We start from the raw sequence: 72,089 nt of genomic DNA on the forward strand, positions 1-72,089 counted from the left end.
CTGGCTCAAAGATGGAGAAGACATAGAGGAAGATGAAAGGTATACTTGTGGGTCAAACTGCATGTCTGAAGACAGTTACCCCCCCTTCAGAGTGAGTCTGAGTCATGTGTTTTTTGTGGTTATCTTCCAGAGTGTTTTACGACGTTGGAGACACAGACACAATCCTGACAATAAAAAATGCCAGGCCCACTGACGCAGGGAAATATGAGGTCTTTGTGGAAAATAATCTGGGAACAGACCAGTCCTTCGCTCGTGTGGACATCCAGTGAGAAGCTTCTTCAACTTCCCGAAACAGCATCTAGATCTTAGACATTCAGTCTCACTTCAACATTTTCACATCCCAGCAATGGGCTCCAAGAACACGTAACAAGAAGCACAGCCAACATCTCACACAAATTAGCAGTGACAAATAGTAAAATGAATGTTATTCCGGATGTCTGTCAAAATACTATACATTTCTGAACTTTGTGTGTGCTGTGAATTTTTCTAATAACTACATTATTAACGTTAATTATTCATCAGTTATGTCTGTCTCCAATGTAACTCAACAACGCAGCAGCTTTGGAGTTTGACGTTTCCTCCATGCCACACAAGCTGTGGGTTTTCTTTTCTTGTTCTTTTTTTTTAAAACAATAAAACTGTGACAACGCCCGGTACAGGCCACATATTAACAAAGCTTTAATTAACATCAGTAATAAAACTGTGCATAAATAAATGTACTTTGCTCTGCATCCCACCACGACTGATCTAATTTTACACTCGAGAATCCACAAAAACACAGTTAAAATTACACAGGAATCCAAGTCATTCGTTACCCCTAACTGTGAACTGATACCCAGTCGTCAGTCTAACAAACATCTAAAACCATCTGAATATAGATGACTATAAAAAGGATCAAAGTCCATTTATTACAGGGAGGGTTTAACATGACAAATGCCTAACTACGTTATTCTTGATGATAAACCAATCCAAGCAGGGAAGAAAAAACCTTCATGTCTGCAAACCTTCTATTGGGTCACACATTAATTTAGAGTTAGCCTTCCTGGCTAGCATCGAATCCCCGACTACAGCACTATGAACTTCAACCAAATATTTATGATCGCCCATATGCAGTAATACTTAGGCTAAATAAATGTTAAACTTAACGTTGGACAGATCCTTTGTTTTGACAAAGGTGGATCCTGACAGAGTATCAATGAACAAAAGGCTGACTGCTACATTAGGCCTTTCTTTTAAAAAGGTGTGCGACTGAAGCTCAAAGAGTTTACTGAGGGTTTTAAAGTCTACATCAAAACACCAAAGAGGAGAGTAGGCTGTTTTAAGTGGAATGCGCCGTGAATACCAATGATGTAAACTTGCTAATCAACTTGACAGAGTGCGCGAACTTTGAAGACTCTCCCTATCCTCCATTCTCCCCCTGAACGGTCTCAAGGCTCCCCCATTCGAGAAGTTCCCTGCCAAAAGAAAGTTAGCAAGGAAGTTTTGAAACTTTTGACCGAGGTCGGAAAATGTGGTTCTGATACCACGGCGTTTTCGAACTTGTGTGTGAAACAGATCTGTATAACTTTCATCTGCATCGCTATAAGATGAAAAATGTTTACAGAGTGAAATGTGTATCTTTCTGTGAAACGACCGAGATCTTATAAACTTTGTTTGCGTACTGGATTTTGCAGAATTTAAAGGGGCAACACACGTTTGTCGCTAACTCAGTACTGTACAGCAGTTACAGTACGTTGAAATGATGTACATTTAATACACAACAAACCAAAAACAAATGTGCAAATAAACTTTCTGTTTGCAAGCCTCTTACACTGTGTATTCATGTGTGGGGCCCACTCAGTTCCAGGAAATATGTGGGCGAATATTCAGTTAATGATGTTGGTGTTGATACGGGTTATTTATTTGCCAACATACTACTCACCATATTCACAACGATGATAGAGTTTCGACAGGCAGATTAAATCGTTTGTATCTTTTTTTTTTGTAGTTTTATTTTATTTACGCTGTAAAACACACGGGATCTCATTTTAGGCTATTGCTCCTAGCATGAGATTTTATTGCAAACCAAGTTTCACGATAAGCGGCATAACCCGAATATCTATAAAGAGTTTTACTGTAGAGTTTCATTACAAATGATTTCACCTGTTTTTTGATTGATAGTTTGTTTTGATTTTATTTTTGGTTGTTTTTTTTGGGGGGGGGGGGGGGCTATAGCACTTAAGAGAAAACTTGCTATAGCACGAACTAACACGAACTAAATGGGACATATAGAATTTGGTAGTTATTATGCCGTTATTTGCTACCGCTGTATTAAAACACCTAGTGTAAGTGTTCGCTGAAACGCAGGCTAATCCAACAGCGCTCACGCACAGTAACGAAGTGCGACAGACTACGTTGCCGCTTTAAGAGAGGGGGTGCCTTGAAACCGGTGAGTTCCATGTTTGTATCTTGAAATTGAGAGCAGAGCCGAACTCCATGTTGTAACAAAGTTATCAACAAGAAACTCCCCCTTTATTTTATTTTAATTTAATTTCCTTTGTTTTCTTCTCATAATTTAAAACATAGTATTTTTACATTCCTGCGTGTATGTGCATTATGCAAAGATTTAACTGCTGGAGGTGTTAGTATTTTGTAAGTAGCCAATAGATATTTTCAAAATTTTAAACGTAGAAAGCGGCCTGTTTTAATAGCAACATATTTTAAATTGCCTTTTACTGGATTTACGGATCTAATGGACCATCCGTCCACATCGATAATCACGCAAGTGAGCCGGGATGAAGAGGCGAACGCTCCTTTACGGGAAAAGGGTAAGTTTGAGAAGTTCGAGTCAAATTGTTTGAGACGCATGTCAAACTTGATGAGGAAAAGTTGGGCGGTGACCTGAGACAAAGTTTCAAGAAGTGAAATAACCACACACAAAAACAACCTTTTAAAGGGACTCGAGTTGTACTGTGCATTTTTAGGGTTCAAAACACACCTACGTGACATCGTTTAGAGAAAGAAGTACCTGACAGTTACTGTCCTTGTATCGCGCGCCTAACAGCACTGTGTCATACAACCGCACGCATCCATCAAACATCTCTCTGTCTATTTCTATTTAGGCGAACATATTTGAAATCGATTGTATTGACGTTGGTTAAGAAATACATGGAGCGAACTTTTGAAAGTTGTGCTCTGCACGTAGGGGGCGGGGCAGGCACATCCACAAGTTTGCTGACGCTTTGAAGAGGGTTGTCATTTCAGAGAAATCCTGGGACAACTCCTTCAGACTTTGACAAATAACAGTTTCTTGCCACACATTGTGTTAGTGCAATGTGGAAAGGGCCTACGTTTTCTCCATAGGCGGTGCAGTGAAGGCAGGAGATAGGTATTTATACAGTGCTTATAATGACTCATTTTGTTGCGTCTTTGTGGCTTGACCGCAAACTGACAAAGTCCACCCCTTGTGAAGTCGGCCCTGACAGTTTTCGTATTTCCACGACCAGGTACAACACTGCAAATTGTCTTTTTCGGAAGATGTATCAGCTCTCGTTATCTATGACAATGCATCACTTAGAGGACAGAAAGGATGCTTGCTGTTTCATGTACTTTGTATGAGTGCTGAAGTCTCCAGCTGTAAGCAGACCTACTTAAATTCACACTTACTTCTAAATGACATGGATGACGTGTGTGAAAGGAGTATTTTAGGAAGTGGAGAACTGTGTAAAACAACATGTCTTAAATCACACCATCACAGTGTGACCACATGTCACTGACACGCTTGCTCCATGCAACACAGAAGCACCAGCACAAACCCGAGAGAATCACAAGCAGGAGTCCATCTGTTTAAGATGTAAGGGTTGTCTGTCTGGTTATTTATATGCACCGCTCAGTATTTTTGGTTACATGAACCCGTGTGCGCCCTACAATTTTCACTTGCTTTGACTTAGTAAACCTCCATTTAATGCTCACTTACGAGCGATTTGTTTCTGCCAAATGTTGCCGCTCTTCCTTACAAACGCTTGCACAGGAATATAACTCACTGTTAGACTGATGGTGGCATTTTTGTCATGGCAGCTCCATTAGTTTGTCTGTAGTGTAGTGCACACACAGTGTGATGTGATACTATGACAGATAACACTTGCGCTTTTTTTCTTCTCTGTTTTTTTCAACCACTTTGTTGCACCACTCTTGCGACCCTACGCTCACAGTGACAGAGTTCTGACAGAGTTCTGACAGAGTTCTGACCTGTTTGTCCACACTTTTCCTGTCAGAGGTCCCACATCACCCTGCACAACAGATTTGTTGTTGTTCACTGAAAATTTCCCCTGAATGACAACTTCAGTCATAATAGAAGTTGTATTGATCATAATCATAATATCATCTGTTTTATATCACAATGAAATTTTATTCAAACACAATCCGTCCTCTTTATGTGATGCTGTGGCATCTGTTGGAGGTTTGTGGTTGTGCGTATCAGGAGAGTGAAGGCGTAAGCGGTATGAAAGAGTTAATGAAAATGCAATGTAATTGTTTTTTCCTCGTTATTTCTGTGAAGCAGAATGAGTCAGAGGATGTTGCTGTACTGGGTGAGAACTCCTCCAGTTTGACTGAATGAATCTCTGGTGACAGACAAAATGGCCAGTGTGTAGGTAGTACAGTTAAATGAGTAATGATGAATTAGGACCATTCACAAAGTCGGGGGCTAGTCGTATGATATTTGATTTGTTTAGTAAGTTGTTCTACGCATTTATCTGATTTCTGTTAAGGTTCTCAGTGAGGTTTGACCGCTTGTTCGTACGTGGTCATGCAGTCCGCCCGGCTGATAGGGTTATGTGTTTTTGATTTTTATGAAAAGGTATCGAGTACAGATACAAAGGACTCAAAGCGTTTTAAGTGAGAGAGGGGGCCTCTGGGTTGCAGATTCTGTTCCAGCGCTAATCCGTTAGCGTCTAATATTCAGAGGTGCGTTCAGACCCTTACCGGCTGAATCAGGTGTGTTTGTATGGGTTGGGACCAAGGCCTGCATACCTTACCCTCCCTCAAGGGGAGTCTTAACTCAAAAGGTAGAAGGTTCTTTGAAGGGGCTTTTTTGCTATCAGGGAAGTGTGAAGAGGAAAACTCACTAGAGAAGGATTTGAAGACGGTGATTAAATGCTGTCATCCCGTGAACAGTTTTTTTTTTTTTTCAATTTTGATTAAAAAGAAAGTGTTAGAAAGTGTTATGACACAGTCATATGGTCATTCTTGCATCTTTTCTCATACGTGGGAGATGCCTTTTGTGTTGGAGTCCATCTCTAATGTTACATGAACATTTTGTCCTCAGATGAGGTTCCCCAGTCCTCCAGTTTGTCTTATCTCAAAAGCAAATCAGTGCCTGGTAATGCTTGTCTCTACTTGCCAAGACGCTCATAAGGAATCCTTGGATTTTAAGCCCGTGCCAAAATATAATGTTAACACAAGCACCGTCATCACTTGCATTATCATACATTTTGGGTCCACTAGATATGAAGTGTCAGAGCAACCCGCTTTGCTATGTCTTCATGTCGTATAATGCCTGGACCATAAATCCATCAAATTACCAGTGCAGTAAAAAGCTTTTGTTATCATGTAAACAAATGCATCGACTGGATGTGACCCTATACAGATGGACAACAGTGTGCTCATGTTTGTTTTAGCTTCTGTCTGATTGGCTGAATGAAGACGTGTTCATGCATTCACAGACTAAGACAAAAAACATGTAAGACTAGACCATATCGGATAGCTTACATCACCATCTTGGGCCTCTACCTTGTCTCCTTGTTTGTTGAGGGAAAACCAGTGGAATTCCTGGTTACATAACAGCAGGGGCTAGAAACACCAGCTGAGGAGTAGGAAACATTTAAATTTTGCACTGTAGCTGTTCTCTAATGGAACTACACTGAATCTCTCCATTGACCCTCTGTGTTTGCCCACCCAGTCACACTGAACACTTCAGTGCTTACATAATTCTCTCGTCTCCACGGCAACCCAATGCTGTTTTCAGTCCACAGGCATTTACAGGCTTGTTTGTTCCATATAGTCCTCATGTCCATGTGGAAGTTCAGTAGTTGCTTTTATTTTTATTTTTCAAATTGGTGTTGTTTACACTAAGGGGTGAGCTTTCAGTACGACCTCATGGAATCGCGCCAGGACATTGTCCAAATGAATCTAATACACATCGGGCACGGTTTCTGAACACCTGTTCCCCATGTTGTTATTGTGTCGTATTTTTGGAAGGAGGGCAAGTGCCAAAGTCCATGCCGGGTCAGCAGGCCGGGGAGAGAGAAGAGCGCTGGTATTGTTGACTGAACCGCGTGAGACGACGGGATTCAGAGAGAGACGCGCCTCGTAGAGCTCCAGCGCCGTGTTTTACGCTGCGTACCACCGCGTCTGAAACACACCAGTCTTTCAGCGACGTGGGCCACTGGCCGTGTTGAGTGGCTGGAATCCCTCCCTGTATGGCAGGCATTGTGGTCTCTTTTCGGGCGCATCCCTTTCCCAGGCCTCCGCTCCTCTGTACCTGCTTTGTTGTGTGAAATCTGAGACGGCCAAGGAGCCTGGGCCAGGCCTCTTCGTTGCCCCTGCGCGCCGCTTGCTTCACTTCCTCACACTTCCTGTTCCTATTTTGGTTTGGCAGGGCAGCGAGAAGCAGAGTGGGCCCAGTGATATGGCGGTATTCCAGTGGGAGGGTGTGTGAGAGGGGAAGAGACAGAGAAGGTTCGCCGAGGCCCCCGGACTGATTATTCTTTTACTTCGGAGCTGTAACAACAAAACTGCATAGCGCATACATAAGGAGGGACCCTGAATGACTCATTGTAGTACTGACATGTAGTACTGCTTATTATACTACTGACATATAATCGTGTGGACTGAATTGTGTGTGTGTGATTTTTTTTTTTTTTTCCTTTTCAGATGAGACACATGGTATAACTTTGAAAATTCAAATTGAGACTGTACTCTTACACATTTATTATAAATAAAGAACAATGCTACTAAATTAGGCTTGTTAGTTAGTGTACAGTGTGGTTTAACCACTGATTGGCTGGCTAGTTTCTAGCACAGGATGACTGGTATGAGTGGTTTGCACAATTGTGTGTCAGTCAATGCGACTGTTTGCTCTATATTCATGTAAACTTGGCTGAAACTCTGTTGCAATGTGACCAAACCGGCTGCCTGTCTGTCCCCTGTGGATGGCGGAAACAAGTTGTCGGATTGTAGCAGAGGATCGAATGTCGCAGCTGTAAAGTCAGGCACTACATGGCCTCTCTTTACGTCGGGATTAGAATAGAAGAGGAGGCACGTCCAAATGGGACCCAGATAAGCTACTTTTAACTTGCTGACCTGGGCTTGGTTGTCCTGCCATTAGAAAAGAACTCTAACCTCATTATTGGCACGGAGGCATTATGGGATATGGGAGGAGGGGGGTGTGAGGTGTACAGAAGAGAATATTGCACTGCACAAACTAAACTTCTAAAGTTTCAAATGAAACTTCCTTTTATTTACGGTTTTAAACGAAGCCTTGAATTCACGCGCGAGACCTCAGGGCGTTTGATTTGTTTGGTCTTAGCACGAGATAAACATATGGTGAGGGGGATATCTGGTCCTCCAGCCGGAGACGGACACACAACAAAGTTTTGTTTTGCGTGTCCGTTTATGGCCTTGAGTGAGAGCTCTCTCTATATATATGGAAAATGCCATCATTAACCGCTGTCAGCAGCTGCTCGTGAGTACTATTTTAAGCCCTCTGATGTGTAATATCAGAAGAGTCAACGTGGAAGGCTGCGTGATGTTTCTTCACATTTGGGGTTTGGTTCACCTGCCTTTTCCTTCACTCAGCGTAGCTCATTAACCTCTTTCCCTGCACACAGAGTACCAGTGCCACTGCTCTCATGTCCTTTGTCTGTTGCCAGACTGATTCACTAGAGACTTGGAAGAGTCCTTTGACCTAATTTGTATTTCTTTCCTTTCATGAGTAAGCGCAGCGCTTTATTAAAGGGTTCGGTTTCAGTACGTTTCACTTACTTTTTAAGACCGTCCTGGAGAATCTGACAGATCGCTGCGTTGGCAGTCGCCGAGATGAAGCGCTAACTGTATTGCAGTTAAATACTGTATGATATTTAGGTCACCGCGGGTTATTAGGTTAAGTTTTATTATTTGGGTCACATCGCAGTAAATATTAAATGTAATCGGTAGCTGAGTCTGGGTTACATCCCAGCACATTACCATAAAACACTTGATGACAGAACCCCATGCATACATAAATACCCAAAATAAAAAGCCATCAAAACAGAACAAGCAAAAGTACAAAGGCCTATGCTAATAACAGACAAAGGAAAACACCGCTTAAAGGGGATCCTGGTGGAACAGTGGAAGCAAGCTGATCTTTTCGTCTGAATTTTTTGAGTGGCATGCTAATCTGTCTCGTTGACAGGTCCCCCACTATCCGGTTAGCTGTGTAGTTTGTCAGAGATTTTGTCTCGCAAAGACGGGCTTTCATCACATTCATTCATGCAATGGAGCTTCCTAGAAGAGCCCAACATAGATTGTTAGTGGTGTGGATTCTCTGTCATCTGTCGCTATTTTCCAAGCTCTTGTGTCCATTAGATTTACTTGGTGATAAATATTTAGCTTAAGAGTGAATAGCACTAAGGATTATCGTCCAATAGCTGCAGACAAAATTAAGGAAACAGGAATAGCTTATTCGTTACCGTATGGTTACTTTAGCCATGTTAGCATAGCCTAAATCTTGCAGCTAATGGGTGTGACAGGCATCAGACATGTGTTTTCAATTGATGGATTCTTCTGATAGCTCCACCCACCCTGAGATCCATAGCACTCATATTCTTATTCATGCTGCAAAGGAACCAGCAAGAGTATTTGTTTTGTATATCGCAGTTAAAATGACTCCAGGTATCTGAAACATATAGTGTGCATGTGGGGTTGAAATTCATCATTGATCATATCTGATTGTGCCCACTTTTTAAAACAATTTTTTTTCTTTGTCAACTTGAAATTTGACAGAAGGTAATTCTGATGTTCAAAAGGATGTCTGTTTTCTTTTCTTTTCTTTTTTTTCAGTTATCAGTACTTACATTCATTTTCTTTCATATCTGATCGTCAAATGGGAATAAAACACTCCTCATTTAAGCTCAAGACATTAGATGGTTTGGTACACGCACACACACAAGCAGAAATCTGTCTATCCTGTCAAAGATGCAAAGTCTGTCATGGGGAGCTGACAAAAGTGTGTTTATGTGTGTAGTATGTTACTGCTGTTGGCTGTGCAGTGGCAGTAGACATGATAAAGGTGTGTTAATGTGTGTAGTGTGTTATTGATGTTGGCTGTGCAGTGGCAGTAGACATGATAAAGGTGTGTTTATGTGTGTAGTGTGTTATTGCTGTTGGCTGTGCAGTGGCAGTAGACATAATAAAGGTGTGTTAATGTGTGTAGTGTGTTATTGCTGTTGGCTGTGCAGTGGCAGTAGACATGATAAAGGTGTGTTTATGTGTGTAGTGTGTTATTGCTGTTGGCTGTGCAGTGGCAGTAGACATGATAAAGGTGTGTTTATGTGTGTAGTGTGTTATTGCTGTTGGCTGTGCAGTGACAGTAGACGTGACAAACGGTGTTTCTCCGTTCTCAGGTCCCCCTACACATGCTGCGTCTTCGTCAAAGAAGCCCCGCAGTCGTGGCATTTTTAACAGTCTCTTCTGCTGTTTATGCCATGACGAAGCAGACCAAGTGCCAGTCAACAACAATGCCCCCCTTTTGGTCGAGGAAAACGGAACGGTCTCGAAAGTAAGATGTTCTCTCTCACTCTTTGTCATTCTTCCTTTCTCTCTCTCTCACTCTCGCTCTCTCTCAGCCTCGCCCTCTCCCCTCTGTCTGTCTTTCTTTTTTTTTTTTCTTTTTTTTTTTTTTTTCGCTACTGGGCAGCGTGTGGTTAACATGAAAGAGAGCCACATGATTAGCTGTGTCAGTGAGGAAACCAAAACCTCATGTTTGCTTTACGCAATTCTTTTTCCTGTTTACTAGCTTATTTCTGATGGTCAGAACTACACTATGAAGGTGCCATCAATAAATCAGTACGCACATTATTTTGCCCATACGAGTTTAAATTGTTGCAGATTTGAGATTTGTTTTGTCTTGGTATTTTAAAATGTATAATCTAATATGTAACTATACCAGTTTTTTTGGCATAAGACAAAGCACATAATTCAATTAAGCACATTCTTGGAAAACAGCATGGCAGTGAGTGGCTACAAGCAGATCATGTGGTCAAGACACTCAAGAGGTGTCATGTTCAGATTTATGCCTTACTTCAGCTTTTTATAGTGATTTGATATTCCAAGAGTTATTTGTCACGTCTCTGAAGCCCCAAAATAAATTGGTAGGTCTCCTGAAGGCGGTCTGAGTACTAGGCTCAGTGTGGTTGCGACCCTCCTGTCATGTCAACGTGTACACTGCTGCTGCTGTCTCAGACAGGCTGTGGGCTGAGTGAATCCTCCCAGCCTTGTGAGCTCCCTCTGCAAACAGAACTCCCCGACTCCTGCAAACCCGCCGGACTCTGCAGATGTTCTGGAGAAAGCACGCCTCTCGGAGAATGTTTGGAGTGTTTAACGGCCTGTGAGCTCTGCAGATCTTTTGGAGAGGGCACGCCATTTGTTGACACCAATCTCACTAGATACTTGTCGTGTATACGAGCTGTGGACTTTGCTGAGAGAAACATGCCTGCAGAACATTGCGCCGAACAGCCAAAGGCGCCCGGACAAGAGAGTCCTAAAGAGGAAGACGTCTCTTTGGACAAGGCATCTGAATTTTGCATGGTTTGTGCAGAAGGAAAAGCTTCAATCAGTTTAACACGTCAGAGACTAACTGGACAAATCACGCCAGCTGAGTGCAGTGCACACGATGATGTGGTGGAAAACAGAGCATTACTAGCACAACATGATCAGTTTGTGTTGCCTCAGCAAACCAGTGTTTCTGACTACTACTGTGAGCACAGTGAGTCCTCTCAAATGCATAGCTCTGCTGTCCACAAAATTGAAATCTGTGAAACATATGAATATAGCATGCTGTTTGAACCTAATGCACAAAATGGGACATCTGAACATTATGCTGATAATTTTTTAATTGCTGAAGAGTTCACAACAATGGAGCTCAGTCCTTATTTTTGCGAGTCTTCTGAGCAGTTAGAGTCTCTCAGTCAGTATGACCCTGTGCAAGAAAACGCTGAGCTTGACACAGATTACCAAGAGTCCTTAGAGCCCTGCAAAGATTCAGAACACAGCGATTTTTCTGAACAGCTTGAGTCTTCTGAGCAAAGCGTTTTATCTGAACATGGTACTGAACTCTGCCAAGCGTCCGAACATTGTCATTTTAATGAGCTAGGCATGACCTCTGAATGCCATACTACACATTGTGAGTGCTCTTTGGAGAGACAGCTTTCTAAAGAAAGCCTGCTGTCTGAGCTGGGAGAGTGTCAGGAGCAGGTCAAAACTATTGAACAAAAGAGATCCATTGAGGATAGTGAATTTTCAGTAGGTGACAAAATGTCTGAATTCTGTATTTGCCACACTGGGTCCTTGGAAAAACACCAGCCCCGCGATCCCACCACTGAATGCTCTGTAACACAGAATCAGCCATCTTCAGAAGACTGTTTTGAGTACAGGGAATTCTCTGAGCACTGTCAGCTGATAGAAGATGATACTGGATGCACTGGGTCCCTTGAACAAGACACAGGTCCTGAAAACTACACTGAAGAATGTGAGGGCTCTGAACTGTTTGAACAGCCCTCTGAGTGCTCTGACTTTACTGAGTGTCCCCAGCAATGTGAACCAGCCGAAAACTGTGTCGAGGTCAGTGAGTCTTCTGAAACAAGCCAGCCCACCACGCTTCACGGAGCTGATAGTTTTGAGTACCCAAATGAGAAAAAACCCTCTGAAAAGATAAACAATTTAAGCAAGAGCAATGAGGTTAAGAACCGCTCTGAACGTGATATGATGTTCTCTGGGTCGATGGAGACATTCGAGGCCTTGTGGCTTTCTCAGTTCTTAGTGGAACACCTCTCTGAACGTGGAATATCCATAGAGCAAAACAACGTCTCGGACAGTTACGAGTCCTCTGATCAAGACACTGAGCTCCTTGAGGATGAACATGATGCTCTTTCTGCTTATGATACGCTGCCTGGAATCCAAGCTCCCGGTGTTTGTGCTCAGTATAGTGAACAACACATGGTTTGTAAGGAAGGAGAGACAGTTATAGAAGAAGCATCTCAATACAAAGATTCCTCTGAGCAGTGCAAATTATGCGAGGACTTTGTTGATTACTCTTCTGAAGATGACAAACTGTCTGTCTGTCGCGAAGGACATGAGCTAGAAGAATTTTCTCCGGGTGTAAATCAGCTTCACGAACTCAGTGAAGATGAGAGTGGACCTTTAGATTTCACCTCTGAGGAGTCTGTTGGTAAAAGTGGTTCATCGGATGAGTCAAGTGAGGAAGAGTATAATGACTGCCTTGACGGCAAGAGCCAAGACAGCACGGAAACAGATGAGTCATTCAAGAGTTGTGTAGATGATGGAGAATCTTTTGAGATATATTCTGATCAGTCTTGTGATGAGGAAAAACCTGAGGATAAGGATAGTGATGCTGACGAGCATGGATTTTCTGAAAGTGAACCTTGTGATGTCACATGTCATGGTTATGCTGAAAAGGACCAAGATAGCAAACACTTTGATTGTAGACCTGAAACTAATGAGCTTTCTGCAAATGAACTGGCAGAGAATCATGCAGAAGTTGACAGACTTAACTCCGGATATGAAGAGGCAGGAAAGGAGAACTGTAAAACCTATGCAGAGGTTGTTGCTGAAGGACTTTCAGTAGAACTAGGCCAAGACTTTGAACCTTGTGCTAAAGATAGAAAGGTCTCTGAGGGTGAAGCTTATGAACCCCAAAGTAAAGATGAGAGGTCCTTGCCTAATACTGTAGAAGGAAAGGGCAGTGATGAAGAAGCAGGGGTCAGTGTACACTGTGTTGAAAAAGAAGTGTTAGTGTCCCACATAGAAGCAGGTGAAGTTAATGGGCTGAATGTAGAAGTAGAAAAACCTCGCACAGGATTGGTTGATGATACCTCAGGACCCTGTGTTGAAAAGAGTGCATGTGATGAAGTTGATGCTGATCAGTTAAGTGCGAAAGAACCAGACATCTCTAAAATTGAGGCCTGTGAGACATTTACAGAAGTGCAGTTTTCTGCAGTAGATGCCTATAAGAATGGCGAGGTTACTGGTACTCTAAAGGAAACTGAGTTTGGGTATGAACCCTGCTGTGGAGAAATAGAAACCTCTGAGGATGAAGAAGCTTCCATATTTAATTCTGAAAAAACGCTTTTTAATGATGAAGGATCTGTTTCTCAGGGAATGTTTTTTGACCAGTCCTTTGAAACAACTGAGAATGGCAAGGATACAGAAAACTGCATCGACCTGACGTGTCTTCATAAAGATGTTGACCAAACTGAGTCCCATGTCCCAGTTGTTCCTGGGCTCCAGTTAAATGAAACTGTTGACCCCACTGAACCTTGTGAGCAGCTAGAAGTCCAAAATGAGACATACGAGGGCCCTAAAGAGCACCAAGAAATTTCTGTGCACCCTGAGCCCTCCCAGGTAGATGGTTTTTCTGAGGAGAGCGAGCTCCTTAAAAAGGTGGAACATCTAATACATCAAGTCTCTCGAAGTGGAAACGAGCATCTTGAAGAGCAGGAACACTCAAAGCTGACTGAGGAAAAAAAGACCGACTCAGAACAGGGCGACGATTATGAGGAAAGTGAGGCGTCTGAAGATGATGAATACCCAGAGACCTGTGAATGTGAATTCTGTGTTTCATCTGTAGAGCAGGTACTCCAGAGTCTTTCTGTTGCGCTGCGCTGAGTTGCACTGCTATAAACGTACTTGTAAGAGCTAAGAGTCACTTGATTAGTGCTGACATTGTTTGGATTTTAAAGCATGTTATGTAAGTGTTGACAAAGTAAATGCATGGTGTGAGTTGTGCAACACGTCACCATGAGCCGGTAATCATTTTGTCGTTCGGAGGCTGTGTATTTAGCTTAGATTGAATCAGCAGCCACAGAGCTAAAATAGACTGACAGAGAGAGAGAGAGACTGTGCATGTGTGCCTCTCGTTCCATGTCATATGGCTTGTTATTTCAGTCTGGAGCTTTAAAAGAAATGATCTACAGTATCCTGTAGAATGTGAGGATGAACTGAGCTAGGGCAAAGGTATCAGGATCGCTGTCTTGTCTTTGAGTTGCTTGTTCTGTAAGCACATTTCCTTCTATTGGCAGAGTCAGTTTAAGTCTTGGGTCCTGCCCAGTGGGTGCCTTTTTTTTTTTTTTTTTGATGGAGAATGGGTTGGCCCAGACTCTTGTAATCCCACCCTAATGGTGTCCAGTCATACAGGCTGCCACTATCCACAGAATGCAACCTCTCAGAGAGCCTCTGTGTGCCCCCTTATGGACAATCATCTGTATAACCCAGTTCTCTCAGAAAACTTTTTTTCCTACTGACACAGCAGGACTCAAAAGTTCTTTTTGTTGTTGTTGTTTTATTTATTATTGTTTGCTTATTTTATTTTACTTTGTTTATTTTAATTTGTAGATTGCCCGAGTGTGAATTTTAACCTTTCAGTTCTAAACACATTGTTCTTAAATTGAGCTTGGCTGCTTTTGTCTCATGTTAACCTAAAGTTTGACTGTGTGGCTTTGATTCTCAAATGCTGATTTGATTTGTATTGCTGATAGCTATTTATTTACCCACTAACCTGATATGTTTATTACAGGTACCAGCCAAACCACTGCTTCCACAGATAAAGTCTAAAGACGTAGGGAAGATCTGTGTAGTCATTGATTTGGACGAAACACTAGTACACAGTTCATTCAAGGTAAGCTTAAGTGTAACGACACCCCCCCCCCCCCCAATGCACCCCCCATCCCCTCATCTGGTGGTCAGTGTCTGGGGTCAGGAAGCAGTTCGCTGGTGTATTTTAGTTGACATAGTCAGCCCAGTTCTATGGACTTCAGCTGCACCTTTTTTTCCCAGAAGTGGATCATATGTTGTGTCATCTGTTCTTCAGCTTGCTATTGAAACAAACTAAGCTGGCATTGTGTTTTTTTCCCTCCCCTCTTCATGTAGCTGTCTCTACCAATATGATCCCTGTTAAACAAACAAATAATATGAGATGACCATATGTAAGGCAGATGGTCAACATTCTGAGGCAACACGCATCACTTTCTTCACAGCAACACATGTTGGATGACTGAGAACGCAGCGTGAAGTACATTTCAAAAATCACTGCGTTCCCTAGGATAGACTGGGTCCTGGTCAAATAACTGACATGTGATAGTTTACGAGCTCCATAGTTACCAGGGAAAGTACCTTATGTAAATGTCAGTGCAAGACGTCTCGCGGTGATGACACTGTGATTATGGTGTCACTTCTTAGTTAAAACCGAATTGTCTTATTCATGTCTGCGAACTGTTGTCATGAGCTACAGAGGTAGAGTAAGACAGTCCCTTTGTGGTACATGTAAAACAGTTTCATTTGCATCCAAAGGAGCAATAAAATTCAGTCACCGATTTTACTCTTTATGGAAGAATCTTTCTCTCACTGAAACACATTACATCAACAATCTGTTATGTAAAACACTAATGAATTCCAGGCAGAAAAGGAATATTTCTCTGTGTTGGAAAACTGTGTGAGTCATGACATAGCTTGCTATCACAAAGCTAAGTGTCTTTTCCCCTACATTTGTTTTAATGAAAACAAAACGTAAACATGAAAAGATAAAATGATCTTAAGGTCCCATGCTGAAGCCCCAGTGAAGCTCAGTTGAAAGTGCATGCTGTATAGACATTGTACCTCACTGATATTTCATAGTCTATGAATGTAGGTCATAATGTCCTGCCCCTTCTCTATAGCACATACTTGTGATTAAGTTAACATTCAAGAGACACAAGGTGGGTGTAAGACCCATGGAAATAAATCTTGCTGTCTATGGTTATGGCTGTTGTCATACAACACTCTTCAGAAAGACAGGTTTAAGGCTCACGTGTACATTTATTGCGGTTGAAACTCTGTATCTTCTTAAGTTAACACTGGAATGGTGTGTTTATTTTTGATCCAATAAATCACGCAACTCTTGCTCAGTCCAGTGGAGGTGCCTAGAAAATTATCGACGGCTTCTGTAGAGAAGGGGCATTGAGTTTATGCCTTATATGTTTGGCTAATGCCGTCTCTTTTTTAACAGCCGGTGAACAATGCTGATTTTATCATTCCAGTGGAAATTGATGGAACAGTTCATCAGGTGAGTGTGATTGTATTTCTGTATTATTTCCTTGTTACCACAGGTTAAAACCCTTGCAAATAGTTGGGCTGGGATTATTTTGAGACTAGGAGAACCAACCTCTACTTCTCAAGCACGCGTGACTGATTCCTGTCCGTATCGGATATGTACCGTGTTCTGGAATGGTACTCTTTGGGCTGCTGTTTTTTCGTCTGTTTACCTTCTGTGGCTCACACGGTTGTGCTACCTGACAGAATCATGGCTGTCCGTGTTGATGAGTCCAAGCAGCAGGTGGCTATTTCAGTGTCCTGACGAAACGAGAAAACCCTGACTGGCTTCTCAGAACTCACTGGCCATCAATCTCTCTCCCAGGCGCATCTTCTGCTCACTGTGTCTGGCAGGCAGCGGGTTTCAGTGGCCCTTTAAAGGGCAGCTGCGGCCCCACTCTGGACCGTAGCAGAAGACCGAAGATTTCCTTATGACCCAGGCTTTGGCCTGATTCAAGTAATCCAGGATAGGCTTGTTTAGTGGGGAAAGCCTATTCCGGATAACTTGGTTCAGGAATGAGACCACCAGCATCATAAACGTGCTTGGCTGACCCAGTTTCGTCTGTAAATCGAACCATTTTACAGCATCTATTAAAATACTGTATCGTTTTCCCCATCCCATAAAATCAGTCTAGCTGCTCTCTGTCATGCTCAGATGAATGGGAGCATCACGCTCGTTAATTCAGTGTATGTCTTGTTCAGGAGTTGTGTTACCAGCAAGAAGCTCCCCCTCTATAAAAAGAGTTATTTCTGGATTTTATCATTATTATTTTAAAATATTCTCATCATTTGTCTCACAACTCAGGTGTATGTGCTGAAAAGACCCCATGTTGATGAGTTCCTCAAACGGATGGGTGAATTATTTGAGTGTGTGTTGTTCACAGCAAGTCTAGCCAAGGTAAGGAGCCCTTATAAGCTCTTGTCATGTGACCTAGGCATCTTTTCTTTATTATGCTCTGATAGGGAGTGTGTGAACGACCCCTTTTTAGATTCGATTACATTTCAAGAAAAATAAATAAACAAATAAAACTGTTAATGGAAGTTTGAGCGAGGTGTTGATGTCATCCGCTCCTTTTCTGCCTCGTGCGGTGGCAGTATGCAGATCCCGTCTCAGACTTGCTGGATAAGTGGGGTGCTTTCCGATGCCGTCTCTTCCGGGAATCCTGTGTGTTCCACCGTGGCAACTACGTCAAGGACCTGAGTCGGCTGGGCAGGGACCTTAACAAGGTCATCATTATTGACAACTCACCAGCTTCTTACATCTTCCATCCAGATAATGCTGTAAGTTCACAGTGTCCATTTGTGTTTTCATGAGCTGGGGTCCTTAAATGAGTATGAAATGTGTCACAAGAAAAGAGACGTTGTTTATTGTGGTCAAATTATTTCTAGGATTTTGTTTTCCTCATTCTTGCCTGTTCTTTTCTCTTGTTCTGACGTGTGTAGGTACCTGTAGCCTCCTGGTTTGATGATATGTCCGACACAGAGCTCCTTGACCTCATCCCGTTCTTTGAGAGACTAAGTAAAGTGGATGATGTCTATGCTGTTCTCAAGCAGCACAGGACTGCAAGCTAGCGGGGATAGGAGAGGCAGCTTTCACCATGGGGCCAGGGAGGCTGGTGGACATGGGCTTCACACTGCTTCCCACTGAAAGGATCTGCTTGGTCCTCTTCTAATACCCACAATTCCATTCACAGGACATTTTGTAGAGAGATAGAAGAAAAAAAGCAAGATGAAACTTGGTTTGGAGGAATGGTGGAACTGTGAAGGACTGCTTATCCCACATATAAACATACACACACGCACACACAGACACACACACACACACACACACAGAAATAAATGTGTTGATCATTTTAACACTTGAATATGTGTTATTCCTGTTTTTTGTTTTTGTTTTTGTTTTTTTCTTTGTATATATATTTTTCATTTTCAAGTCAAGGTAGAGGGAAGCCCTGTTTCACTGAATATTAAGAATTGTTCAAATGATAGTCTTTGCTGGTTTGTACTGAGTGAATAAGAGCATCTTTTCAATGGAAAAAAAAAAAAATTAATAATTGCATCTTCTTCCTTTTTTTTTTTTGTTTGTTTGTTTTTAACCTTGATTTGAACTGACCTTATGCCCTCCCTGAAGTGCTTACCTCAGAAGGCCAAGTACAGATATAACCTTGAATGGCAATCATGCAGAATCATGCCGTGTTCTTGGCTCTGCCACACTGAAAGCTACATCTGATCCTGTAAATCAGTCATTCATTTACTTTTGTGTCAGTATCTTTTCTTTTTTTTTTTTTCCTCCAATTTTCAAACGAGACATGGAAGAATTGTCTCTGACACATTCGGTTGGCTTGGCAATATTAAGCTGGATGAAAGAAAGGGAAACTGGATTGGTACCACTGATGTGCAAAGAGTTTTAGCTTCACTTTACGCAAGTAAGAAAAACTGAATGCACCTTCCTGGTATAAGCCTTATGTAATATATGATACTCTGTGTGGCCCCACATTTACTGTAGTCAACTTTGTCAAATATTATCAAATTGCTCTTAGTTCAAAACAGTTTGCCTGATAAAGTCTAGACTTTTAAAACCATAACAGTATGACATTGGTGTGTTTATATTAATCATATAAGTAAAGAATACTGGAATCAAACCCTGTTTTCTTTGTTGTCAGTTGTAGCACATACTGTATGTGAACTAGATGCCTTAACTAGGTTTTACATCACTAAGCTGTCAGGTTCGGTAAAACAGCTGCTCATGTAGCAAACGGTTGGGGCATTGTCTTAAAGAAGCAGAGGAGACAACTGGACAGGATAATGTGCCTTTGCTGTTTGGTTTGCAGCTTTGTCTGTCTAATGATGCCATTGAATGTGGATTTTTTTTTTTTTAATCAGTAGTGGTTTTAAAAGTCGCATAGCACAATATGACTGTGTCACAAGTGCCAATCTTGAAAGGTATTGTCTGTTGTGTCTGTACAAATGTCAGAGTGCAAGCAAAACTTTTTTTTTTTTTTTTTTTTCATTCTGGTGTTTAGTTCATTTACAGTGGGGTTTTTTATGACTTGAGGGGGCAAAACATTGCCTCTGCTTGTGTTAAGAATAATAATTATTCTAAAAAAAACAAAGTGCTGTGCCATGGGTGAAAAAAGATTTTTTTAAAATCGGTAAAAAAAAAGGCGAGTCGTCGTTTGAGTGACGTTTGGTTGTGACAAGCACAATTGGTGTCCACTGTTTTTTCCATGTACTTGAATCTGACTGTGTATCTCACCCTTCTTTTCTCCTTCTCAAACAGCAACACATGTACGCTAACATTCTGTGTGCATTATCACAGCAAGAATTTAGGTTATCTGTATGTTTTTTTTTTGTTTGTTTTTATCTCTCTGTTAAATCCAGTTCTTTACCAGACAGGAGTCGATACACGGTACTCATCGGACTTAGAATATTCTAATATAATTTTTCCAACAGTTTAAAATCTCACCTTTTTTTAATAGCTCAGATGCAACGTTTGGATATTTACCCTAACCGATAGGCTAACGTACGTCGGATTATAGAAGACATCTGGAGACGTTGTTTTCTGTTTCTTTTCTTTTTTTTTTGGAACACGTGATTGGGATGCAGTACATAACATGTTACCGAAACACATATCTGACTGAGTACATTCTCACAGGACGCTTCTTCATCAATCTCTCAGAGACCTCATCACACTGGGCTTCTTATGCAACCGCGTGGGCTCTGGTCTATGTTTGTGTAAGGTTACGTAAGGTTTTGCCGGTGTTTGGTTGCGGCTTTTAGCCTTTTTAGCAGTTTCGTGCTGTTTCAGCTATGTCAGAACTTTTGGCAAGGCTCTCATTTTTTTTGTTGCTAAAGCGAAACTCAGTGTTTCTGTCCTACAGCTTCTAAATCAAAGAGGCCTACAATTTTTTAGTTGGGTGTTTTGGCTCTGTGGATTCCTTCTATGGAAGGTCTAGATAGTTTAGATGTTGTTCGAGGATGAAATAAGGAACATTGCTGAAGATTTTAGGAATTTCTGTGTTCCAGATTAACGTGGTTTATAATTATTTCTCACCACAGAAGTTTTCTTGTAAAATTAACCATTAAGCTGAAAGGAACAGGTAGGTTAATCATTTTTAAACTTTGTCCTTTGGACCTACTGCTCTGCTCTTTTTATTTATTTGTTTCTTGGGTTGGCTGCAGCACTCTGATTTGACCTCCATGTAATATTGAGCTACAGCAAAAAAGTAACAGGATAGTTGAACCCCAGAGCTGGAGTTGAACACTATATCAAGAAGATGTCATTGCCTAACAGTTCAGCAATGCTTCAGCGCCGAGCTCCCCCTAGAGCTGAGTTTCACACCAGATGCCTTCCTAACTTTCCTCTCGTATTTTCACAATATTTCTTTTCTTTTTTTTTTAAGTTAGAGTGTCTATGTATGTGTCAGAGGCACTATGCAAGTAAAATTTCCACTTGTGTGATCACCCAGTGAACATTGACAGATATTAATGAAAGTGATATATATATAAAAAAAAAAAATTCTGTTCATTGTGATGTTAGAAGTATGGAAATGAATCTAATCAGAGGGTCTGCGTTTGAATATGGAAAGACACTGCCTGGTCTTCGGGGCCGTTTTTTTTTTTTTTTTTCTGTTTTTTGTTTTCTAATGAGAAAGTGACCAGGAGATGTTGAAAGGTAAAGGCAGTCTCTTACTTTCCCCCTTTACAATCAGTATATGTACAAAAGCATGAAAACCATGTAAATAGCCCTGACATTTATTTGCTGTTTGTGGCATTTTACTGGGGACATTTTACTGTACTTTCTCTGTACTAAATGCATTTAAACGTATATGCATACAGTATATTTTTGTAAGTGTTTGTTTGACAATCCACATAGAGCAGTCAAGAATGGATATTAATTTGGGGTTTAATAATCACATGATCAGGGAACGCTGAACTTAAATTAAGTCAGTTGTAACCTAGTTATGAACATGTACAAGTTTAATCATTAATTGTATTTTTTTTCTGTATGAAATAAGTTATATAAATCAGAGCCAACTAAAAGGAGAATTTGTGTTTGTTAAAAATCCAGATTGTCACTAATCCTGAGCCACAGGATAATGAAAACCACACGTCTGCTCTCTGCTTCGGTAAAGCGCCTTTATTGCGAGATTTTTCCCAAAACAAGGAAAATGTCTTAACACTCCAATGTCACTTGAACACAGTCAGAGGATGATGAAACAGAAATACACTTTAAATATGTAACAGATCTAATGTAATAGGAAAGAATTTTCTTTACATTGTGAAGGACTCCAGTTTGTTTTCTTTTCTTTTTTTCTTTTTTTGAAATTATCATTATGATCTATGTGACTCATCAAACATTGCATTACCTATGCAGGATGTAAGTACATTCAGTTCCCAGCCTTCCCTAAATGCTCCATTTGGCCCTCTGTGCTTATATTACTTTCTTTAAATTAGCTCCCATTTGTCACAATTTACTCCAGTCAACATTCCAAAAAAACAAAAGGTTTATTTAAAAAAAGGTATCTATACAAAGGACAAAAATGGAAAATAATATACATTAATTAATCATTGGCTAATTAGTCATATATTAAATCTCAAACATTAAAAGGAAAACACTTTTGAGAAAATGAATTTCATGGATAAGCAGTTATCTTCAGTTTTTGATAATATGTCACAATCTTTATCTACTGTTAAAGATTTCCAAAAACTTTAATATATTTAATAATGTAATAGTAACATCCAGCCAAGCCCATATACCTACACTCAAACTCATGTTACTGCATGTAAACATGGAGACTTTGAAAAGTAATTTCCATTTCAGTTTCCCACCAAAAAGTCAAGAATCTCAGCCAGTCTTTATATACTGCGGTTAACTCCCTCATTTTTTTTATAATCAGTGCAAAACATCTTTGGACTTATTGAAAAATAAGCAGTCAAACTGCCACACTTTGCACAGGCTAATCTAGGATTAAATCAGTAGTGTACCCTTAGAATTGCACTGTGGTGTTCTGTCAAGTATTCCGGATCTCTGCTCTTCAGATCCCTTAAAAATTAAAGTAAAGAACTCACAAATCAGCTCCAGTCATTAACAGGACAAACAAAAGTTTCATTTTTACCACATGCAATACAATCCGCTGACATCAGCAGGTCCACACACCTTTTTTTTTTTTTTAACCGATGTCTTGAACCGCTGTCAGAATGCACCTTCCCAGTATTTACCACTAATTAACAATAGCAAAAGACTCTTCCACATGCTCAGTTTAGTTCAGCTATTTAGGAGCACAAACAACGGGGAAATCCTCTGGGGGCACATTAATATGTCATTGTTTGAAGTGCGGTGATGAGATTAAAAACACTACTCATACAATAAAAACACTACTCATATTCAGACGTCAGGTCACTGAAGCGCTGATGACCAAGTCTGCAACAACACGTGGAGGAGAATGAGTGTCATGCATGTCAAAATCTGCAGGTCATGTGGTGAAGAAAAAACTGGACTCCCTAAATATAGCTAATGGAAAGAAAACAGCTTGCTCGATGAATATTAATTGCCTCCAGTACCGGGAAGATGAAGATAATTCAGTGTCTCAAAGGTCACCTGCAAAATTAGACAAACACCATGTGAAAAACACATACTAAAGTATGCTGTGCACCAATATACAGTCATAATTCAAAACACATACACAGATAACTCGAACACCTTGATAGAGCTTTACTGTACATGGGATACCACTGAATGCATTTCATGACTTACCATTTATGCAGTAACTAAGTGTGTATTATATCCTCACTAAACCAAAGTTAGCTTCCACGTCTAAACATAGCTATGCCAAACAGCTCTTCCTCGGAGCGGAGATGGAGATCACTGCTCGATACCCTTAAGCAAATCAGCCCCATGTGTAAATAGAAGACGCCAAGATTTTACTTTCAAAATGAACTAAGTGAACTTAGAAGGTTGGAATCGAAACAGTTCCAATCTCAGGTTTGCCCCATTTTCAATTCTGAGTGATTCTTACAGCCCAGTAAACAGGGAGGCCTTCACACAGATACTGAATTGAATGTAATAAATAGATTTATTTACTTCATCGTACATTTATCGGAATAAATCTTAGTTGGAGAGTAACTGTAGAAGCCTTGTTTAAAGGTGAGAGTGCATTAGTGGGTGAATACCCTTGATTGTCACTGTTGTTAACAGAGACACCTGCTGCTCGTTGTTTAGATCCATTTGAATGGAAAAGATGAAGAAAGATAGCGCTTGTGTGTTCTAGTTAGATAACACGGTTGCTGGCGGACATCAGCAAGTCAAAGATTTTACAATCACATTTTAGTTTGCTTCATAACTGAAGTTTTAAGTTTAGTAATTTCATCATGTTTATGTATAGAGTGCTTATCAGATCAGCCTGCAAAAGAATCACCTCATGTGACTGGCTGTTAACATCAGCCTTGACAAGCAAACCAAATTTTGGTAACCTCATCCACATGCATCCTTATTTAAATGAATGCTTTTAGTGACCTTGTGAAGCAGATTGCAAAAAAAATCTTTGGGAAAATTACTACAATAATCTTGAGCATGTTTTGCTTTCTGAAGCAGCTAGTATTGACTAACAACTGACCTCAGTTCATTGACTTTGAATGTAAACTGATAATATAGTGGAAGGATGCTGCTTACCTTTAACATGTAGCTTGGCACTGCTTTTTGCTTTTCCTGAAGTGAACTCCACGATGCCGTTCATATCAGCTGACGTCTGTCGGAGGGTGAGTCTGTGAACGGTGCCCATTTTCTCCAGCAGAACCCTGGGCCCAGGCTGTAGGACCTCCCCGTTCAGGGTCCAGGCGGCTTTGACGACGGGCATGGAGAGCTCACAGGCAAAGCAAACCTCGTCAGGAGCGGTCACCTCCACATCCTGCAGCTCTCGCACCATCTGCGCCGACTGCACTGTATGCAGACAGAGAGCAGTCGGCAATAGTGAATGAGAGAGCACTATCAGGAATCAACATGATACTCATAAGAAAACAGCTTACGGCCTTTGAGCTACTTAGGTATTAAAAAAAAAAAGTATGCCTGTACTCAGTTTGGTGTTAAATCCCCCCAAAAAATGTCTTTCTAAAATCTCTCGTTTACATCATATTTTTGCATTCTGAGTTTTTGAGTTTGCTTCAAAACAATTTCAACACAGTGCCAAGGTTTTCTCGTGATACACACGACCAATTTCATGCTGAATTCAGTAGCTTAAAATAAAAACGGACATGACAGGAAGAACCTGGGCTGTTGGCTGTGACTTCTCATAATTCTGACATTGAGTATGTTTTCATGTTTCAATATCTGTGCAATGTTACCGCTGCATTTTGACTTTACTTACGAATGTGTTACTCACATTTCACTGGCGCACATGTTTAGTGTGGCTACTGCCACCAGATGTCGTTAAAGGAATACCATCCACACAGAGCTAAAGGGGCAGCAGAGGGGTCGGTGAACTTGTATTGCAATCTCTGTTTGGAACCAGCTACATTTCACAGGGCCTATTAGTTTACCTCGTCAACCTTTTATCTGTCAGTGCTAAAAATATACTATGGGTACAGTTTATGCAAAGCGTTACTGAGAGAGCGTTGGATGAGTGTAATTAGTATTAAGTTAACGTCATCATAGACAAGCATAGAATCTGATAAGAAAACTGTCAGCATCAGAGAACGTCAAAGAGTCTTTCGCTCTGTGCACAGATTCTCGACTGGCACGCGGCTGAGACCATGTGGTGGCTGTGACCAGATGAATTCGGTTGGTTTAAGTTCATAAAATCACAAGAAGTGCTCACTGCACGGCTACGTAAATTAAAATGAACTATTTTTATCCGGGGCACTAATACTCTCAGATTTTCAAACTCTGGAGTATTAGTTAGTGTGGCATCGTGGGTGTATGGCAAGAGCAAACATAACCTTCTAGTTAACTCTGACTAAGGGAACAGTCAATGTGAGTCAACTTAACCAAAGAGTTTACTTTGTTCTGTACCATCCAGGCTGTCTCCAACATAATTACCTGAACACAGATTCGTCCTGTCCATGTGTTGGTTGATGGAGTCATGACAACAGTATTAGAACGATGTTACACAAAGATGCATCTAACAGCTTTTTAAAATGTATTATTTAAAATAAATAAATAAATAAATAAAAATGAGCATATTAATTATTCAAAAATCTATAGGAGCAATGTAGGAATTGTTCAGGTTACATCTGTAAGATTTTCATTGGATGGAAGATTGTTTTGTAGTGAACACTGTGAGTGGATAAAGAAGGACAGCCAAATGTATCTATGTAAAGCCTCTGCACACTCCATGCCATGTTTTTAAACTGTTTACCTATTCATATAAACCCTCTTGTGTTTTCTTACCTCTCCTACCATCTGTAGGCTTAATTACAACACTCTATAATTCTATGTTAAAAAACAGTTGTTAAAGTGGCATTTGCTACTATATTAAGGGGTCCAGCATGTTCAGAAAAGTCACTGAGTGATAATTAGCTGAAAAAATCCAGCACATGCTAAAAGGTTTATGCTCTTTGTCTGCATCACATTATTAAAAAGATGAATTTTACAAGTGTGACAGGAATTACTTGCCTTTACTGTATCACTCTTACCTTCCACAGTAAGTTTTGCTGAAGACGTGTAGTCCCCAACTTGGACACTGTAAGTGCCTTCATCCTCCAGGGTCACCTGCTGAATGACAAGCTTGCGATAGCAGCCCTCGCTGCAGATCTCGAAGCGCTCGGAGGGTAAGATCACATTGCTGCCCTTATACCAGCGGATACTGCAGCGGGGATTGGACACAGTGCAGTCCAGTATTACACGGCTCTTCTCCAGCGCTGACTTGTCCTGAAGCGGCTTCACTATGTTCACAGGGAGCTCTAGAGAGATGAGAGAATCAAACCTCAGCTAACAGACAGACAGGTGAGAATTGGTAGGTAGTAAGGGAGAGGTGCGGGAAGCTGACCTTGGACCTCCAAGTGAGCTTTGGACTCAACACTCTTCGCAACAAACTTAATCTCTCCAGAATCTTCCCCCCTCACATTGCACATAAGAAGAAAGTGCTTGGTGCCTGAATGCAAAAAAGGTTCAGAATAAACCTTTATTAGGACAAAGAGGGAAAGACAGAAACTTTAAGAATTTCTAACATTTTTATGTTCATTGTCTGAAAAAAATAAGAAGCTATTGTGATTTGACACGCTGCCTGAAATATGATGATATATACTGTAACGACTGATTTGGTGTGACGTAAAAATTGAACAGATGACCTTCCTGACGGATCCTGATGGTACTAGTGGGTTTAATTCTTTCTCCGTTCTTGAACCACTCTCCTGGGACATCATCCAGGGACACCTCACACATAAAAACGGCGTTCTGATCCTCCTGAATGTCCAGGTCCTCCAGGCTCTGTAATATTTCCAGCTGTCGCTCTGACAAGAGAGCAATTCATATCAGAGCACAGTTTGATCATGAGATCACGTTAAAATGGTTTAGGCTGAACTTTTCCATTTATAGTCCCTCTGTCGGGGCCATAAATCATTATTATGGGATGCAACAGTTTATTACCAGCAGATGGCAGAGTTGCACTTTCACAGGCATAGGACTGTGCAGAAACATGTACTTTTAAGAGCATTCACGTTTTCTGTGAGTGATATCAACACAATTTACTACGAGTATAATCATGGAACTGAGGCAGTGATGAACGTCTTCACAATACCATAAACCTCCACAGAGCAAGATGTTTTGCTGTCACCAGCATCACACATGTATAGGCCAGAATCTACAAGTTCAGATTTCAGAATCTGGAGGAAGCGTTTTCTCCCCATGGAGTAGATTCGATGGTTCTTCCCTGGTTTCAGCTCCACCCCAGTCTTGAGAGGAAAGGAAAGACACATATGACCTCTCTGATGGTTAATATGGCAATTGGGAACTGTTTATCTATTATAATGCACATTGAGTAAGCCAGGGTGACAGGGAAATCATTACACAGCCCACTACAAGCCCACTGGTTGTTGAGTCCCTGGATTGAAGTTACTCTTTAATTATTGAGTTCCTCACGGTACGGAATTCCACTTACAATATGGCTAACTTACTTACATAATCAGTGCATTATCAGTTTGATGTTTAGGAAGAATTTTATTCATGAAACACAACTATGGTAGTGATTGTGGAAAAACAGTACGCATCACATAGGATAGGGTAGACTACTTGCTATTGCTGTTTCTATCAGATCAATGAAAAGTTTATTGCCTTCAGCATTGTTAAGGACACACTTGGAACAATCAAAATTTGCCAAGGGTGTAATTGTTGTAGTGTCATGCTATAAGCCATTACAATAATCTGATATGTAATACTTTAATTTACTTAAATAAACTCTAAGTGAGAAAACTGCTCAATCAATAAATAATAACTCAGTTTTGTGCGGTTTAGACCAAATCAAATTCACATGAAAGTTATCATGTGTTTCATTATGGATGATCTTGCAGTGCACAGAGATTAACTATGAAGAAAATTAAATTAGTTTACCTTTGTCCACTTAACTTCAACATTATGCCTCGACAGCTCACATTCCAAGGTTACTCCAGTAGTCTCGGGCACAGAGACGTCTTCCAGTTTTTTCAGGACTGACACTGGAGTCTCTGAGGAGACAAAAGGAACACGTATTGTAGATGCTGATATGTTGTACTTAATTCCTGGCAGTTAAAATGTGAGAACAGAAACATTCACTGAATTCTTATGGAATGATCAGGTCCCAACACTGTGTAGCTTTCTGAGAACATGGTTTCTATGACCAGTGATACAGAAAAGTAATTTCTGAGTATGTATTACAATATTCTATTATTCTGCCTCATGTAACACTTTATTAGTTTTTTTTTAATTTTATATCCACTGTGTAAGCATTTCTGTCAGTATTCGTTTTGGGGTTTTTTTGCTGGGTTGACATTTGCAGATCATCCTTAGTTACAGTAGCATGTTCCTGCTATTGTCATCACCAACCCCCAGGAGAGTAGTCCTGTTGAGTGTGTGCACTGAGGAGATTACCTTACACTTATGCTTATGCTTGTGAATGTTTGAAACATTTTAGTAGCCATAGTCTGATCATGTGACCCGTGTCTTTTTATATGTGTAACTCGACACATGGCAGGAGCAGAGCCATTCCATTGTCCTGCCATCAGTGTCTGAAATTCAATCGGTTTAAACACTTGCATCAGTGTTCTTTTATCCCCAACCACTGCAAGCCTAATGACTGTAGAATTCCACACCTTATATGTTTGTTTTCATCGGCCCGTTACAGGACTTATTTATTTGAAAAGGTAGAGAAGTGACAGCAAATTTTTGCCATAGATTTAATGTTGTTTTGATTTGCATTTCACATCACTGCGCAGCAAGAAAAGATATGCATTTATGACAAAGCCCAAGTCTACAGATATCTTGTCACTGATTCATCAAACTGCTTACTGCTTACTGCTACAAATGTGTTTGTCTGTTCTTCATAGCTATGGCGAAAACATGTATCTAATTTTGTCCTGAAAAACAAGACTGCTGGAATGGTTTTACTTTTTAACATGTGCTACCCAGCTTTTTGTAATCCATGTAAAGAGAGTAGGACTCAGTAGTATTATTTCAGTTGAGTTAAGCTCATTGTCTCTCACGGTGTCTGTGTGTATTTACCTTTGACAGTGAGTCTGGCAGACGATTTGGCATTCTCAGCGCTGAACATATAGGTGCCCGTATCCTCTAAGGTCAGGTTTGAGATGGTCAGGCCGTGCACTTTTCCTTTGGCAGTGATGTGCCAGTGGTTGTTGTTCTTAAGGCGACTTCCATCCTTCTGCCAGATGCCCTCCACGTTACTGTGTGAGATTTCCACCTCAAAGGAAGCCGTCTCACGCTCGTAAGTTTGGATCTCACTAAGTCCTTTCTGAATTTTGATTTTCCTTGCTGAAATTAATTAAGAGTTGAACAGGCAGGCAATCATTCAAACAGTGAAATACTTATAGATAGATAGATAGATAGATAGATAGATAGATAGATAGATAGATAGATAGATAGATAGATAGATAGATAGATAGATAGATAGATTAGATTTTATTTTTATAGGCTGTATTTTTATAAGATGGTATGACCAACATGCTTGTATCTAATTTTGAGCAGTATTAGTATTACTCTAAATCCTTTCCGTGTTATCTGGTATGCTAACATTTTTTAAGTATTCTAAAACAGAAAGGCATTCCCTGTGGAAAAGAGGGGTTTATTTTTAAGAGTTGGAGACACCACCCCAAGATTTTGAAGGCCAGTGCATAAATTTAGCTCCTATGAAAAGAGATCCAGATTCATAAGAGGTGCCAACACCAGCTAGTGTGCAGACTTTCCCCTATCACACACACACACTCACTGCTAGAACTCCACAAATTGCCACATTCATATTAACAGCACAAGAAAGCTGAACAGGCAACATAATGCAGATGTTAAAGTCTAGTCTTACCTGCTGTTATGGTCACCAGTGTAACCAATGCAGAAATTGGTACATGCAAGCATTTTTCTAAGCTTGTAGTGAGCCATTAATAATGAAATTCAGATCTTTAGCACCTATATTAGGCCTTCGCAGTCGGGGCCTACACGCGCTTTGCTCCTCTGTTGACTCAACTTTTTTAGTTACTAAGAAAGTCTGTTTTTCTGCCTTTTCGTTGATTTGTTGTGTTGCATTGTGGAAGTGAATGATGGAGCAGTAAGAGTCATGAGTATCTCTAAACCTCGCTCCACGGCTGCTGCAGACTTTTACAGTATTACCAGCCTTGCCAACATGTCTCAAAACAGTGGCTCATGGTTTTGTTCTGACACTGAGAGTTGTGGAGATGAATGCAAGATTAGATCTTGCAAAGCTGCATAAAATTTGTAAAGAAAGAGGTGTGGATGTATTTTATTTCTACTGTTGAGGAGACATTTGTTAATGTACTGGCATGTTATATCTACTGTAAAACAGTCAGGAGACTTAGAACATAGGCAAATCAAGGAATGTACACATTAGAGTGAGCAAAAGAATACCAGGTTGAGAAATTTGTGATTAGAAACAAACATGATCCCATTTGTCCTCCGATAATATCCACATTTTCACAGCCAACGCAGGGGAATTAAAAGGTCATAGGAACAGGACCTCCTTTCAACTTTCGATCCGGTTCTCATTTGACATGCTTAATTAAATTATCATGGCTCCTCTGATCTTATGTCAATACAGAAATCTGCTCCCTGGGAATCATTAAGTTGTCTGGTGATCACCTGTTCCCAGCCATCAAGCAGTGGAACGAGTGTCACTGAAGAAGCTGCCAGTCGCTCGTATTACTCCTGCTCAGTTATTTGAATTTGTTTCAAAAAACAACAGCTAGAGCAGTCAGCCCTAAAGCAAAATTACCAGCAACCATGATAAACAAGCAACAACAACAGCACACAGTGTAAAACAGGCTAGCACGTGTGCACTCACGTTCCACACTGAGCTTAGCTTGTGTGCGATCGTGGAGAGTTTCACAGCTGTAGGTCCCACGGTCAGAGAGGGCGACTTTGTGGATTATAAGAGTGCGTTTCCGGCCACTCTGCTTCAGGGTGAACTTGGAGCCCGGGTGTATAACCACTCCGTGTCTCATCCACTGCACCTCCCCAGAATCGAGGCTGACCTCCACCTCGAGTATCACCTCTCCAAACTCCTCTGCCACCACTGACTGCATGCTCTTTGTAAACAGGACCTGTGCCTCTGAACATGGGTAATTTATAATCACTAACTACTACAGTTAAGATGTTTTTTTGCTTTTGTCAGTTTAGGATTACTCATCAAAATCCCTAAATTAGTGTTGTGGAATGACTGAATTTTGTCTTTGTGCTTTGATGACTGTGACCCTGGTCTTACTGCAACGCGCTGTGGTAGCACCACTTGCCTCTGTCAGTTACCAGTGGAATTCTAACTGTAGAAGCCGCTAAGCGCTAGCCATCATAGGCACCTTTTCAACAATTCAAGCAAGTTTGAGAAGGTCATTATTTATCTCAATGTGTTGACGTAGTATTTAAGGCCTGCTCAAGCTCTCAAGGAACATTCTGATATGCTCATAACTACTACTGTTGTGGACACCGCTTTGAAATGTTTTCCACAACAGTTCAATTTTGATCGTTTGAAAGTCATTCTCTCTCCATGCCACAAAGTCTTAGAGTTGTACCTTGTGAATACTAGGCAAATTCACGTTATAACCAGAATCTGAAAATGTGGTGCATGAAAAAAAATGGATTCTGCTGATTCCATGTAAATTGAATTGAATTTGAATTGAAATTGAATTGAATTGAAATGAATCTATTTGAATTGAATTGAATTGAACTGAATTGAATTGAATTGAGTTGAACTGACCTAAATTGGATTTAAAGCTGAATTGAATGTGATGGTGACGTGTAATGTCTTACCCTGTACATGAAGGTCAGCTTTGGAAATCACCCCCTCGGCATCTGCTGTCACTGTGCTGCTGTCTGACACCGCACAGTTGTTAATTTGAAACATGTGACATAATCCATTTCTAGAGATTTTAAACTTTTCATTTGAAGAAACTGGCTTGCCCCTCATACGCCAGATTAGGTTTACATCCTCTGGTGATACGACACACTTAAATGTGGCGGCTTCTCCCTCCAGCACAGTGATGTTATGTAGCTCAGCAATAAATTCCACTATGCGAGGTGCTGTTAAAAAAAAAGTACAGATATTTCATATTTCACAGTATTTCACAGTGACTGCGAGTGAATCATTCTGGAAAAAAAGTGCAGTGAACAGTTTTGTCTTTTGAATGAATTATGTGAATCCATCAAAGATCAAATATATCAATTTTAAAAGTGAGGAATGCAAAGCGTAGATTGAAAAAAGTGTATAAAAACTTTACAAGTGCATAAAAGCCTGATATACTGGTAAAACATAAGCATAGAAACAGTATATGTAAACAGTATATTCAGAATATCTAAATCAGAACAATACTTTGGAGTAAAGATAAAAGGCGCTTACTTTCCACAGTAACAGTTGCACTAGTTCTCTCATCTTTGGATTCACAAGCATATTCTCCTGCATCTTCATCTGTTAGATCCTGTATGGTAAGACTTCTCTCCTTCCCGTCTGCCCGTATAGTAAAGTGATGGCTTGGTGTTATTTCTTTGTTGTCCTTCAGCCATTGGACGTCTCCTTTGGATTTGAAGAGTTCACACTTCAAAACGACGTTGCTGCCCTTGATGGCCACTGCGTTTTCCAGTGGTTTGGAGAATTTCACTTTCATCGCTAAAGAAAAAATGAGAAATGATTGTCATTGTTGGTTCCGTGGTGTAATGGTTAGCATTCTGGACTCTGAATCCAGCGATCTAAGTTCAGATCTTAGAGGAACTTTCTCTTCTTGATTGCAATGTGTTTTCTTTATAATATTCCAGGTGGTGGCAGTGACTAAAAGTGAACTGATGACTAATACATGGATGCATCAGAATAAGTTGTCAACAAAGCACAGTCTCTTGATGTCTAAGATGTTATAGGCTATGCACAGGTCTGACTGGGTTGTCTTCACAGAACTGATTCCTACCTTTGACATTGACACTGAAGTGCATTTGATCCGTTCCAACATCGCATGTGTATTCACCACTATCGGACCTCTTAGCTTGGTTGATAGTTAGGTAATGCTCGTGTCCCATACTAGTGGCGTTAAAGTGATTTCCTCTTACTTCCTCTCTGTCCTTAAGCCATTGCACAGTAGCATTTTCCCTGTTTACGGTGGCACATAGCGTAATGCTATCATCTTCATAGCCAGTAATACTTCTTCTCTCCTCCTTCTTGATGAACTTGTATGGAGGTTCTGAGAGACGAAAGCAAAATAAACACATATTCATGGATAATGCTCTCTGTGGCAAAATGTTGTTGACTATATCAGAGAGGTTTAAACCATACCTTTGACTGTCACCAGAGTTATCATTTTGTCATCGACAGCGTCACATATGTACTCTCCCGTGTCTGAGGGTTGAAGCTGCGACACCACGAGTCTCCTCAGTGTTTCTCTGCTTTCTGTCTGGGCACGTGGGTCATCACACAACAGCTTTCCATTGCAATACCATTCAACTTTGGCATTGGGTCGAGACACTTCACACTCCAGGATCAGGTCATCTCCTGCAATCAGGCTGTGGTGTTCTGAGGTTCCTGAGCTCCCAAAGATGGTAACTGGGGCCTCTGGTGAGAAAGACAACCCGATTTATTTTTAAAGTAAATATAAGATCACCTTTATGTTCTCTCAATAGTAGGCGGATTTTGTCACCTGAGGCTCAAACCTAAATTTAAGTTCACGAGAAAGAAGAGAAAAACAGTCAAGACGCTCAAATGAAAGATAGCCATCTAATAAAGCCAATGCTGCAACTGCCCCCGCCCCCCAATTCATACCTTGTACCGTGACATTGAAGATAATCTTATCATCCATTGCATCACATACATATTCTCCAGAGTCTTTGATCTCAGCGTTCATCACAACCAGGGATCTGAATGGCCCCTCGGCTTCACAGCAGACATGGTCGTTTTCAGCTATCTGCTCGTTGTCTTTAAACCAGGTGACTGTGCCATTAGCTCGAGAAAGCTCACACTTTAAAACAATGGCATCCGATACCATAAAATGCTTGTCAGTTATTATGTCGCTTTTCCTAAGTATTTCAACAGGCGCTTCTGAAAGAGAGACGAGACAATGAATTAAGGTCAGATGATAAGTATGAGTGAAGTGAGCAAAAAGATGATATCCAGCTTTGAGTGAATTTACCATGAATTTTTACAAGGAAATCCATGACATCATCCTTAGCATCACAGACATATTGGCCTTGATCCTCTAATACTGATGAGTGAATAGTTAATTGGCGGCTGACGCCATCCTCAGATATGGTTATAGTGCTGTTTTCTTCAATCTCTTCTCCATTCTTCTTCCAGATCACCTCAGCATTTGATCTAGACACTTCACAGTCAAGCGCTACAGTTTCTCCAACACACTTATCCACCATATAAGCCGTTTTTCTTGGACGAACAAATCGTACTGGAGGTTCTGTGAAGGAGGGAAATTTATTTATTTATTTATTTGTGCTTTTTTTGGATGCTCTGATGTCTAACATAAAATGAAGAACATCAACATGCAGTAAATGTTTAGACCCTTAATGACAGAGTAAGAGGGTTCTAGATGAAAATGACAGACCTGCGATATTTACAAAGAAAGTCATGGAGTCGTCAGCAGTGTCACAAACATATTCAGCTGAATCTTGAATTGTTGTTTCAGGGATGATGAGTCTCCTATAGACACCATCAACCTCCAGGATTAGATTGCTGTTCTCCTCAACCTGAAGTCCATCACGGTACCATCTCACAGCAGCATTTGGTCTGGAGATCTCACAACTCAATACCATCCTTTCTGATGTTTGCTGGCAAAGTTCCATTTGGGATTGGCTTGGTGAAACTATGCGCACAGGAGGTTCTGGAAAGACACACTCTAATGATTTTATGCATTTGTCAGCTAGACAAGCTTCTATATATTGTAGTTCAGTTCAGTTAAGGTCAATCTTACAACTTTGGATCAAATAAGTATTGGAGCAAGAAAGTAAAATGTCCATGTAAATAGAAAGATCTTATGAATGTCTCTGGTGATAATGCTTAAAATACCTGTTATGTTCAGATAAAAGAATTTCGAGTCGTCGGCAGTGTCACACACATACTCTCCCGAATCCTCAGTACCACTGTGCAGAATCTTCAGTCGTCTGTAAGGCCCTTCTGCCTTAAGTTTTATGTTTTCACTTTCCTGTAATTTCTGTCCGTCTTTAAACCAAGTCACTGTCCCGTTCGGCCGTGACAGTTCACAGCTCAGGACAATCTCCTCAGGAACGTGACGATCGAGGTGAACGTCCTCTTTAGGGTAGACTATCATCACCGGGGGCTCTGTGGAGTCGGCACAGGATAAACCGTGTTGCATTCACGCGTGAATGTTTTCAAATCAAAAACATTCCTCTCTTAATTTAAACAAACAAACAAACAAACAAAAAACCCATACCTCTGACGTTGACCTTGAATATTAGAGCATTATCTCCTGCGCGACACGTGTAGGTGCCAGTGTCGGACAGCTGAGCTGACTGAACGATTAGTCTCCGGATGGTGTTCTCTATCTCTATGGAGACTGTGTCACTAGGCTGGAGCTCAGCCCCATCCTTGTACCACTGGGTTGGAGCATCAGCCCTAGATACTTCACAGCAAAGGTAAAGGCTGTCTTGTTCTACAATGTTTCTGTGAAGGTCCTCTTCTGGGATATAGACAAATGTAACAGGAGGTGCTGCCAAAAAAAAAAAAAAAGTTCATTGTTGATTTTACATCTTTCTGTAACAGTATTTGCATAACTAAACATGCATTTATTTAAAGCACAGATGATTTGTTGAGCAGCTCTGGAGTACTTTGTCTCCACTAGAAAAAGCCATAAGTTTAGTTAATTGAAGCTTGGTGAGGATAGTAAAAAAGTTAATTTAGTTCCACCAAAGACAGTCTCATATCATGCCCCCCCCCCCAACCCCCACTTCCAATGGTTGCCTTTTTAGTGAACAGCATCAAGATGACAAATAAATAGCAACCAAGAATGTTGTAAGCATTGCGTAGCTTCAATGAACAGTGGGCCTGTCTTATAACATGGTTAAATTGCTCATATAAGCCGCTAAATGGAGCTGTCTTTCAGTCATGAAAAATGCTTTCAATCAATGTGGACAGTTAGTCATATGACAAAGTGATCTTTGGGGATAAGCTTTGTATGTCACCTTTGACAGTCACATAAAATTCGCAGATATCATCAACTGTTCTACAACTGTATAACCCAGAGTGGGAAAACTCGGCTGATTGGATAACCATTGTCCTCATGTTGCCCTCAGATAGGAAGAAAACTCCAGATTGGGGGAAGAGCTGTGATCCGTCCTTGTACCAGTGAACTCGTGCGACAGGGTCAGATATCTCACATTGGAGAATGATTGGCGATCCTGCTTCAATGGACTTGCTCCTCTCAACTTCGGGAACATCTGAGAACATCACTGGTGGAGCTACAGGTATTTTCATTTATTCAAAAAAATCATTCAGTGACCATATCTGAACACCAACTGACTACACCAGTATTTTAAATAAGATCATGTTTTGAACAAGTATAAGCCCACAGATAAATGGATGAAAATGGATGAAAACGGTTAGAGAGGAAATAACGGACAAGTGTAATTGACCGCTAGGTACAATGAAGCTTGACTCTGTCTCTTATATTGTATGAAATCAATGCATACCTGTAGGGTATACTTTTAATGTAATGTTTCATCTTATTGTGTTAGTCATTGTGAAACACTACCACATGTTATGGAATATTGTTAAAACAGATCTCCCCATCCTTTGAAATGAAAAATATACGTTTTTTAAAAAAGAGCACACAAAGGAGATGCTGCACATCAAGAGATCTGTCGACAGCAATTACATACAATGACGGAAAGGTGATGCTAAAGTGTTTGTTGTTGTTCTTGATGTTGATTTGTTTTCTGTTATTTGTTTATTTTTCATTTCATTTCCTTTTTTTTTTTTTTTTTAGTTATTTTCAGTTACATGTTAAATTCTGATAAGGACAAACAGCATCTAGTGGATGAAGCGTTATTCGACACTTTTGTTAGTGGTTTTGAGAAAAAGTGTATAGACTCAAAATCACCTGCAACATCCACCTTGAATGCTATGCGATCATCCACAGCTTCACAGCTGTACACCCCACTGTGTCTGAGCTCAGCTGATTGGATGATTATTGTCCTCATGGTGCCCTCTGATTGGATGTCAAGTCCAGTCTGCTGGAGGAGTGGCACTCCATCTTTGAGCCAGGAAACTTGGGCAGTTGGGTCTGAGATCTCACATTGCAGTACAATGGGGCATCCTGCTTCAACAAACTTGTTCCTTGCAATCTCTGGAAGTGCTGAGAACCTCACGGGAGGAGCTATGGGGATTTTGTATGTTTAGAGTGAGCTTTTCAAAATTCTTATCACATTATGCATATCTGTCTACCTACCTACTTCCCAATCTATGATATCTATGTATAGATAAATAGATATAGATTCAGATAATGATGATATAGATATTGGTATAGAAATATAGATGCATATAAAAACCATCTTAAGATGTTCAGATAATCTTGAACACTTATTGTAACAGACAAGGAAATGAGCCTATTTAGTTACACGAGCATCACAGTAAGTAAGTAAGCATCACAGTTTTACAATAAAACACATGGTCTGTGTGGGGGCACGTTTATAGGCTGAGAGATCTAGGATGACTGTATGGGACCTATACTCTATTAGATTAGTCAAGAAATGCATCAAACTCTAACAATTTACAAACTGGTCTTAAGGATTGCAACATTGTGAAAATCACCTTGAACATCCACCTTGAATGATACTGCAACATCAGCAGCACCACAGCTGTAGAGCCCAGTATCACCCAACTCTGCTGCTTTAACAATTAATCTCCTCTCTTTTCCATCTGCTTGGATTTCTAATCCAGATTTTGGGAAGAGTTGTGTTCCATCTCTACACCAGCAGACTTGGGCTGTTGCATCTGAAATCTCACATTTCAGTGTGATTGGAGAACCTACTTTGACTGATTTGTTCATTTCATCTTCTGGAAGAGGCTTAAACCTCAGAGGTGGAGCTATGGAGTTTTAGGTCATGTAAAGAATTTAACAAATTAAAAAAAAAAAAAAAGAAAAAAAGAAAAAAGAATAAGAATAAGAATAAGAAAGTATTAAAAACAGACATATTCTGTTTTCAAAGCTTCAACATCTACAATTTCTCTTTGCTGAGATCTACTCTTAAGATGTATGATTTAAATCCAAAGAACCCATAATCACCATAATAGGAATAAAAAATTAAACTGGTATACTAAAATACAGTAGTTGCAAATCACCTTTGACATCCACACTGAACTGAACAGCATCATTTTGTGTTGAACAGCTGTATGTGCCGCCATGGGACAGCTCAGCGACTTGTACAGACAGTTTTCTCACTGAGCCCTCAGAGTCAATTTCAATTGCACCTTCAGCTTGCAACTCTTTCCCATCTTTGTACCAGTGAACGTGAGCAGCGGGATCTGAAATCTCACATTGTAGTTCAAAAGGACAGCCTGCCGTAATGTATTTGTTCCTCTGACCCTCAGGGATAGCGGAGAACTTCACTTGTGGAGCTAAGGGCATCATTGTAAACAGACAGGATTGACAGAATTAACTTTGGCCAGCAGTACATAATTCCATGATTTGTTTTTTTTTTTTGTTTTTTTAATGGGCATGTTTGAAAATAGTCTCTCTCATGGAGAGATTCTGAAGAATTATCAAAGTAATCCTTATTTGCCTTAGAAAGTGTAATATGAGCAAGTTTCCTGGAAATGGATATATTTGTAATAACACAGTGGCCAGCAAGCGCTGTTTTATTAGAACTGGCCAGCCAAACACACAGATTATCAATGGAATTTTCAAACACAGACACAGAATACAGATGCAGACACTGATAGAACATCTGGACCCAAGACTAAGTAGCGCAAGAGTAAAAGGCTGGGAGGGTGAAAAGCCACAGACACTGAAAAAAAACATTTAAAAACAAGGACATGAAAAAGGCAACAGCCTGCAAAGAGTGAGTTCTATGCAGATGTAAAAAGTGTTTTAGTAGTTCACTATGCACCGGGAATGCCTCCTAGGCGTGTTAGCAGGGAGATTCTAGTTCCTTCTGAAGAAACATACTTACTTTGAGTGATTTAAGAGGGACAAACTCACACAACTATCATGCATATATTAATCCATGAAAGACTTGTAAGTTTAAAAAAAGTGTTCTTCCTCTAAAGAACACATCAGCCCCACAGATAAGGTGAACAAAGCTTTGAGTTCTTCTATAGGCAAAAAAATTGTGATGGTACTGATTATTACAGCTCATTCTGGACCTATCGGCCTTAAAAATCTGATGTATTAAATTGGTGTGAATTGGTTTAATTTTGTTTTCATTGATACAAAGGACATGTTAAGCAGCAACAAATCCTATATAAGATACTGTGTGCACAGAACAAGTGTGACAAATATTGATTTCTTTAGCTTGGTATTTATCCATGTCAAACAAATACTATATTTTAAAACAATTAGTAACCACAACATGATGTAAGTGGTTAGTATTTCAGTGAAATGGTGTCAGCTGTCACAGATGATTTGCAAATCACCTTGTATATCCACTGGCAACTGGACACTTGCATCCCTGATCTCACACACTTGTATTCCAGAGTGAGACAGCTCTTCTGACTGGATAACAAGAGTTCTCGTGGTAGCCTCTGATACATTAACATTCGCACTTTCTGGAACAAGCTTTTCGCTGTCCATTTCCTGACAGACTTCTGTTTTTGGAACTGTTAGCTCATGGTGAGTAGTAGGAGTGTCTGCTTCAGTGGATTTTTTCTTCTCAGTGTCAGGAGGTGCTGAGCGTGGTGGAGCTAAAGGGTTTAATTTAGAACGAACTTTAATATGAGCACGTATTTGACTACAAACAGCATTCAACATGTCACCTATTTCTACCTTTTTCCATAAGGTTGTTTATGAGTTTAATTTTGTAAGTCTTAATAGGTTAATGAGAGGTTCAAAGGTAACTTGGCTCTAATTTGCAGAACAGTGTTGATTAAACTAGTTTTAAATCACCTTTGACATCCACCTTAAATATTACGGTATTGTCCAAAGCATTGCAGCTGTACACCCCATTATGAGTCAGTTCTGCTGATGGAATCACCAATCTCTGAATGAGGTCCTCTGATTGAATAATAAATCCATTTTGAAGGTGGAGCTGTAATCCATCCTTGTACCAACAAACAGTTGCTTTAGGGTCTGAAATCTCACATTGCAGTTCAAAGGGGCAGCCAGCTTCAACGATCTTGTGCCTCTCAATCTCAGGTAGTGGTACAAATATCTCTGGTTGGGATTTTAGTTGGGGGCATAGTATTTCAGCGTTTAAGGGAGACAGTCACATAAAGAAGATTGTTATAGAGAACATGGACATTAAAGAATTCTGTCAAGGGGTTGCTACAGAATTTGAGCAGAGGCCACACTTTGTTAGTTGCTTTTGTGCTAATTAATGACTTGTTAGACACATAGCCTTGAGTCACCTTTTACATCCATATGATACTGCATTGTATGATCCTCTTTTTCAGAGCTGAACACTTCTGCGGACATCTTACTGGATTGGCCAAACATTTTCCTTGCGTTTCCCATTGAATTCATGTCTACTCCATCTTGTTGGGGAATTACTTCATCTTTCTGTGAACAGATCCAGCCCTTGGGTTCTGGTGTCTCACTTTGCAGTGCAACAGGACAGCTCGATTCACTGGGCTCATAATTCTTCCCTTCACTTGGAGCTGTGTTATTCACCGATGGAGCTAGGGGTATTTCAGGTTGTGTACAGAGAGACTTGTATTACTATTAAGGCATACTAAGTTTTGTCAAAGGCTGTAATAAATCCAGTGTGGATCTCAAAACTTCTTTGATTACTATTAGTCCAAACTACCATATTTTGATGGTTCTTATTGTCACCATTTAAATGTGACGATGCATACTACGATTAAAACCACAGAATTAGTATCGAAATAGTAATATTACATTTATGTGTTTAAATTCATTTTAATTTACACTGCAGTTAGGTTCAGTAACCTCCATGTGGAAAAACGTCTGATAGCACATTAAATTAATTTTATAATATATATACATATATAATTAAGCTGCATGTTTAAAAGTCACTCTGGTTCAAACGTTTAAATGGTTAAGCACAGCGTGTGTTAGATGATGGCAGTGCCGTGTATCTTTGGCCTCCATCATTATTAGCTGTATGATCGACCTAACTATTTAAATCACCTTTAACATCCACCTTAAATGCTAAGACATCGTCATCCATATGACAGTCTTGCGTTTTCAAGTGACTCAGGTCTGTTGGTGCAAGTGTGGAAAAGGTTGGTGGCTTGGATGTTTGTTGTTCTAATTCCTCATCCTTAAGTTCAGTGACTTGGGCAGTGGAATCTGAGATCTCACATTGAAATTTATCAATGTGTCTTGCTCCATTGAACTCTCTCGTCATATCCCCGGTGACAGATGAGAACTTCATAGATCCAGCTATGGATTTGTTGACGTGCACAAAGAACATTTTCAGTATTTTCCCCCGTTTCTAACCAAAACACTTTCAAAGAAGTTTTCGTTTTGATAAGAAAATCCATTGCAAAGACATATAAGAAAGTCGACCATTTAAATTGCTGGTCTGAAAACAGGTCAGACATGGGTTAAAACACATACATAAACATTTTCAAGACAAGGCACTTACGCGATTAATTATGTGCATTCAATGTCTCATTCACTCTTACATTAATATCACCCTCAATGATTCTTCCAGTAAATAGCCCATTCACTCATTCATTCGCACAACAATAGAAAGAATCAAAGTAATTCTAGCTACAGTGAGGGAAACTCTGAACAGCGCGGGGAAAAGATGGTATGCTTCAAACAAAAGGAAGGCATGTACTTTACAAGCATGGATTTGAAGGCGTATGATTCGATTAAGAATGAGCTACTACAATGAACATTTACAGAAATGTTAGTTTGGAAGAGGAATTTACAGACAATGTGGGTGTTGGATTAAGAAAAGTATAAATCTGGGTGATTAGTCTTTTGGAGGTTTTTTTTCCCAAGAGTAAAAGTGATAACCAGGATGCGTGGGGGCCAGCATCTTCGGGAAGAGACACAAAAATGTTACACACCACTGTTGGTTAGTGGCACAATGGCGTCAGGTTAAATATGCTGAGGGTGATGAGGCATTTTTTCACCTTTCATATCCACTGAGCACTGGACAGAGTCATCAGAAATCTCACCACTGAGCACCTCAGAGTGAGACTGCTCTGCTGTTTGGGAAGCCACAAAGAGAACAATAAGCCAACCACAGTCTCAACCATGCCAATGTTCCTAATGCTGAATGGAATAGATACAGTAGTGGCACACCACCTTTGATGTCCACATTATAATGGGTGACCTCATCTGCTGTCTTGCAGCTGTATATCCCACTATGGGATGGTACAGATGTGCCCTCAGACTGAATTTCGATTCCATCTTGGGGCAGAGGTTCTTTCCCACCTTTATACCAGCAGGCATTTGTGGTAGGATTTGAGATTTCACATTGCGGCTGAATGGGCTGGCCTGGTTCAGTGCACTTGGTCTTCTCAACTTCATGAACATCCCCAAATTTCAAGGAAGGAGCTATAGGTGATCATTAACAAAGGAATACTTTATACAATTTATGGAACTCTCTAAACTAAGAAAGAATGAAATGTAATAATGGCCAATTTAGCCAAGGGCGTGTAAAGGTTCCAGTGTCAAACTACATGAGATGAGAATCCAAAAGCTACACAGAGCACAAAGGTTAGTTGCCATTCTAAAGCAGTAAATTAGAAGCAAATATTCGAAAATCACCTTTGTCTTGTACATTTAACTGGATGACATCATCCTTTCTCACACAGTCGTACCGTCCAGAGTCGGAGGGCTGTGCTGTTCTGCCAGCCAGGGTCCCCCCGGTACCCTCCGTTTCTACATGAAGTTGACTTTCTGAGATGAGTTTCACTCCATCCTTGTACCAGCACACCTTGGCAGAGGGGTCTGAGACTTCACAGTGTACATCAGTTGGGCAGTCTGTTTCAAGTGGTTGGTTCTCCTCAACCTCCGAGGAGGCTGAGAACTTCACAGGTGGAGCTGAAGATAATTTATAGCATAATTGGGCTATATACATAATGTTGTCGATGTAAGGTGAATAGAGGGATATCCCAGACAGACTAATCTGTGATCTCTCAGACCATTTGCCAAGAAGCAAGTTAAACAAAGTGTAATGCAAAACAAGTAATAGTAACAGTATCAAACCACTGCCCACAAGTTTAGATGCAGATAAAAGAGGCATTTCCTTGACAGCAACTCTATGAAACACAGACAACACAAAAAGCCTTTCTTATTAGTTTGCATCTAGTTTGCCAAAAAAAAAAGAAAGAAAGAAAAGAAAAGAAAAAGAATGCAATTTTTTGAGTTACTTGACAGACAAATTTCTTAAAAAGCCACAAATCACCTTTGATATCCACAGTGAACTGGACAGAATTGCCAGATGTCTCACAGCTATACAGTCCAGAGTGACTGAGCTGGGCCGACTGGACTACCAGCCTCCTCACAGTGTGGATGGACTGGATGTCCAGACCAGACTCTGGAACCAGCTGTGTTCCATCCTTATACCAGGAGACCTGTGCACTTGGATCTGAGACCTCACACTTGAGTTCAAAGGAGCAGCCGGCTTCCACACATTTGTTCTTCTCAGCTTCAGGAACAGCTGAAAACTGCACCGGTATAGCTACAGATAATGATCCATGAGAGAATCAGGTAAGATTTCATCAAGATTTGTCTTTTCTGATGAACTGAAGCACAACTGAACAATAATGCAATGACAGACATTGTCAGTAAACACTACAAAGCTATTACGAATAGGTGAAGACAAGGGCTTGCGTGGAAAACAAATTCAGGTATGTGATGTGTCCCTAAAAAGTGCCACAAAAGAGCAACACAGAAGGCAGGTTGTTAGTCGCATTAATGCAAGAAGACATGAAGTTAATCTGTCATTAAGCAAAAACACAGGTTGCTATATCACCTCTTATATCCACATGAAACTCGATGGTGTCGTCCTTTGTCGTGCACCTGTACACACCAGAATGTGACAGTGCTGCTGACTGAATCACCATTGTCCTCAGGCTGCCCTCTGTTTGGAAGTCTATTCCAGATTCTACTAAGAGCTGTTTTCCATCCTTGTACCACAGGACTTCGGCAGAGAGGTCTGAAACCTCACATTGCAGGACAACGGGGTTGCCTGCTTCGATGCACTTTCTCCTCTCATCTTCTGGAATGGCTGTGAACCTCACGGGGGGAGCTACAGATATTTTTGGGTTCTTTAAGTATTCATCTCGTTGCATTAATTTGTCAGTACCTTTCTACTGTTTCTTAAATATAATTTTTCAAATTCTGTTGATTAAATTTAATAAAAAATTATCTTGTTATTTTATCTTTTTTTTTTTAAAGAACTTCAAATTCAGAAAGTCTGTACACAAGTAAAATACAGGGCAATTGTTAGCAGCTTGGCTAAAAAAAAAAAAATAAAAAGTTTATTTTCTTTATAGAGTTTAATGAAACTTTCTAAGTCACCTTTGATGTCCACATTGAACTGAACGGCATCACCCTTTGTTTTGCAACTGTAAACCCCAGCGTGGAAAAACTCAGCCGACTGAATTACTAATGACCTTCGTGTACCATCACACTGGATGTCTAGGCCACTCTGTGGTAGGAGCTTTGTCCCATCTTTGTACCAGAAGACCTGGGCACTGGAGTCTGAGAGCTCACACTGCAGTACAATGGGGCAGCCTGCTTCAACGGACTTGTTCCTCTCAGCCTCTGGAAGTACTGAGAACCTCACAGGTGGGGCTACGGGCATTTGGATTTATTTGTTACATAAAAGTCTGACTTAGTAAATACACTGAAGATTTTGGAGTCTCTGTTGTACGTTTCCTAATGTATGGAAATTCTATTTGTTTGTTTTTTTACTCCATCTCTCATTCCTATGCCTTTTTTCTCTTTGTTTTGTAGCTGAACAGATAACGGAGATTTTAATAACATTGTTAAGGGATTAGCAAAGAAAAACAGGTGCCACTCACCTTCAACTTCTACATTAAATCTGATGACATCATCAATGGCATCACAGCTGTAAACTCCCGAATGGGAGAACTCAGCTGATTGGATGACAATCCTCCTCATTGTGCCTTCTGCTTGGATGTGAAAACCTTCCCCTGAGTGCAACTCTACACCGTTCTTATACCAGTGGACTGGGGCTTCAGGGTCTGATAACTCACAATAAAGCACTATCGGGTTACCAACTTCAACAAACTTGTTTCGATCCATCTCTGAGAGTGGTGAGAATTTCACCAATGGAGCTGCGTTTTGAGATAAAGCAATATAACACAGATAAATGTAGGCACATTTAGGAATGGAGCTCAAGTTTGATGGTCCACAACTTATAACTATAAAAAAGATGCATACCTTGAATGTACAGGGCTGCAGAATCTCGTATTCCATAGGCAATAAAGGTAATTTCAGCTCCATTGTCTGTGTCTCGCACTCCTCGTATGCGAAGTGACTGATGCGTACGGGTACGCCTCATGGAGAAACGTTCATCTTCTTGGAGCTGATTGCCGTTTAAAAACCATGTTCCTATAACTGAGGCGGACAGCTCAATGGAAAAACACGCATCTTGTCCTTCTGGCACCAAAGCATCTTGTAATGGTGCTTGTATCCGTGCCACTGGAACTGTAAGAATGTTTGGTGAACATTAGTATCCTAGTACCACTCATAGATTTAATAATATTCTATATGCTGATGTAAGGGAGATTATTCTCACCGAGGTGAACTGCTCTGGGAAACTCCACATTACCACTCCTTCCATATTTGTTGACGCTGCAGATGCGAAACCGGTAATCCGCCTCACATGGTACACTGTCTCCTAGGATCTCTACTGAAGTCGCTGAGTCAGTGGTCAAACACTGCAGCCACTCCTGAGACCCAACCTCCTGTCTCTCCAGCACATAGCCAGATGGTGGATTCTTTCGCGAGTCTGGTGCAGGGACCCAGGAGAGGAGAGCAGCATTTGCACGTTCTGTGTTTATCTGAACCCCTACAGGACAACTTGGTGGACTGTGCTTAGCCGCTGGCATAGTTATGAGGGAAGAAAGATAGGGAAAGAGATACAAGGTATCTTAACATTCATTTTATCATTGGATAGTACAGAAATTTTACTGACAACATACAAATGTGTACCTTTCACCCTTAGTTGAGATGATGTCTTTGATCTACCAACATAGAAGGTTACCATGCCAGAGTCTTGCGGGGTGGTGTTGACAAAGACCAAAATATGGGTTCTGCCAAAGGATTTCAAGATGGTCTGATGAGTCTCTCGTAGCTCTACACCATCTTTGTACCAGTGAATCTCCATTTCCTCTTCTTCAACCTCCACACAGAAGGCTGCATTTTCCCCTTCTAGAACATCCACTTTACGAGGAAGCTTTCTGACAATGGTACCTTTTAAAGGGAGAAATGTGCAACAGGTGATGAAGTTAACTGTCATGACAGGACGTACCAACATGCCTGACATTGTTTCAGGTGGATTCAGTACACAATAAAATTACTGGAGAAAGAGATTAGAAAGATACAGTGCTTGTTTTCATGCCAGTTTGCCTTAAGCAAAAAATTAAACATTTGCTGCTGCTTTGTCAGTCTTTTTTATGCACCTTGGTATTTTTAGCACAGCGTTTTTTGGGGTTTTTTTTTAATCAGTCAAAAGAGAGTGCATTTTTCTTGTAGTCTCAAAGACATACACTTGAAATAGGTACTGTGCAAGTTGTCTTTTCATCAAGATAAGTACATCTTATGCTTAAAACAACAAACTCACAGTAGCTTTGCTCATTCGATCCAGTCGCTGTTTCAATACTTTTGAACTTGACTAACACAACTGTTAATACATACAAATGCAAGTGCACACAAACGCTGATCAGATGAGGCTAAGCTGTTTTGAAAGAGCCATACCAAATACCAGCTCAGGGCACGCAAGCCCCTCAAAAATAGATGAGATGTTTACCTTTCACAGCTACCTCAGCAATGCTTCTTCCCCCATCTGCCATCTCACAGAGATAGATCCCATCGTCATCAACTCCAATGTCACGAATTGTGAGTCTACGTTTTGTCCCCCATTCCTCCATCCAGTATTTGGCCCCAGGCTGTAGCCGTCTGTCCTCCAAGTACCATGTGATGGGAACAGAGTCCTCTGGCACCTCACACTCCAATACGGCCAGATCTCGTTCCCACACTTGAAGATCACTAAGTGGCTGTTTAAACCTCACTGGCGGCTCTGATAAAGTTCATGAAAAGGAAACTCAGTGCCAGAAAGTATGATCAGTCTTTGTCATTGACTATGTGGTACATGCACTCCACCTCACAGAAACTGTCTAAATGTCAGCTCTTTTGAAGGTGTGAGATACAATGTATTTCATTCAAATTAAAGAGAATTCTAGCATGTCTTGGAGATCTGCACTGCAAACCATGTGGAATATGACCAGACATGGTCTGTTTAAAACAACTATGATTTAACTATATGGAACATAATGGGATTAATTTATATATGACTTGTCATCCTGAAATGAGGTACATCTTACGGTAAACACTGTCGTGGCAAACAGGATTCAGGAATCAAAAGAGACAAGTGCCATCATTTAACGGAGTTATGGACAGCCCATTAACACTTTGTGATCTTGGATAGGAAATAAACTATTTGTAACTGATACCATCAGACAAGACCAGACAGTTGTAAATGAAAGAATCTAAACCACACATAGTAACCTCTATGCATTTAGCTGACCCTGCACATCCAGTGGACGCCTGCTCAAGTGTATTTTGAATTAGAATGAGACCTCTAGACGATCCGATGATCTGAATGTTCCTGCTACCAGCAATCACTTGTACCATAATCACTCCTATTCTGCAATTCACTACGTGTCTCACCATCAACTGCTTCTCTGCGCATATCTCTTTGATACCTGAGAATAGCTAAAGACATTGATGGCTTGTGGAAGTTATACTTTTTTGGTGTGGCTTCAAGACCGTATTGCCATACTAGCCCTTAGCTTTGGCTGTTTGATGGTCCATGTGAGAAATATGATTCCATCTCTGGAGATTTCTGTTGCATGTGTGGGCCCCAGACCTTTCAGAACCTAAGTGACTTTGCAGACATAGGCCTGGATGGAATCTGCGTAATGGTAATGAGCATGGTCGAGTAATTTAAAGCTCCCAGAGTGCTCTTCACACAATTAAAATATCATCGAGAATACTACAGATGAGGAATTTAAATGTTTGACATAATGGAAGACTTGTTGATTGTACCAGTTATGCAACTGATCACTCTGGCTACAGCTTACTTAATGTTTTTTTTTTTTTTTAGTAACATAGTAGTCACTTCCTTTCTTATCCACTGAGCACATTTCCACTGCTAATACACCTAAAGTGGATCAGCCAATGCTTTTTCAGAAAGTTTTAGGGACAGATAATTGTACTGTTTTTTGTGTAATTGCAGTGAAAGGACAGACTTGATGGCTAGTTCAAATCTCAGTTTATATATCTCAGTTTATATATCTCTGTTTATATATCTCTGTTGTATTCAGATAAGGATATTAACACTGCTCATCTCGATACTCAGCTGTCACAGCTGATGAGATGAATTAAAGAAGCGTTGTTTGGCTCTGAAATATTTCTTTGAATTGCATGTTACAGCCACCCTTGTACAATTCTTCTTATTATTATTACTGTTGTTTTTGTTGTTGTTGTCGTTGCTGTTTGGCTCTCTGAAGTACCATATTCAAAATATATTATCAATTAATAAGTTAGCATGTGATTTTTATGTTATTTGTGCCTCTTACCTTTCACAGATAGGTGTACAGCACTTAGGGTTTGGCCTGCAGTGTTTGATGCAGCACAGACATACACCCCATTGTCCTGCTGTTTGCAGTAGAGAACTTTGAGTGTGAAGTAGCCTTCTCGATCTTCATACAGGAGATACCGCCTTCCAGACAAGATAAGCCTTCCATCTTTTCTCCATATAATTTCTGGTTTGGGTTTGCCAGTCACATAGCAGCGAAATTTGGCATGTTTTCCTTCTGTTACCGCAAACATTTTCACTTTAGCAGAATTCGGCAATGGGTCCTCTTTCAGACGTGTCGCAACCTGCCTTCCGCTTCTCTGTTTTCCTTGGTGAGGCTTCCAATGGCCATTGGTATAACCATTACGATTTCCTTCATCTTCATGCCCAGGTCCTGCATCCACTAGCAGCACAGCTCCAGCCAAGCTTTCCCCAAACTCATTTCTGGCCTTACAAGTGTACACTCCCCCGTCTGGGGCTCTCGTCTTGAATATCTTTAGCTGGAACCATCCCCCATCCTGGTAGCCAACACTAAAATGTGTGCTCTCAAAGATCTCATGCAGTTTCCTTCCATCCTTCTCCCAAACTACCTCAGGCCTGGGGTTACCCCACAGCTTACAGGAGAAGACAGCGTCCTCACCGCGGCCTACTCGTGTGGACAGAGGTTTAATGAGGAAACGAGGCTTGTTCTCCTCTCGCAGTTCCATCTCCTGTGCTTCACCCTCCACTTTCAATGTCGCGGCAGCATAGGTTTCACCAATGCTGTTCTTGGCCTTGCAGATGTACTGGCCGCTGTCCTCTGTCGTAACTGCAGTGATTATGAGGTTGTAGACGTTGCCATCCTCAAACACACGATATCTGCCTTCGGGATGGATCTTCATGTTATTTCGCTCCCATATTACCGCCGGTCGAGGATCCCCTCCAATCTGACATTTCAGAACAGCATCCGTGCCGCTCTGGACGACCACGGGACGAGGGTACGCCAGAAACCGTGGGGCTCCACCAAATACATCCATATCTGCTCTTTTGCCTGCCTCGCCTCACCCTGACGGGCTTTAGGCATGCAGTCTCTGTTTCTCTGTCTCCCTCTCTCCCTCTTTCTCTCTCTCTCTTTCTTTCTCTCTCTCTCTCGTTCAGCAGGGCTTTGAAGTCCACTTCTACACTTCTGCACCGAGCAAATCTTTAAATCAAAATATAATTTATTGTACAGACTTTGCAAGAATTTGTTAGGAATATTTTTGCATACTATGACTTACAGTTAGATGCTCTGCATACATAAAATTCAGGACATGTTTCCAAGGAAAAAAGTTAAGACATGTATTTCGGATATTTTTAAAACTGTTCTAACAATAATCTGTTCATTTCTGTCCAAAAGCAGAATTTTATGGCATGTCCTAATATGATGATTTGTGAGAAATCTATCACCTCCATCTGTTTAATACAGCAGTGACTATTATATAATTATTCCATAGTGATCTTTTTTTAAAAGTTCTTCTATAACCGTTAAAAACATCTGTTTTTACAGTAATTATTTTTAGTTAATCTTGAGCCTTAATTATGACATTTGGGAACAAACAACTGTATTTCAATTTTCAGTGTTTTCTGAAAAATAAATAAATAAATAAATAAATAAATAAATAAATAATAAATAAAATATATATATATAACCTTACTCTGTGATTAATGCAGTGTTATTCGGTAAGTTCAGACTATGCGGTTGGGTCTTCTGAGATCATTATTAATCAGCTGAATTGAAACCAAAAGCACTTCAGATGGTATATAATCAATTTAATGGATCTGTTACGATACTCTCATAGCTGCTGGCTGTTGTGTGATACCATTCAACAACATGAAATCCTTATTCATTATCAAGTCCAATGTTAGGATCTCAGTCAAAGCGGCATGTTAATCAGAGCACATACAAAGCTTTGTCACAGTTGCTGAAATAGCAGAAAACAGTTAGTGTTGTCAACATTACATTACGGTAGTAAAAATCTAAGAGCTATGTGTCAGTAAGTGGGCTTTTGGAAGTCTTGTGTGAAATGACACAATTGAAATGGGGATTCAGTCTCTGAGAGTCTTTAAAAACAACATATCCGATTTGCTGCGTGTAAATCCTCAAAGCTGGCTTTACACTAATACAGCCAAGCAACATGGTCATGTTCATATTCAATCGGGCCCTGTGGTATTGTGTGTTTGTGTGAGACTGGGTGGTGGTGTTGGTGATAGTGGGATTTGAGGGTGTGGCCTTTTTTTCCCAGAGTGACAGGATTGCATTTCACCAGGGCATTTACTCCCCAGAACTTTCTAAAATATTTGCCCTATGTGTGAGTGGAGCCCAAGCCAACAGTTTAGAGGTGAACGGCCTTTGGTCATGTTGCAACAGCAGCCACAACACATAGCTAGCACAGCTGGTGCTGTATTTCAATGGGAAAGAGCTTAATATAGTATGTCCTAAATTAAGACCTGTGAGAGGGCGTGTGTCAGGTATCACAAAGCACACCCTAGAACACGCGTGCACATACAAACATAGGTCCCACACTCACAATTACACACACACACAGTAAGGCATGCCCCAGGAGACCTGAGTCAAAATATGCTTTGCCTTCAACACAACCCTCTTGGCAGACTCACTGAAGAATTTAGATGTTAAATGTCACTGTCAAAATTAGTTTCATTTGTCATTTTGTGTCAAGAGAAAAAAAAAACAAAAAACAAAAAACAAAACAAAAAATCTTGCACCACCATACTGTTGAGTGATACCCTCCCTCTGAAAAATCAGTCAGTTTTACCTCTGTAACAGGTAAAACAGCCTAATCATGGTCCCCTTTTTTATCTCTCCCCGTCTGATTTTATGGCTGGCTTCTCAAGTTTGAACGTGTTGCAAATCTGACATTATATCATTACCTGTCATGAGACATCCATCAGTCAAACCTAGTTTATCCACTGAAAGAGCATTAAGCGAAGGCATCACTTTCCTACGCATGCCTTTGTGATGAGATTTCTGTCCTGGAGCAATTGACTTTCATAAACCTTGAAAATACGTCACTTTATTCATTAATGGGTTCTTAGACCAGAGAACTGGAAATACTTTGTTGTGAATCCTTTCCTACTCTCCAAAATCACAGATTCATGGGAGAATTTTAGACACCTGCTGCCTATGGTCAAAGTCTAGAATTTCAGCCCTGTAGTGCTGTAATCCTCACTGAGTGATTAAAGAGTGAGTTTTTGGAAGTGTTTGTGTTTAAACTGGTCACAGCTGAGATAATCCTCTCTGACTCGTGTAAAATGTAAAACGTAAAATGACAAGTGAGAAAATATGTGTTTTACCTTCATGCCAAAAGAGTAATTCTTCTGACTTTACCACCCTGACAGCTGGACCCACACCTGAACTTCATACACTTGAAAACAGATTTTGAAATTTCCCAGGGGTTTAAGAGGAGATAAATCTCATGTTTACATTTCTCATTTAATTAGACTGACCTCTGACCTCTGTGAGGCTGTACATTGTCAATCCCACATGACCTACCTCGTCTCAGTCCTCAGGGCTGATAGTCAACATACATTCCGTGCCAGTGCTCCGCTCACTCCACTCCACTCCACTCCGCTCACCTGGCAGCAACTTCCTCTTGTCCTACACTTCCTGCTGTATTCTCCGGCTTGCGACGTAATCCCAAATTACAATTTTTTTTTTTTAAATGAAAGATCCTCCTCATTAGTTATGAACTGCACGCCTGTCCATGGTCCCAGGCCTGCGCCTGTAACGTCCTCAGGCTGAGAAGTCGTCGGCGTTGCTCCAGTCGGCGTCTCTCCGTAGTGCCCGGCGGCCCTGCGATCTCTGTGGCGTTCAGTCCTGAAACACCCTGAGTGTCATTGTTCGTGGAAGACCGTTAAATGCTTTTGCAGCTGCTGCTGTCCCCTAAAAATACTGGCAGCCTCGATGACAGCAGCGAAGATAAGTCAGACCCTCCATTCACTTGCTGGCAGAGGCTAAAGATAGATTGGATGACTTGTCCAGGGTAGATTGCTTGGCTTACTTGAGACCTTGCAATAAAATCTAAGGAGAAGGGCAGCAGCCTTCTGCCCCCCTCCCAAGACTTTCAACACCACACAGGTTAATGACTAGAGAATTTTAGTGTAATTGTTGCCATTATTACCATGTCGTTATTATTATTGTTATTATTATTATTTTTGTATTGTTGTTGTTGTTGTTGTAATAATTAGAATAGTAACAACAACATCACAACAACAACAACAACAACAACAGCAACAACAACAACAATAATAATAATAATAATAATAATAATAATAATATTGATAATAATAATAATATTGATAATAATGGTTGTTGTTGTTGCTGCTGTTTTTGTTTAAGGCAGACACTGCATTGTACAGCAATCAATAATTGTCACGGGTTCTGGGTGCACCATAACTATCAGTGAGAAGAAAAAAAAACATCCTTCATGGCTGCTGAGTTGCATGTATTACAGTTATGTTTTCAAGTGAAAAAAAAAAAAAATTGACGGCTTTATTTAATGTTGATCACCAACAGTAGTAAATCTAGGGATCAGATTTTAAGTTTACATGTCAACATATCACTTATTGAGTATGTTACTTGTCCATGAGAGAAAATCGTTTCCTTATTGTGGCTCCAAACTTCAACAGTGACTGTAGGAGTAACTGCAGAGATAAAGAATAAGAAGTGAGAGGAGCTAAAGTGGCTGCAGGCTGCACGTGTAATACAGTTTATGAATGTATGTGACTGAGCACAGAGAGAGAGAGAGAGAGAGAGAGAGAGCAGTGACCCTCAGCTGTTTAGAGACTCTCATCTCATAGTCTCGCCCTCCCTGCTCTGATTTCAACCATTTGAAGTAATCTGATCGTGCTCTGGGCTCCCAGGCTAGTGTCCTGCCAAAGTAGCGGTCTGCGATCGCCGCTTTGTAAAAAACCTGACGTGGATTAGCAGTCCTCTTTTTGATACTTCAACATTCCCTCAGCTGTGAAAGAAGACATTAGCAAGTACGACTTTTCTCCACGTGTTGCTGCTCATTCCAGGTTAAGGCAGTGAACAGAAGTCCAGTCACAATGTGGACACTGAGACTGTTAATGGGTCTCTTTTGCTATGGAGCTCTTTCTCATATATGCGCCTCAAATATCCGTTCCTCTTTTTTTTTTTTTTTTTTCATCTTAGCATTCATTGTATATTCATCATACTTCTTTATAGTTCCTAAAAGAAGTGTGCTCCTTACAGTTTTTCATAGCAGTCATCTTTGTGGATATTTTATGTCTTTACTTGAATGATGATGATTATTATTATTATTACTATTATTATTATTATTATTATTATCATTTACTTATTTATTTATCTATTTATTTATTTATTTATTCATTCATTTATTTATTTATTTATTTATTAAGTAAGTATCTAACCAATTTCTTAATTAAGTATTATTTTAATGGTAGATGTACTCAGTTGAGTAAACATTATTTTAATGGTAAATATATAAGTTCATTTATTATCTTTTTATTTAACATCTGCAGTCAGGATCCATCACTTCAGTGTGAAATTCAGGGAAATATTTTAGTTTAATGTGTTTTGTTCTTTCTCTCCCATCAGCTTTGGGAGGGTGGATCAGTCATGATATTTCTTGTCAGGGGCTATGCAATAACTAAACAGAATTTGTATAGATTAACAGCATGGATTTTCATAATTAATGAATATATGTCTTTGCTACGTGGTGTCTACCTGTTCTACAAGGTGTGGCTATGAAATAATGAGACTAATGCTGTAATTCAGTTGCAGTGATTGTTTACTAACACTTCAGTAACAGTAATAATTAGATTAGATTAGATTCAACTTTATTGTCATTGTGCAGGGTACATGTACAAAGCCAATGAAATTCGGAAGCATCTAACCAGAAGCGTAGTATTATTTACAGATAAGTGCAGGTATAAGTGAATGCTACAGCATAAGTGATGCTATACCTTACATTATGTACAGCATTGTAGACAGTGGTGAGCAATATATACAGAGAATATATATGTATAATATATTAAATTATGTTGTACACTGACATGAAGCTGACAGAGTAGGAAAGAGGAGTGTATATGTATGGGTTGTATGTACATAATAGACAAAATATTTACAGTAGGTTGTACAGTAGTTTGACTGTTTAATAACAGTCTCTTTATCGATGGAGACCATTTCTTCAATCATTCTCATGCTGAGTCATCGATCACCTCAGACGATTTGTTCATTTTGAACGCTGGTTCTTGACATGCGTGGACTTCCTTATACAAAAGAAGCATCCAATGATCTGTAGTTGAAACTTCAGGAATCATGCTAAACCAGTGTTTTATTCTGTGTTTTGCTCAGTTTTCTTCCTCTACTTTATTTTTCCCTGTCTGTTCTATTGTTGTGCAAAGACTGCTGGAAAGTGTCATTTGTAGCACAGTCAAGTCAAGCTGAGGTCGCAAAGGCCAATGCATGATTTTTCCAATACACATGGAGCTAGTTATAGCATATTTTCACACAACAATGTGGGGACCCACCCAACCATCTCCCTCTCTAAAGGAAACACAAGTTAGATAACACTCAGTTAGATGCCCGGAAACTTCCCACTGCGGGCAGCGCAGTTGGAGTTTGGTCCCTGGAGCCTAGTTACAAGGCCACATCTAAGCATTGAGGGACATTATCTTAGCTAGGTTGATCATTTAAGACCAAATATTGGTCTCTGACACTCCTAGCTATCCAGGAACATAGTAGCTCGACACTGAAATTTCTGAAAGGTTCTCTAAGGCCCATGCAAATCAAATTATGCCATTGCGTAAAGCATCTCATTCCTCTGATTATGTTTATGAGGTGTGTTGTAGTATAAGTGTTACTTAATCAGGAAGGAATTTCCCCTAATAAATGTTTGTCTGGGTCAAGGAAACAAGTTCTGTCATAAGCACGCCAAGTCTTGGGGCTGCATGCCGTAGTGGTTGGTATAACATAAGAGTTTGCGGATGTGGATTTGATCATGCCTAACTTGCAGTTTATTGCAGTAAAACAGAATATTAACACTTTTTTTTTGCTTTTTTTAGGTCGACATGAACAAAAAAAAGAAAACGTGTGATTTCTGCTACTGAACGAAGGGTCAGGGTAGGCTTGCTGTAACTGTGAAGTAATTTACTCATTTATTCAATTTATTCAAAATATATACAATTCAGCAATTACATCACTGCACATGCATCCCCCGGTAAACACCACACAGTATCAGTGGTAGCTATAAACAGACTCTGGACCAATATGGATGTTTCCTGGCTGGCAGGACCAAAGCTCACATCCTCCCCCTGCTGGCAGTAAAAGCACCATTACACCAACAGCCCCTCACTGTCCAGACTCTAATCAGTCTCAGTTATTTTTGTCTGCTCTGGGTGTGTGTGTGTAAACTGGAGTGTAAGCCACGTATTTTCTACTGACCATGAATCCTTGTATACAGACTTGTAGTGCCATGGGGTTTTTGCAGCAATTCTGACATGGTAAAATCTGTGCAGAAAAAAAAAAAAAAAGTTGTCACTCCACATGAGTGACAGTCTCTCTGACCAGCCCAGACATGTCCCAAACATCCGGGCTTGGCTGCATTCCTGCTACAACCTGATCTAAGTGTCTCTCAGGCCGTTTGTTTACAAAAGGTAGCCCCCCACTCTGTCAAGAGCAACAGCGTTTGTTTTCAAACACCACCCAGATGAGATAGGCCATGCTGATCGCAAGGAGTTAAAGAGAACAGAACAGGTCTGCTTTTATCAGGTGCTTGGCTTCTGGACTCCCTTTTGAGAGAGAACTGACCAGCCGGACATTAATGTCTCTCTCATGTCTCTTTTGCTGGGAAGTGCTCTTGTCTATGTCTTTGTATGTCTTACAGATACAAATGGCAAGTTACTACACACCTTACAAGCCTTTTCTCATGTAACACAATGCAATCTTTGTTGTCCGTCCTCTTTCTCTTTTATCTCACAAGTTCAAACATCCTTTCATTTATGTCCAGTCTGATTATCATTTATTCCAGTTAAGTTCATATCAAATGACTTTATGTAATATTAAATGGACAAATTTGCACTGGTGAGGGGGCCGAGAGATGAATGGCTCGTTAAGACTTCACCAGCTGAAATGAGCTGAGAACCTCTGCAGAAGCTTTAGGGTAAAAATGACTTTTGCCGATCACCTCTTGAAACATGAAAGAACTTGACTGATGAATCTCAAAAGCAACTTGTCTTTAAGACAGGAATTTGTAGGGGTTGTCAGAGCAGTGATCAATCATTTGCTTTTACATTAAATGACACATCCAAGCTTTTGAGAAGCCAAACTTTTCCACCAGAAATATATCATAAACCCTCATTGGTTATCAATTGCTGGATTTTTCTGCAAAACAAACAGAAAATATTAACAATTAAAATTCAAAGGAATGTTTTTCCAGTGATCATAGTGTGAAATGTCATTCTAGGCAGTAAACACTATTCTAATATGCTTTTACTGAAATATTTAAATGATCCCTTTCTCACAATGGGAGTTCATTTATAACCTTTGTTTACTTATCCATCTCAAACTCTGGAGGGTCTTGACAACTGTAGAAACTGGAGTTGTTATGATGGACAGCATGCACTTGTGCATGGTTAAGTCAGAGTGACATAAACCTGGCATGACCCCCGGTTACTATAGTTACAGAGCCATACATTTCCCACTGTTTGTTTTTCTCTTACATTCAGAGTTTCCTCGCGAGGACACACACACACACACACACACACACACACACACATTGCGCCAGGCAAGTCTATTCCTATCTGCCCTCACCGATCTGTCTTTGGGGTCAGACTGCCAGCTGATATCATCGCCTCTATAAATCACTAGACGACACCCCCTAACCCCCCCAAAAAATAAATAAAATAAGTGTAATCAAGCGTATATAATAAGTATACATATACTGCTCTCAAATGGACACGGTGATGAAAGAAGATAGGCATGCAACAAGGACAACTGGACAAATGCCTGACAATCACATGCAGATCTTGTGATTTCAGTTGGACGGCACAGACTCAGACACTGTGAGAATTAAGAGAATTCAGCTCATGAAATGACACTCGCTCACTCTGATTAATCCGAGATGATTTTCAGTGGAGTTTTGCCTGAACTGGATAAATGTTGTTTGGTGTGTGTTGTGGGGTTAGGGGAAAGGAATGACCTACATGCACTATTATAAAAGATAGTTTAAATCAACATGCTTTGGGCTGGAGACGGTTATTTTGTCTAGAGCCAGAGCTATGATAAAGTCACACTACACTACTGTGCAGTTCTGTTGGTGTCCACTGTGTGGTGACACAGATACAGCAGGTCAAAGACTGGCTAATTTACAGCTTCTCTACCAATCAGCTTTTGTGATTCTGTGTCATTCTCAGGCTTGACTCTGAACCTCATGACCCAGGGATAAAACTTAAATGTAATTCCTTGCCTAATATGACCTGGGATTCACAAGTTTAAAACACATCTTTATACCCACTCCAGCAACGACACATGTAACTGCATGTGTTTAATATCTGGAATGAACTCACATGCCCTTTGGAATATCTGTACTATCAACCCGCTAAAGATTTATTTTTTTTGCGATGCTGTTTCACTGAGTCTCAGATAATTGAAAAAAAATGCTGATGCTCTGCAGTAGTAGTTTTGGTCCCCCCTCACTAACATGGCATGGGTTATTAATTTCTGTGTGTTTTACGATAAGCTTCTTAAAATGTTCCGCATGCAATTGGACAAGTAATGCTAGCTGAGGATTTGTGTTAGCTGGCATGTTTTGTTTTGTTTTGTTTTGTTTTGTTTTGTTTTGTTTTGTTTTGTTTTGTTTTGTTTTGTTTTGTTTGGTTTTGTTTGGTTTGGTTTGGTTTGGTTTGGTTTTTTTCCTTTCAGTCAGTCTATGTATAACTTTTTAGCTGTCATCCTCTCTGTCCTTATTAAAGTGAGTTGGGTGCATTACTGGTGAATGTTTTTTTTTTGACTGAATAGTGTTCTTTTAGGTAAGTGCTCTTCAGTGTTTAGTGTAGCTGAAGTATCAGTCTCCATTTCTACCTTTTTAAGACCTCTGTTTAGAATTGTGTGTTGGCTGTGTGACAGTCAACTCTGTAATATTAATAAGAAGGTTTGAAAGAAATATTCACTGTGGCTTAAACAGAAATGCTTTTTTTATTACCGTTATATAACTTCTGATATGTCCGTGTTGTAAAAAAAGAAATGCGTTAATTTCCATCTGTCTATATTTTAGTCTAATAACAGCACATCGCTCAGGGGCATGTGGTCCCAGTCCACCCTCAGGAGTATGACAGGGAAATAAAAAAAAAAAGGACAAGAGGACCAGAGGAACTTAATGGGCTACCTGAGTGAGCTGGACAGTGGTAACCAATCATCTTCTGTCTGAGAGAGCCGAGGTGTTGAGTGGGGTGACAGAGGAGAGGTGCATGGGAGCAGAGGCATGCATGTGTGAACAGGACAGGCCGCTAATGGAGCTGCCTCAGGGAGATGATACAGATTCTTCTCAGAAAAGTTGTTGCTGGTTTACAGAATCCTCTCAGACTCTACCTTTGAGAAAACCTCTGCGTGACCTTCCCGTGACCCTCTTTTTTTCTTTTCTGGCTAATCTCTTTCCTGAATTTCTGATGTTTAAACACCTGTCCTTTGTTCACTGTACAGGTCAAGAATGCCAAAAAATAAGGAAACAAACAAACATAAAATGTTGTTCTGCTGTGAAGGGATTTGATAGTCGCATCTACAGGTGCAGGCATTGCTAATTGATAAAGTTATTCTCTCAAGGTTGGTACATAAAGGCCTTTGTGGTCTGAGTGTTAGCTGAACAATAGAGGTTGATTTACCAGTGTTAATGGATATCTTGGCTTTTGGCTCAGTCCTGTATCGCCTGTGCATGAGCAGACCCTGAAGTCAGCCAATCCTCCGACCTGCAGAGCCGTGAGGGATTACGACTGATTTCTCATGGAAACTCTGCATACCTCTGATAGACCTACTCAGACTGTGTGAACGGGGCAAAGCAGGTTCAACTTAATGGTGCATTTCAGCAGAACAATAGCAGTCAAGCAAGACAAACAGTCTGAGGGTTCAGAGAGTGAATGTTAATGTACGTACCTTCACCCCTGAATTTACACTGTGGAAAACACGGGAATGTCAGTGTTGTGTAAAGCAGTTAGAATTTATAGCCATTTAGAATGATCCTTCCAATCAGGTCACATTGTTTAAAAAAAAAAAGCTTCATTCATTCTTATACTACTACTAAATGCTGAGTTCAATGTAGTGCTAAATGCAGTATAATCTGTATGTATGATCTCCCCATGGAAGACTGAACACAATGCGATGGATTTTATAGTGCTCTGTAAAACAAAGAAAATGCATATTCGTCATTCAGTCCTGTGTCCACTGACCAACCCGCTCCTTTGTGCATTGCCTGGTCATAAGTGTAGAATTATGGGTAATTTTTCTGCAACGTTACGTCACCCACACGATCCGCGCGATGAGAACTCTTTCTGAACTGGCGACACGGTTCGCTCCGGCGGGATGCATTAAAAGAGTACAGAATGTGACGTCTGATTTTTATTTCCTGGTAATAAAAAAAGAACAGAAAAAAGAGGTGTAGGTCAGACCACAAAAAGACCATGTGCATGCCTTCCCAAGCAAAAGGGACTTTCAGAGCTGACTTAAAAGGGCCGGCGTGTGGCACAGGACCGGGGCATGTTTTAGCGGAATAACAGCACGTAGGAAGGGAGGAGGGACGAGACAGTGGCCTTAGCTTGGGGCAAAGAATATGGTATGAATGAAGTGCTTTGTGCGTGACCTTCATGTTTTAGTCTTACAGACAAAGAGGATTGACTGACATGTTAGAGAAGCTCCATCACCAAGGGTAAAGCTACGTTTTCTTAGGACTAAGGGAACGAGTGACAGACAGAACCAGCAGTATAAATGATGTAGTCATTGTTTACACTAGGAAGTGGAAGAGTCTGTCTAAACCTGACAGTGCCATCAGTATCTTTTTATTAAGGCTGAAGTTTTGCTGGGGATTACGTGTGATTTTCCACATGTAAACAGCCCCATCAAATGGGTAAAGAATTGTGGAAAGTTTGGATATAGTATGGGTATAACACTGGAAACTTAATTTTAGCACACAGGGGGTTTCACTCAGGAGCAGGGCCGTCACATTTACAGATTAGTCCTGATAAACATAACAGGAAGGAAAGTTAACTATTCAATTTCCTTCAGAGTTTCCCATGGATTACTATTATTGTGACCAGGTGAGAATATATAAACAAAAGTGGGATGTTTTTTGTTTGTTTGTTTTTCAGGTTAATATGCTTCAGCTTACCCATGCTTTCTTTTAATATCAGTTCCTTTCTGTGAGGGTTGAAAGAGGCTTGGAAAAAATGACGCTACTTCATTACACTCTCATAAGCCATGACTTCAGCAGCCTGCACTGTCCTGAACTGTACCTCAAGTGCATGAATGAGTAAACCTTTTGAGTTTTGTAAACTGTAAAATGATAACTGACTGTGTGTTCATCCAATGCTTTGTATACACCACCTGTTGTAATGCATAATCTATGCAAAATTGCACCATTAGTCTCTGCTGACCTTAAACCAAAATGCACATTCCAATGAAGTGAAGAGATGCCTTTAAGAGACACTTTCCAACATATTTGCAAGTTAACAAACAAACGGACATGTTTTACACCGATTGGCCTGTACGAAATATATTTTAGTGGAGCTCTTTGCAGGATAGAAATGTTTATGGTATAAAGTTAAAGTTTGGTTGTCTTTGTGTTTTCATTTTGCCAACATTTACTAATGTGTTGGCACTTTGAAATCTACTTTTTTTTCACATTTTCACGTGTTGAAAATAGTTGTACATCCCACCTCAAAGAACAAGACTGAGAGATGCTGCTTTGTCTCATCACCTGTGAGGATGAATGAGATCAGTTTCAACAAGATTCCACACAAGACAGAGAATACTTCACTGACAAGAAACAAGGCTTTATTTTTTAACATTCAAAAAAATATTAAATAGGAAATCTGAAGACAGCACAGCTATCAGTGTTAATGACATGGTTCTGAGTTATCACTATGGAATAGGAGAGTTTCCTGAGAAAATCAAATCAATCAATCAATCAATCAGTCAATCAGTCAGTCAATCAGTCAGTCAGTCAGTCAGTCAGTCAATCACTCAATCACCATCCAAGTGTCTGATCTGAAGTACTGACAGTTGCTGATATATTAGTTATAATAAGCTTGTGTGTCCAACCAGGGTAGCTTCCTTTTTAAAACTCAGACCTGATAAGTATAACTGGGTTTGAGTCCAGGGAATTACACAGATCACACAGATTACACGACTTTGACTCTAGGAAATGACACACATATGTCAAGTTGTGATAAGTGTTAGATGTGAATGGATGCAGTTTTGGTGGATTTTGTAAATAAACGGCTCAGTGTTTGGCTCCATGAGTCGACACAGCTCTCTGTTCTGAACCCAATGTTTGTTCCTTTCACTGATTAGCAGCACACGGCACACGAGAGATGAAATAAAAAATTAAACTCCATACGGTGAGGATTCTTTTTCCTATGATGTTTTGTGTTACAGTGATATGTGGTGTAAAAAACAGTATGAGATGGAGGAAAATAGTACCATGTCTGTAACTCCTCGGTTTCAGTTCATTCATTTATTTGTAGTGTGATCTGTATGAACTGATGAGCCTCTGGAAAGAATCTATTTTCCTAACAAAGATCTATCATCAGTCATTATTATTAGCTACTGGGAAAAAGAGGTGTGCTCCACCCGTCTAAGGCTACATGACCTCTTTTGCTTTCTCACCATTCCCGAGTGCGAACTTTGTAGTATATGTCAAGCAGGAGAATTTGAAGAAGATCTAGTTGCATGCTTACGTTCACAAGATGAAGGATAAATGTTTTAAATAAATGTCTTTTGAGGCTTCACCTCAGGGGCATATGGTTTTGCTTTGCTTGTTGCCTGTTGCCTTTGCATGTTGTTATGTCACCCAGTCAACGTGGTTCCATTTTGTTTGTTTCACCAGAGCATGAAGGGCTGTGTTGAAATTGTGAGGCTGAGCCAAAATTGCTTGTTCAAATAACAAATGACAAATGACATGTGGTTTAAATACAGTTTTTTCCCCCTGTAAATTATGCCTTTCCCCCAGGTGTTTGCAATGTGCTAATTCAATGTGCAATGAGTGTGTCAAGTGAGGCACTGAAATCACTAACTTATACCAATGAATGAACGAACAAACACATGAATGAATGAATGAATGAATGAATGAATGAATGAATGAATGCACACATGAATGAATGAATGCACAAATGAATGAATGAATGCTTTTCATCTGCAGAAACAAAATTATAGCAAGGGAGAGTGAGCTCTGGAGACATTAGAGACTCTGTCTTTCAAAACTCTCAGTTGAATGTACAGGCTGCATCAGGGGACAGTGCACACGCATAAGTTATAACGTATCTGTATTGACTTCTGCAAATCTATGCAACACTCCCACTGACATACCACTAAAACAGGGCAAAGGTTTATTGTTGTTTCTGAGATTTACTTTGAGATTTATATGCAAAATGCATCTGTTTGTCTGGCTAATATTAGTGGCTCTTGTGCCCTTGGACTGCATCTATTTTGTTTTCATTGGCTTTGTGTTCATACCATGCTCTTTTTATTCTAATCTCCAGGGACTATGCTCAAGGCTTTTAAGTCAAATGTAATATTGACTAAATTAGGCTTTAATAACCTGGGGTTAGGGTTGGCTGATCAGCCGGCTAGGAAAAAATGCTTAGAACCTTAAAACACAGGTGTGCTCCTGCAGATCATATGAAAGGGTTAATAAGCATTTTTTTTTAAAGTTAATTTGTCAACTCAGTGAAGACAGAATAGCATGACTACTGGGGTTATATGTGCCATAAATCAAGGTTGGAATATTCACCCTGAGTCCAGAGTTTCCCAGGACTGCCAACAGACATCCAGCCCTCTCAAAGCCTCTATGCTCAGGCCAGCCATGTTGGGGAAACTTCAAGTACTGAAGCTGTCACATACAGCTTGACAGCATGGCCTCTTGGTTCTTCTTATTTTTTTCATTCCAGTCATTGTATTACACAAAGCAGGCAGAGAATGAACAAAGGAATGAATGAATGAATGAACGAACGAACGAACGAACAAACAAACGAACAAACGAACAAACGAACGGACGAACGAACAAACAAACGAACGAACGAACGAATTAACGAGTGAATGAATGAACAATCAGCTACAAAAAAATCCAAACATACAAATGCACATACATACACATATTATGGATTATAAGCAGTAAAACTGTAAACATTACTAATTTAGTAAACATTACTAATTGGAAGCAAGTAAACATTACTAATTGGAAGCAAGCTTCCATACTGTTAAATTAACATGGTTAGAGACTGCCTTACACTTCAGTGTGCTGCCATTCTTGTGTATCAGTAGCACTGTAACATAATTGTCTTTAATACTCATAAATAAGTGACCTACATTACACAACCAAATGTGTGAATCCCTTCCAAACCCCGTTAATACGTCAAACATTTCTTTGCAAAATCGTCTCATGACGTTTGGCACAAGCAGCATCTCTGTCTTGTGTTTGTGAAGCTGTTACCTCTTTTACCTTTTTCTTAATGTATAAGTGACTTTGCCTGTGGAATGCACAGGGAGGAGCATTGGCTTAACCTACAGGCATGTTCAAACAGCATCACCACCTCCTATTAAGGCTTGTTTGGGTTCCCAAAAAACACCTGAGTTGTTAGATGCCATGGCTTATTCCCCCATCATGCCCCAGCAGTCATCACCCTGCCTCGTTTTCCTTCCGGCTGATCAGCGAGCCCTTCCACGTGGACAGGAATGATCACAATGAGTGGTCTGAGGTTAAGGGAGATTGTGGCTGCATGTGGAACAGGCTGCTGCGCTCCTCCTCTTGGAGGTGCTTTGAAGACATGACCCCTCCCTTGTGTGTCTGGTCCTCTTCCTCTCCCTGGGGAAAATGCTTCTAAGGCTTTGCTCTCTGAGAGTGGTGATTTGAAGAGCAAACACTGTAATCTTTCTGAGCCTCTTCATGCCAGCAGATCAATATGATTGGGTAATGTTTGTTCTTGCCCTCTCCCCTGGTGTGAAGAATGTGTGTCTTTGCTTTGATTTGAAAGGAATATTTCTGAAGTGGGTCGTCAGGTCATCAGAATTCCCTCTACTGCGAGAATATTTTCCTGACAGAAATCTCATATGTGCATTTGAAACTTCCTCTGTCACATTTAAGAAAGAGGACTACATGACCCATACGTTTTTTTAATCATGAAAATACATACCATCCTGGTTGAATCTCCTGCTGGAGACTTCATGCTTGAGTGTCAGGGCACTTGTTACATATTTGAGAAGTGATTCAACGTTTTGTTTGAGCTGTGCTCTTTTTTTTTTTTTTTTTTGACACCAGGACCCACTTTTGCCTTGTCATTGCACAAGCACACCAAAACAAATAACCCCACAACTCCCTCAAGAGCACTAGTGACAAATTCATCCAAGAGAAGAATGGACACATGACACGGATGCATTCTGGAGAAAAGACATCCTGATCTCTGATTATGGATTTGACCTTCCAAACTCCACTTGGCCCTCTGAACGTTCTTTACAGATGAATCTGAAACTGATTTCTCACCCAAAAGTTATTCCAGTTTAGGCAATTTAAAATAAATAAATAAATAAATAAAAATGTTAACTTTTAAAATCAGAGAGGGAAGGATTTAGCTGACAGAACAGAACAGAGTGATCTGGAATTTGAATGCTGACTGTTGCAAAGAGCTGTTTCTGAAGGCTTGATCATAGGGTATCAGTTGGTGTATCATGCAGACCAATTTTTTATTCAGCTGCAGAAAAGTAAATTAATTTCTTCAACTGCATCATATTCTTTAGAGTTAATGTCAGGACTATATAACCACAGATTAATTAATGACAAAAAAGTCACCCTGATTTTACACTGCTCAGTGTAATCCTTTAACCTGTCAGTCAGGTTGATGCTGAGTGATGCTGAGGTGCGTTAGGACCCTGAGGACAACAGCCCCCCCACCCCCCTCCCCCCACCTCCCCCCCCACCCCCTCCCCCGCAAGACTGATCCGGTGTTACTTTCCTCCGCTCTCTCATGAGCGATAGGACTCAGTGCAGTCGGAACAGCTGTTTGACCGGCACAGAGACGCTGTGCAACGCGGGGGAAAGTGTTCAAAGTTTCAGTTCACTCTTTCGTCTTAATCCCATGTAGCCCGTTGGACGGTTCTTGGTAGAAATTGAGATGGATAAGAGGTATTTGTGCATTTGTTCTTATGTTTAGTGGGGAAACTTAAAAAAAAAAAAAACATCAGGTAAACGGCATGTTTCTTCATTGCAGGTGTTGCGCGTGGCTGGAACCATTCATATTTTTTGTCTTGATTTCTTTGCACCTGGTCTCATCTCAGTGGTCGGGTAAGTCTCAAAATTCCGCTAGTGATGGGTAAAGTTGATCCTTTTGCACGTTTGGATGCATGACGTCCTTGGTCGGTCCAGGGTCCCATCATTGTCTGTACATGGTCTGTGTAAATATTATAGCCGACTTGGACTATATCTGACAACTACAAAATAATAACCTGAGGACTACAGAGTCAATTAGTATGCTTGGCTTTTACATACTGACTGTAACGCTGTTTATGAAAATGACTGTACATGCAGGTGCAGAAGTTAGTAACATCAGTGCATTAAAACTATATATTCTTTACCCTAAATTCTTTGCACTAAAATTATCTCGGGGTTAGCTGTGGATACAAAGCGCTCACTAACACTTTACGATCGCGGTAGTTTTATTGAGGTTCAGAGAACAGTTGAGGTCAGGCAGTTTAAAGAATCTAGTTCTAGACGCCCACTCATGAGTAGTTAAATTTCAACGTCTGCTGATCGCGCGCTGATATGTTGCAATTGAACTAAATGTATTCGCATACATTTAATAGTTTAATGTATTAGCATACTTTTAATAGTTTGTGGATTTGAACGAGAGCGGGTGCAGGTCGGATTATATGTAAGATGCTGAGGAGCGCAGGAGTTGAGTGAAGCACAGTGGACAAATGGCATGCTTTCTTCAAGGAGCACATATAAGCCATAGAACCATACTTGCCTGTGTCTCCTTGTACCAGTGAGTGCTGCACTTTGCACGTTTCTGCTTGGTATTTTGCCCAGTGTATTCACTCCCTTTGTTGTAGCATGCTGTCTGAGACAAGACTGCACCTCATGGTTCTCTCTCTCTCTCTCTCTCTCTGTTAAATGTACTGTTCCTAAAATCTGAAGATATTTATTTTAACAGATTGTTCAGCCGAAAGCCACATAATACAGGAATACAGTTTCCTCGAAAGCGCCAACATTTACTTCATCTGCTATGGGAAGCTCCATGTGAATAATTTGGTTTTGATCTGTTGTGTGTTTCCAGATTGATTTCCTCTCTGTGAGGTTTTATGAAGTTTTTTCTGAATGGGCGAGTCCATGTGTCAAAATCATACAACTAAATAGATGATCTCAGCATGTTATAGACTTTTGTTCCACTTGTATTGGAGCCTAGCTGGTATGAATATACCCAGAGAAACATGCATGTAACATTTTGGATAACATGACAAGTTTTATTTTTAGCCATCTGCAACAGACTTGAGGATTCTCTACCAGCTATTGTGTTGTCCAACAAGGTCAGAGTGGTTCTGTTTCATGTCTCCTCTGTTGTATTTCATATATTGAGCTTGTAAAGATTCTCTGTGACACCTGTAATAACAGCACCAGACTGGACATGGTTACTGATGCCTCATGCTGGGGTGATCCTCATTATCTCTCACCTGTTTTGGATCTGTACTAGTGGTCATCAGTATTCAGCATGTTTGGACAGTCTGTGGTATTCAGTAGTGTTTAGACAGTCTACAGTATTCAGCAGTGTTTAGACAGTCTGTAATATTCAGTAGTGTTTGGACAGTCTGTAATATTCAGTAGTGTTTGGACAGACTGCAGTATTCAGTAGTGTTTAGACAGTCTGCAGTATTCAGCAGTGTTTGGACAGTCTGCGGTATTCAGTAGTGTTTGGGCGGTCTGTAGTATCCAGCAGTGTTTGAACAGTCTGTAATATTCAGTAGTGTTTAGACAGTCTGCAGTATTCAGCAGTGTTTAGACAGTCTGCGGTATTCAGTAGTGTTTAGACAGTCTGAGGTATTCAGCAGTGTTTAGACAGTCTACAGTATTCAGTAGTGTTTGGACAGTCTGCGGTATTCAGTAGTGTTTGGGCGGTCTGTAGTATTCAGCAGTGTTTGAACAGACTGTAATATTCAGTAGTGTTTGGACAGACTGCAGTATTCAGTAGTGTTTGGACAGTCTGTAATATTCAGTAGTGTTTAGACAGTCTGTAGTATTCAGCAGTGTTTAGACAGTCTGAGGTATTCAGCAGTGTTTAGACAGTCTACAGTATTCAGTAGTGTTTGGACAGTCTGCGGTATTCAGTAGTGTTTGGGCGGTCTGTAGTATTCAGCAGTGTTTGAACAGACTGTAATATTCAGTAGTGTTTGGACAGACTGCAGTATTCAGCAGTGTTTAGACAGTCTGAGGTATTCAGCAGTGTTTAGACAGTCTACAGTATTCAGTAGTGTTTGGACAGTCTGCGGTATTCAGTAGTGTTTGGGCGGTCTGTAGTATTCAGCAGTGTTTGAACAGACTGTAATATTCAGTAGTGCTTGGACAGACTGCAGTATTCAGTAGTGTTTGGACAGTCTGTAATATTCAGTAGTGTTTGGACAGACTGCAGTATTCAGCAGTGTTTAGACAGTCTGCAGTATTCAGTAGTGTTTAGACAGTCTGCGGTATTCAGTAGTGTTTGGGCGGTCTGTAGTATTCAGCAGTGTTTGGACAGTCTGTAATATTCAGTAGTGTTTGGACAGACTGCAGCATTCAGTAGTGTTTAGACAGTCTGCGGTATTCAGCAGTGTTTAGACAGTCTGCGGTATTCAGGAGTGTTTGGGCAGTCTATAGTATTCAGTAGTGTTTGGGCAGTCTTGCAGTATTCAGCAAAGTGTGGGAAGTGACCTTGAGTGCAGCAGTCCCTTCAAATGTGAATTATTCACCCCTGCGTCCCATTGCACTCCTGCATTTCATTTAGCCAAGGCTCCTTCTGCTGGTTATACAGCTGTCATGCACAAGTCACAGAGAAACTGAGAACTCTTTCATAAATATTTGATGGATAACAATCTCTATAGCCACCTTAACCTTCACCTTCCTGACAAAGATGCACTTTTCTGATCCTGACTAGTTTATGTTTCCCCAATAACTTTTGCTCAGGCATTACAGGGTATTGTAATGCCAAACTCTACAGTTAAAACAGTCAGAATCAGGCTCTGTAGCTGATACTATTGCATCGCTGCCATATTGGCACGAGGACACAGTGAAGACCTGGTGAATGAAAGTGAGAGAGTGGAATACGCCTAAATGTTCACAGACATAAGGGAAGGAATCAAGTGACTGACCTGGGTGTGGCACACAGTGAATGATGACTGAATGTGTTTTTTATAGCAAGTCTGTGTCAGATGGTCACAACTGCTGTAACTGATGAACACACCGAACCTTTCACCTGTTTTTGGCTTTAATTTATTTGTTGCTTATGAATGCCACAGAGACATCATTTTAACCACGTATAGAATGTATTTTAGGGTTTCCCTGAGAGCATCTTTCTTTCACACACATAATCTACTTTTACTCATGTTATTCTTTGTTTTTCCTTCTCACTTTTAAATCACATTTTATCATTTGGCTTTTGGCATTTTTTTTAGCTGAGTAAATCCAGTGGTATTTTAGAGACTGGCATTGTATTGAGGGCTACTGGGGTGTAAAGTGCCTCTCTTTCTCTGCTGGTGTCATGGAGGATTCCCTCCATTGTCATGCAATCAGTCCCTCCTCCCTGGCGGAGTCTGGCCCGGGGCAGTGCGGCAGACGACAGGGGAACAGCTGTAAGGGAACACCCTGCCAGGACATTTACTTTAGCTGAATGAGATGCTGCATTAAAAATGACCACAAACAAGGGCTCCCACCTGTCACATGTGGATGCCTGAGCTCCAGGAGACAGGAAGGTCCCACAGAGAGCCCTGTGTGTGGACACAACAATTCTGTCTTTGCCAAAACCCAACCAGTCACAGGACACAACTCAGACTTTTGTGAGCACAATGTCTCGTCCTGCTTTCATTGTCGTGAAACTGCTGAATGATTTTTATTTTTACAACAAAGAAGACATCTGTGGATAACGGTGTTTAGAATAAAAAAGGTATTAGATCAGCATCTCATGCTGTTTTAACAGTGTTGATAATTCTGGAATGTTATGGAGGACATTCAGGCATCTTAGATTTGCTTGTAGTCATTCCCATCCTTTGGTTCCACTTGCCTGAAATGCTCTGTTCCATTCACCGTCTTTTTAACCTCACTGTGATAGTGTAGTTGCAGACTTGGCTTGGCCATCACCATGTTCCTGTCTGCATGTGTCTCCACACAGTGCATTTACCAGTGTTACATTTACTCAGAGAGTGTAAAATCCATTCTGTATGGTCTGACTCTAATGAGAGTTAATTTGACCTTGACATATTAACTAGAAGGTACCAGACATGTAACCAGAACCACTGCAGTCAGAATAATGCTCTTCTTTTTAGACCATGTGTTGCTCGTTATGGAAAGTCTCTGTTCAAATTTGGTCATCTTTCTAAATTAAAAAAATTCCATTCTAATTTCAGTTCTTTTTTTTCTTTGTAACAGATTTGAGCCCTCTTGAAAGAATTAAATTTTAGCCATATGGGAATACATAAAATCATTTCCTGACTTAGTGCTCACATGCTGTTTTTTAAAGCCAGAATTGGTGAGTGTCAGGAGGTTGATGAAGATGAAATTTTAGGGTGTGGATTAAACATGATGAGACTTGATGATTTACTTTGAAGCAGAGCACAATTTCCGAAATTATGCTGACTGTCTGAACTTGTTTTATTGATGGCTTTGGGTAGCCAATGCCATTCCATCAAGGACACTGAAGAATTAAAAGCATTAAAAGACTGGATTTACGCATTTTGGTTTAATAAGCGTTTCAGAGAGCATCTCGGTTTTCAGTCGCTGTGAAGGAGGCAAAAGAGCAAATCCGTTTAAGGTTTGGTAATGTGTGGTCTTGGAAGGCATGGCATTTTTGTCTGTGCTGGAGATCCTTAAGGGCAATAGCAGCATTCACTTACATTTAAAAGCCGAAGGGATGCTGGGAAAGGGCTCTGTTCCAGCTCAGTAACTCTTATACCACTGATAATCTGTAGACTTCCCACTCAATCAACAGAGTCTCTGATGGCTTCTCTGGATTTTCAGACAGAGGTGTTGGGGGGGGGGGGGGTGTCCATAATGAGGCTGTGTGTGTGTATGTGTGTGTGTGTGTGTGTGTGTATGGAGAGGTGGGGGGGGTTAAAGTGTATCGTTATGCAGTGTTCTCCACATCCTCTGTCTGTTTTAGAGTCTACCTTATCTCTAGAGAGTGATTGACAAGGCCACACTTAAAAGAGAAACGTTTTTTTTTTCTCCATGACCTTGCTCTTACTGCACCAATCATTTGGTTGATGTGGATTTGAAGTATTTCAAATGCTGTGATAACCGTGTATCAAGTTATCAACAATAGCTTTCCCGTAGCTGAAAAAAAGCACCAACAAAGCAACACCCCCCCCCCAAAAAAAAAAAAAATCAGTAATAAAATAATAAAGTTAAGAGGAGGCTGGTGAGAAACAAATCTACTTTTTGTTGGCCCCGCCCTTCAAGTGTGTATATAGTCTTTGTGTGTGTGGGTGGATGTGTGTGTGTGTGTGTGTGTGTGTGTGTGTGTGTGTGTGTGCTGCTGAGTAATTCTGCAGATTTGTTTGAACCTGAGACATTGTGCTGTTGTCACAGAAGATAGAACTCAGATACTCCACTGCTTAGGATTTACATTGTTACCAAGG

General features: G+C 40.4%; 3 protein-coding genes across 4 annotated transcripts in view; 2 read left to right on the plus strand and 1 right to left on the minus strand.

Moving 5' to 3' along the window:
* LOC115823585 (CAVP-target protein-like) overlaps nucleotides 1-269 on the plus strand; it is a 1,096-nt gene extending 827 nt beyond the window's left edge. The window contains exons 3-4 of the mRNA XM_030787645.1: nucleotides 1-39; nucleotides 131-269. The exon at nucleotides 1-39 is cut by the window's left edge and continues 103 nt beyond it. Of these exons, the coding sequence (XP_030643505.1) occupies nucleotides 1-39; nucleotides 131-269 (178 nt within the window). The remainder of the gene's footprint in view (nucleotides 40-130) is intronic.
* A 2,294-nt stretch (nucleotides 270-2,563) lies between these two features.
* On the plus strand, nucleotides 2,564-18,410 carry ctdsp1 (CTD (carboxy-terminal domain, RNA polymerase II, polypeptide A) small phosphatase 1). 2 transcript variants are annotated; one of them, XM_030786076.1, is made up of 8 exons: nucleotides 2,564-2,807; nucleotides 9,642-9,796; nucleotides 11,488-11,490; nucleotides 14,828-14,929; nucleotides 16,295-16,351; nucleotides 17,183-17,275; nucleotides 17,473-17,658; nucleotides 17,821-18,410. In XM_030786076.1, the coding sequence occupies exons 1-8, from the start codon at nucleotides 2,732-2,734 to the stop codon at nucleotides 17,947-17,949; spliced, it is 801 nt and encodes a 266-aa protein (XP_030641936.1). In that variant the 5' UTR covers nucleotides 2,564-2,731; the 3' UTR covers nucleotides 17,950-18,410. The 2 variants fall into 2 exon arrangements, with proteins under 2 accessions (XP_030641936.1, XP_030641935.1); XM_030786075.1 differs by lacking the exon at nucleotides 11,488-11,490.
* Nucleotides 18,411-22,967: 4,557 nt separating this feature from the next.
* On the minus strand, nucleotides 22,968-50,010 carry obsl1b (obscurin like cytoskeletal adaptor 1b). Its single transcript, XM_030787646.1, has 22 exons — nucleotides 48,996-50,010; nucleotides 47,165-47,434; nucleotides 46,348-46,608; nucleotides 45,932-46,237; nucleotides 45,574-45,840; nucleotides 45,192-45,467; nucleotides 35,458-35,733; nucleotides 35,073-35,345; nucleotides 34,612-34,887; nucleotides 34,189-34,464; nucleotides 33,822-34,097; nucleotides 33,339-33,614; nucleotides 31,832-32,101; nucleotides 30,870-31,136; nucleotides 29,066-29,332; nucleotides 27,920-28,032; nucleotides 27,111-27,264; nucleotides 26,662-26,823; nucleotides 26,361-26,465; nucleotides 26,008-26,274; nucleotides 24,050-24,316; nucleotides 22,968-22,978 (listed from the first exon to the last, which is right to left on the minus strand). The coding sequence occupies exons 1-22, from the start codon at nucleotides 50,008-50,010 to the stop codon at nucleotides 22,968-22,970; spliced, it is 5,931 nt and encodes a 1,976-aa protein (XP_030643506.1).
* Between the last annotated feature and the right edge of the window lie 22,079 nt (nucleotides 50,011-72,089).

The sequence above is a fragment of the Chanos chanos genome, chromosome 10, assembly GCF_902362185.1.
Source record: "Chanos chanos chromosome 10, fChaCha1.1, whole genome shotgun sequence".
NCBI lineage: Eukaryota > Metazoa > Chordata > Actinopteri > Gonorynchiformes > Chanidae > Chanos > Chanos chanos.

Excerpts from the sequence above, each read along its gene's own strand:
- obsl1b (XM_030787646.1), bottom strand. The coding sequence starts at position 50,010 with ATGGATGTATTTGGTGGAGCCCCACGGTTTCTGGCGTACCCTCGTCCC. Across the intron at positions 31,137-31,831 it reads AGCTGACCTTCATGTACAGG|AGGCACAGGTCCTGTTTACA; the intron begins GTAAGACATTAC and ends ACCCATGTTCAG. Across the intron at positions 24,317-26,007 it reads AGCAAAACTTACTGTGGAAG|TGCAGTCGGCGCAGATGGTG; the intron begins GTAAGAGTGATA and ends GTCTGCATACAG.
- ctdsp1 (XM_030786076.1), top strand. The coding sequence starts at position 2,732 with ATGGACCATCCGTCCACATCGATAATCACGCAAGTGAGCCGGGATGAA. Across the intron at positions 14,930-16,294 it reads TAGTACACAGTTCATTCAAG|CCGGTGAACAATGCTGATTT; the intron begins GTAAGCTTAAGT and ends CTTTTTTAACAG. Across the intron at positions 17,659-17,820 it reads TCTTCCATCCAGATAATGCT|GTACCTGTAGCCTCCTGGTT; the intron begins GTAAGTTCACAG and ends TGACGTGTGTAG.